This window comes from Cnephaeus nilssonii (genome assembly GCF_951640355.1).
Source record: "Cnephaeus nilssonii genome assembly, chromosome: 3".
Taxonomy (NCBI): Eukaryota; Metazoa; Chordata; class Mammalia; order Chiroptera; family Vespertilionidae; genus Cnephaeus; species Cnephaeus nilssonii.
This window is the reverse complement of record NC_137074.1, coordinates 69238993-69311081: the sequence shown is the minus strand read 5'-3', so window position 1 is coordinate 69311081 and position 72089 is coordinate 69238993. Positions and strand designations below refer to the sequence as shown.

General features: G+C 38.6%; 1 protein-coding gene across 1 annotated transcript; it reads left to right on the top strand.

Annotated features, from left to right (window-relative positions):
• Window positions 1–13069: 13069 nt before the first annotated feature.
• On the top strand, window positions 13070–46260 carry TRAT1 (T cell receptor associated transmembrane adaptor 1; the record flags this gene model as incomplete). Its single annotated transcript, XM_079763822.1, has 6 exons — window positions 13070–13179; window positions 23804–23914; window positions 36052–36088; window positions 40127–40188; window positions 42451–42539; window positions 46003–46260. The coding sequence occupies exons 1-6, from the start codon at window positions 13173–13175 to the stop codon at window positions 46258–46260; spliced, it is 564 nt and encodes a 187-aa protein (XP_079619948.1). The 5' UTR covers window positions 13070–13172.
• Between the last annotated feature and the right edge of the window lie 25829 nt (window positions 46261–72089).

The following is a 72089-nucleotide window of genomic DNA, read 5'->3' as shown; positions in this document are numbered from 1 at the left end:
TCAGACGGAGCTGAGAGCTGATGCTGCTACAATGTAAGGCTAAGAGCTCATAGAGAGCTCAGATATAGCTACCATGTTAACCAGCCAGTGTTCTGGGTAGGGGAGACAGGAGAACCTGCTGAGTCAGAGAGGTTACTGAGGCTGTAGCTCTAAGGGAGAGCTCAGGTGCCGCTATAATGTAAGGCGGTGAGTCTAGGGCAGCCCGCGGCTGCTAAGATAATAGCTGTGGGTACAGAGACTGCTACTGCTTTATGGGAAAGATGTACATGTTAACTGTGGCGAGCCGGCACGGCCATGACATACTCAGTCCCAGGGCGCCTTATGTGCCACGCCAGCTCAGCCAGTGACCCCAAGAGGCGGCGGTGAAGGATTGAGAAAAGACAGACAAGAGAATGAAAGCTGGGTCTGGGTGGGACACTGCTTCTCTGATGGAGAGACAGCACCATGGACTACAAGCCGGGTCTTTATTTTATAGCCAGATGCCACGAGGCAAAGTAAGGGCGTGGTCAAGATGTTTACAACATTCTCGTGAGTTTTGATCCTACTCAATTATATGCACCTGATCTCTATCAAGCCCACATCACTCAGGCACGTGGGGCCACGTGTTTGGATCATAGGTTCAAGCTTACAACTATAGCTGTTGGCTATAATTGTGCTGGGAGGGCGCTGACCTCCAAACTGGGACTTGCACGTGGCCATGAGAGGACTGTGCCCTCTCATTAGTCCAAGGCTTGAACCTGTCCAAACACTGTAGCCGCTCTCCACAGTTGACCAGTCGGTGTCCAGCTACCTGTCTAATTGGGACTGCTGTAAAGGACTGTCTTGTCTGATGGCTATGTGGCCACTGGCTTCTGCAATAAAGACTCATTCTTATACACCCACAACTTCCCATGGCTTCTCTGTCTGCCCCGCTGCCAAGAATTGACCTGTGTCTCTGTGAGCAGAGGATAATGGAGGAACTTGGACTAAGTTCCCAACAGTTAGTACAATGGGCAGGGTGAGAGGAAGAACCAACCCTGGCATAGTCGGAAAGAACGTGGAAGGATGTATGGACTCAGAGCAACTCAGAGCAGCAATGCTGTGCAGTGCACCTGCTGTGCTCTGACAATGCTATATATAGATGCCAGGCTCTGAAACTACATGAGCAAATGACACGCAGGACTCTTGTTAAAGTGGCCACGACCATTACGTCCTGTATCAAAATAGAGGACGACCTCCTTCTTCAGCATGGGGAGCTGCATGCCTCCACCTCACATCTGTTTCTGCACTGTCAATAAGCAAGCCCACGCAGCAGTAAAAGGAGGCTGACTGCAGGCAGATAAAAATAACTAGTAGAGAGAGACACAGGATGTTAATTGTGACCAGCAAAGTTTGTAGGTTAGTTGTGATCTGCAAATGTGCTGCACATGTTCCCCTTTTGGGCTTTGACCACATCCTAAAACACAGTTTAACATGACAATATTTCAGAGCTAACTAATCTGCTTGCTTGAGAAATCTGGGGCAACCAGGTTTCACTGTTTTTGCTTAACTCAACTTTAACTGGATGCTCCTAGGAATACCGCTGCAGAAAATAATCATAGAAATAGGGAACAAGTTACCGAATCATAGATCAGAACACAGGCTAAATAACATTTTCCAACCCATTCCATATTAGTGGGTGAAGTTTTATTAGGTATTTTGTGGTTCATTGAAGTAGGTTCATTTCTGGCAGAACATCTTAATGCAATTCATTGATATCATTCATGCTAATATATGCAGTATGAAACTCCAGGAGGAAGATACTGTATTTGGTGTTTTCAAATTTATTGCAAACACGCTATAATTTGGTAAACACACACACATACATACATACATACATTACATGTATCAACTATATATTTTCAATAAAGTCATCATCCTATCTTATACCTCTTGGCTCAATTTGGATTATGATGTATATAGCCAGTGACAAAATATCCAATTTTAGCTACTTAAACAATAAGGAGCTATTTTTTTTAAGAGCAAGAAACCCAGATGTGGCTTTGTGGCTTTAGTCAGTGGCTCACAAACGTCGGAACAAACTCATAATTCTCTTGACCTTTTCCACTTGGTTGCAAAATAGCTTCTGTGGTTACAAGCACCACAGCTGTGTGTAATAGGAAGAGGGAATTAGGAGGAGGTCGGAGGATATCAGCTTCATCTGTTCCTTTTAACAAGGAAAGCAAAACATTTTCCAGCATACCTATAGCAGACATTTCCTTGGGTCTCGCTATCTTATTATCAGTAGGTTACTTGACCACATCTAACTGCTACAGAGGTTGGGAGAGCAGGTGGAGGCTCTAGGAAGCAGAGAACAGGATTCTTGTCATTGCTTTAGATACTCAAGTTATTTCACCTGCCATGGGCACGTGGCTGCTTCAAACAGATTAGGCCTCCAGGAGAACCCAGGTCTTGGCCAGGCAACCAATAGTATCGGCTTCACAGACTGTGTTACAAAACAAACTTAGTATAACTCATTTGTCACTTTCAAATTGTGATGAACACTGTAATGTTCTGCCCACATCTCCCTTCAGGAATACAGGCCTGATTACTCAGCCGCTGGGAGGGTTGCTCCAAGGAAGAAGTTCTCAAGCTAAAAGTTCCCTTCAGCTATCGCCTGAACTGAAGAGTAGCCTTACCAAGGACATGCCCCCTTGCCAGGGCTGGCTTCATCAATGTGGGTCTGCAAAGGCCCTGCCCCGTCCTCTTCCCCTTCCCTTCCCTCCTTCCCCCCTCTTCTCTACTCCTTCTTCCCCACCTCTTAGAACCGCTCTGAAAGGTCATCCCATCATTAGTGGCGTGGGTTGGCTGAAGCTTCTATTGAGACTGCATTGCAGCTTGACTTTTCCAAAATCCTGCTTTTGTCCCTTGTCTTCCATAGGTACTCGTGATCCCAACTGCACCCCTAATAAACCTGCAAGCTAATGTTCATCTCAGAATCTTCTCCCTGGAAAACTCAACCTGCTACAGAAATAGAATAGGAAATTGAACATACTCAAAACATGTTCCTTCCTCTTTTAGTTTCAAAGCTTATTTGGAATTTTGAAGTAATTATTTTTTAAATAGAGTTATTAAAGTTAAAATGTAATTTTAAGACTGCCACATGCCAGTGAAATTCTTTTCTTTTTCAACATTGGCAAGTATGAAAATAATTGCCATCTGTACCAACTGTTCATTTTCCCAGTTGAGCAAATATGTGATTTGTTTATAAAAACTTATTATTTTTGGGAATAGCTTTATTTTTCTGAATATAAAATTAATTAGTACTCATTGAAAAATTACCAAACAGGTAAAAGCTTAAATAAGAGAAAAATTCCTATAATCTTAATGCACAATTGAACTTGGAGTGATATCAGACATTTAAAAAGACTTAACAGCTGTTTCTGTGAACTTTTTTTAGTCTCAGGAAAGTCTGAGGATTTGACTCCTGTTCAATCCTCTGCAATATTAACTGAAAAAATATTTAGTAATTTAACTAAAGAAGGCCCATATTAAAAGAGAATCTGGCCAGCGACTAGGTACAGAACCAAGCCATACCTCCCTCATTATGGAGACAGAGACCTGAGTAATTGGGATTGAGGAGATGCAGCTATGCCAGAGAATTGAAGCTAGCGGCAGACATTTGAGAGAGCAGTGTGACTAGATTAAAAGCTAAAGGAATTTGTACAGCACAGACAATATAGTCAATAATATCATCATAACTTTGCACAGTGACAGATGGGTACGGACTTGTCGTGCTGATTACTTGTAAGGTATATAAATGCCTATTCACTATGTTGTACACTTAAAACTAATATAGTAGCCCTGGCCGGTTTGGCTCAGTGGATAGAGCGTTGGCCTGTGGACTGAGAGGTCCTGGGTTAGATTCTGGTTGGGGACACATGCCTGGGTTGTGGGCTTGGTCCCCTGGGTTGTGGAGGTGTGCGGGAGGCAACTGATCGGTGATTCTCATCATTGATGTTTCTATCTATCTCTCTCTCCCTCTCCCTTCCTCTCTGAAATCAATGAAAAATATATTAAATAAAAACTAATATAGTATTATATGTCAACTATAATTTTTAAAAAGAAAATATAAAATTAAAATATTAAATTTTAAAAAATTAGAAATAGGGAAACTGAGTCACTATTTAATTAAAAAGAAAAATAAAGAAACTTCAAAAGACCTAAAACTGATGGTTTCCTGCACTACCACAGTCTACACATTTTCAGCTTTCTTCCTTATGACCATGCATCCTATATAATAAAAGGCTAATAAGCAAATCGACTGAACAGGGGAACGACTGGTCGCTATAATGCTCACTGACCACCAGGGGGCAGATGCTCAACGCAGGAGGTGCCCCCTGGTGGTCAGTGCCCTCCCATAGAGGGAGCGTCACTCTGCCAGAAGCCCTGAGCCAGGCTCACTGCTGGCAAGCGCAGTGGTGGCGGAAGCCTGTCCTGCCTCTGTGGCAGTCAAACATCCCCCAGGGCTCCTAGACTGTGAGAGGGCACAGGCCAGGCTGAGGAACCTCCCTCCCCCCGAGTGCATGAATTTCATGCACTGGGCCTCTAGTGTTCTATAAGCATCACATTGCAAACTGTGCCTAGGAGGTGTAACACAACAGCTACGTTGTTGTATGTGCTGGGCTATTTCTTATATCTAAATAAACTTACGTTGGGTGAATCCTGATGTGTTCTAAGAATTTAATATTTAAGCTGAACTCTAAACAACTACAATAGCAGAAATAGACATTTTTATCATCACACAAATAATTCAGCATTATACTCTCATTGTATAAAATTAAAATAATGTAGAATTTTATAAAGTTTCCTTCCTTCAATCTCCCTCTTCCCTTATTTTTAATCACTAATTTAATTTTCTTCTTTTGCTAGGTCTATTCAGGTTTTCTATTACTTTTCAAGTTAGTTCTGGTAATTTGCATCTTTTTAGAAATTTCTCCATTCATCTGTTTAATTTTTAGGCATATAAAGTTGTTCATATTTTCTTTTAATTATTTTTATTCTCTACTTATGTTTATCAATTTTACTGACCTTTACCAAAAAAAAAACACAAAAAACACAGCTCTTAGTTCCATTGTTTTTTTAAATTGTTTTTATGTTTCTATTCTACTGATTTCTGCTCTGATCTTTATTATTTTCCTCTTTCTACTTTAAGCTTGATTTCTTCCTTCTTGCTTGTCAAGTAGAAGATTATTGATTTAGATTTTTCTGCTTTAATTATGTACAATCAATTGTGATAACTCACTACCTCGGGACCAGCTCTTCTGCTTTAATTATGAAGGTATTTTATGACCTATATTTTCTTCTAAACACTGCTTAAGCTGCATCCCATTGTGTTTTTACTTTCATTCAGTTTAAAGTATTTTGTAATTTCTCTTGTGGGTTTTTCTTTGACCATGAGTTATTTAAATATGTTTTTATTGATTTCAGAGAGGAAGGGAGAGGGAAAGAGAGATACAAACATCAATGATGAGAGAGTATCATTGATTGACTGCCTCCTGAATGCCCCCTACTGGGGATCAAGCCCGCAACCCGGGCATGTGCCCCTGACAGGAATCAAACCCGGGACCCTTCAGTTCATAGACCGACGGTCTATCCACTGAGCCAAGCCAGCTAGGCCTGACCATCAGTTATTTAGAAGTCTGTTGTTTATTTTCCAAATATTTAGGGACTTCCCAAATATCTTTCTATTGTTGATTTCTAATTTTATTCCATTATGATAATAAAAATATTTGGTATTATTTCAATCCCTTTAATTGTGTGAGACTTGCTTTATGCAAAAGCATATACCATTCTATCCCGAAGATTGTTCTAGGTGTGCTTAAAAACAATGTGTATTTTGTTGCTCTGTGGAGAATACTCTTTACATGTCAATTAAGTCCGTTTAATGGTGTTGTTCAAGGCTTCTATATTCTTACTCATTTTCTTTCAAGTTCTATCAATTACTGAGTCAAAAGTAGCTAAATCTTCAATGATGGCTGTTGTATTTTCTATTTCTCCTTAAATTGTGTTGGTTTTTGTTTCATTTGTTTTGGGGTTCTATTGTTATAAGCATATATATTTATAATGTTTATATGTTTCTGATGTATTAACATTATGAAATATTCTCTACAAAATCATCACTAGTAATATTTTTTGCCTTGAGGTCTATTTCATCTCCAATTAATATAGTCACTCTCTGTATGCATTTTTGTCCCATCCATTTACCCTCACCTATTTGTATCTCTGAATTATAAGTATTTCTTAAAATGATAAGATTCTAAAATTCTAATTCTAAATTTTATAAAATTATAAAATTCTGTAGGTTATAAGATCTTGGTGTGTTGTTTTTTTTTTAAATCTATTCTACCTCTGATTTTTGAGTGCAGTTTTCAGCTTATTCACATTCGATGTAATGATTAATATAATTGGACTTATATTTGCCATTTTGCTATTTGTTTTCTACATATCTCATTTATTTTTTTGTTCCTCTATTCCCTATTACTGTCTTTATGCTAAATGAAAACTTTTTGAATACCATTTTAATTTCCCTGTTGATTATTTAACTGTATTCTTTGAGGGTTTTTTTGTTGTTGTTGTTGTTACTGTAGGGATTTAAATATTCATCTTTAACTTTCAAAATTCACTTAAAGTTAGCACTGTCTTAATTTTAGTAAAATATATATAAATATTTATTATAATATCAGTAAAGCTCCATTTCATCTCTCCCCATTCATTTGTGTTATTGTCATATATAAAAAGCTCTATATCTATTATAAAACTAATAATATGTTAGAATTATGATGTTAAGGAATCTCCTGATTTTAAATAAATTAAGAAAGAGAAAAATTATACATATACACACATAGTCTTTTTATTTACTCAAATATTCCTGAGACATCCATTCCTTCCTGTGCATCTGAGTTAGTATCTTGTGTAATTTCCTTCAGCTTAAAGGGTTTACTTTGTGTGTGTTTTTTCCTGTAAGTCAGGTCTGCAGTGAATTCTATCATTTTTTGTTTATCTAGGAATGTCTTTGTTTTGATTTTTTTATAAAAGGATAATTTCATGCCCTAGCTGGTTTGGCTCAGTGGATAGAGCACTAGCCTGTAGACTGAAGGGTCCTAAGTTTGATTCCAGTCAAGGGCACTTGTCTGGGTTGCAGGCTCGATCCCCAATAAGGGGAGTGCAGGAGGGAGCCAATCAGTGATTCTCAGTATTGATGTTTCTATCTTTCTTTCCCTCTCTCTTCCTCTCTGAAATCAATAAAAATATAAAAAATAAATAAGTAAGTAAATAAATAAGAATTAAAAAGTAAAATATAAAGTCAAAGTCCCAGGTAATCCCTTGCTAAAAACTACTTACTCTTTATAATTTGGACTCCCTTGCATGAAAAAAAGAAGAAAAATATATATATGAGTGTTTGTATAATATATATATCAAGTATATATATATATGTATATATATATATATATATATATGCACAAAGATATAAATAAATACCTTATAATGATAAAGATTAATTATCCAAATAATAGTAACCATAAAAAAGAGAATTAAAAACTGGGGCTTTTTTTTTATACTCTATGCCCCATTTTTTTCTGAGTGTGGAAGCTCTGACTGGCAGCTGCCATTCTGATATTTAAAAAAAAATTTTTTGTCAACAAAAACTCAATTTTGTTGGCCTTAAAATTCTCATTTCTTGACAGGTGCCCATCAAAACTACATACCTTCTCCCCAAATTTTCTACAATATTTCCAACTGTCAGGACAGTTCTGCTTAGTCTAGCTATCCTATAAACTTCATTTTGATAACCCATCTCATTAAAAAGTTCTACAGAAGCCTCGTGTTTATTTATCGTTTGAATGCTCATGAAGCTATCATTCAAATCTCTGAATTCACTCGCTCATGTATTTCGTAACAGGCATATATCCATGGACTTTTTTTACATTCTGAGAATGTCTCTATTTGTTCAGCCATCTATATTTAATGAAAAGCTATCACTTTTACCCCTGGCAAATTTCAAACACCAGTGGAGCTATCTAATACAAAAAACATGAACTTTCTGTGTGACCTTGGATAATCTTGCTCTATCTCCTGATTATATAAATCTATGGAACAGAGGACATTATAATGTAGATCACTTTTAAAAAATATTATCATAATTGGAAATTGTGAACTAGTTAAAAATTTTCAGCCTAAGTTTTACTGTTTTGAAGATACCAATCATGGATCATGTTCATTAACTCCTTTAAGCCATTAAAATGTGTACCACAGATAGCCTGATTGACCTGAAGAGGGAGAATATACCCTTTCTCTGTCTTTGCTCATCTCTTCTGCCCTCATCTTCCCCAGATTTCCACAGTTGAGGCAGAGAAGCTCTTAGGCAGCTTCAGGCACTGTCCCAACTTGTGGGTTTAGTTTGACTCTCTCTCCTTTTGGGCTGTCTCAAGAGGTACACCTACCTCCTGGGCTAAGCACAGAATTCCTGCACTTTTACCTGAATCATTCTTACTGAGTCTGACCGTCTCTGCAGCCAAAGCCAACTACTGAACACCCCCTTTTTTTTTAACTTAATAAATCTTTATTGTTCAGAATATTACAATTGTTCCTCTTTCCCCCCCCCCCCCCCCGCCCATAGCTCCCCTCCACCCGGTTCCCACCCCACCCTCTGCCCTTACCTCCCCTACCCCACTGTCCTCATCCATAGGTGTACGATTTTTGTCCAGTCTCTTCCCTCACCCCCACACCCCTTTCCCCCCAAGAATTGTCAGTCCACTACCTTTCTATGCCCCTGATTCTATTATATTCACCAGTTTATTGTGTACATCAGATTTTTAATTCACTTGATTTTTAGATTCACTTGTTGATAGATATGTATTTGTTGTCCATAATTTTTATCTTTACCTTTTTCTTCTTCTTCCTCTTCTTAAAGAATACCCTTCAGCTTTTCATATAATACTGGTTTGGCGGTGATGACCTCCTTTAGCTTTTTCTCGTCTGTGAAGCTCTTTATCTGAACTTCAATTCTAAATGATAGCTTTGCTGGGTAGAGTAATCTTGGTTATAGGTGCTTGCTATTCACCACTTTGAATATTTCTTGCCACTCCCTTCTGGCCTGCCTAGTTTCTGTTGAGAAATCAGCTGAAAATCGTATGGGTGCTCCCTTGTAGGTCATTAACTGTTTTTCTCTTGCTGCTTTTAATATTCCCTCTATGTCTTTTGCTCTTGGCATTTTAATAATGATGTGTCTTGGTGTGGTCCTCTTTAGATTCCTTTTGTTTGGAGTTCTGTGTGCTTCCTTGACTTGTAAGTCTATTTCTTTCACCAGGTGGGGGAAATTTTCTGTCATTATTTCTTCAAATAGGTTTTCAATATCTTGCTCTCTCTCTTCTTCTGGCACCCCCATAATTCAGATGTTGGTATGCTTGAAGTTTTCCCAGAGACTCCTTACACTATCTTCAAATTTTTTTTATTCTTTTTTCTTTTTGCTTTTCCGGTTGAGTGTTTTTTGCTTCTTTGTATTTCAAATCTTTGACTTGATTCTTGCATTCCTCTAGTCTGCTGTTAGGTCTCTGTATATTTTTTATTTCAGTCAGTGTATGTTTAATTTCTAGTTGGTCCTTTTTCATATCCTCGAGGGTCTCACTAAATTTATCAGCCTTTTCTAGGCAATTCTTGAAAAACCTTATAACCGTGGTTTTGAACTCTATATCCATTCGTTTTCTTTCCTCCATTTCTTTCGTTTGTGATCTGTTTCTTTGTCTCAGCATTTTCGCTGCTTCCCTGATTTGGTAGAGTAGCTTTGTGTGCTAGGTGTCCTATATGGCCCAGTGGCTCAGCCTCCCCAGTTACCTGAGGTAGACACTCTTGGTGCACCCCTTTGTGGACTGTGTGTACAGCCTTGTTGTAGTTAAGTCTTGATTGTTGTTGGTATCACTGGGAGGAATTGACCTCCAGGCCAATTGTCTGTGAGGATCAGCTGTGTCTGCACTGGGAGAACTTCTGTGCTGGATCCAGCCTTATGAGACAAGACTTGCAAAATTACAAAAGCCTCTGTGCTCAGCTTGGATGGGGCGGAGTCTCAGGGCTGAGCAGACAGCCTTGGCTTCCCGTCAGCCCTGCCCTATGAGGCCCCTGGGTCTCAGTGTCCCTCGGTAATTGCTGCAGTCCTCTCTGCGCACACTCGCACATGCGTCTCCAGACCTCTGCCTTTTGAGGCTCCCCTGATTTTCCGTGCACTCCTCTCTTTTCTCGACAGTACAGACTCCCCCAATATGAGTCTGGGTCCCCAGAGTCTCACCCGGAACTGGGGTTCAGTGCAGTCGGGAGCTTCCATCTCCCTCCCACTAGAGAAAGCCAGCCAGGTACTCAGCTGCCCGTCCTCTCCGTGTGCGTGTCTCCATAACTCAGCCTTTTGCAGCTCCTCTGAGTCTCCATGTGCCCCTCTCTTTCCTTCTAGTTGTAGAATTTCCACTCAGCCAGCTTTCCCTGTGGTTCTGGATAATGTCCGTTCTGTCTTTAGATGTAGTTATGAAATTGTTGTACGAGGCAGCAGTTTAGGTGTTCACCTATGCTGCCATCTTGGTTTCTCTCTGAACACCCTTATTGTTTCTGATTTGTGCTTTATGGAATAGCTTGTTCCTTCTTTTTTTTTATCCTCTGCATTGTCCTTGTTCGAATAAGGGGATGCCTGCACATACATTTCCAGTTGTGGGACCACTTCTTTCTCCCATGCATGTTCTCGGTATGTCTCAGTTGATCCAAATGGGCATCTACCTTGTCCATGTTCCAAAGTCCTGTTTTGATCATCTATGCAGTTCCCTTTCAAGCCTGAGGCTCCTATTCTCCTTGCCAGTTATCCTATTTCAGGACCAAAGCTCAGCCCCTCAAGGCTGCCCCACAGCTGGGCTCTCTCCTCTTAAGGAATGTCTCAGGTGTTCAAAACTACCTGAAGTCTGGGCTTCAGCTTTCCAGCAGTCTCTATTCCTGTGTTCTACCCAATTGTTAAATAGATCCTCTGATCCTTTCTTCTCCTTTGGTCCCTACAGGAATCTGAGACTTCTGTTCCCTTGAGCTCTTGGTCTGCGGGCATCCAGGCCTGCTTCACCCAACCTGTCACCCTGATAGTGGATGGCAGCTGAACAGTAATTTCTCTGGTCAAGTAGGTTTAGAAAAAGCCTATTTAAATGGTTATTCTGTTTTCTTTCTTTCTTTTTTTTCTTTTTTTTGTAGGACTCATCAAGCCTTTAATATGCTTGCATTCACAAAGGTGAAAATAACAGTTTTTCCAAATATATTTGTTGAAGGAACATTAGTTTTTCAAGTTTCTTAAAGGCCTAGTGTTATACAGAACATATTTTGAAGATGCTTTTTTTTAAAAAAAAACAATATTAGATGAGGAAGTCTCCATGGTCTATTTCAGTTTTACGGATTCTGATTAAGTGATTCACAATAAATGTTTTTGGAGAAGGTGAGCGAAGCAGCAAAATCTATTAATGTTTAGTCAACTCTGTCCAAAGAGTAAGGAAGCCCTCATTTGGGTTCTAGGGAGTTGTTTTCTGTAATGAAGCAAGGAGAAAGCAGAGGACTAGCATTCCTTTATTTGCTCAGTCATTGTGAGAATATTTATTGAGAACTGCAATGTGTCAGGCATCATTCTAGAGGCTGGAATTTTTTAAAAGATGTATTTTATTGATTTTTTACAGAGAGGAAGGGAGAGGGATAGAGAGCCAGAAACATTGATGGGAGAGAAACATCGATCAGCTGCCTCCTGCACACTCCCCACTGGGTATGTGCCCGCAACCCAACCCTTGACAGGAATCGAACCTGGGACCTTTCAGTCCACAGGCCAATGCTCTATCCACTAAGCCAAACCGGTTAGGGCTAGAGGCTGGAATTTTAATGATGGATAAGATCAATACCCTCCCTGCCCTCAATAATCTTAGAGAAATCAGCCAGAGTAAAATATCCTGCCGGCCACCTACTATCTTTGCTCTGAGTCTATGCATCAAGTCTCAGCTTAAAGTTTCCCTTTCTAAAGTTTAAATACATCTCTTTTTGTGATAAACTGGATTCAGGTCTGTCATTCTTCTACCATTAAAGAAAATTGGTGGACTACATAAGCAAATAGGCATAGGCACGGGCCGCAGATATACATACACAGAAGCTCATAGAAACCACATATGTTCATAGATACCACTGGGGCAACCTTTATCTGACTGATGCTAAAAATAAAATGTTGCTATTGATGTATATATGAGTTTCTTCAGAGCGTTGTTCAGAAGTCTTGCATTAAACCAACCAGGGGGTGCTTGTGAAAATGCAAGTGTGTGGGCTCCACTCCACATATTCTGATGTAGAGGGTCTCAGGAATATGCATGTTAAATTAGGACCACATAACATACCTATGTTCACTTACATTTAAAAACTTCTGATTATTGAGACTCTGGCGTGGGGACTGAGAGCTGGAGCTTGCTGCCAAGCGGGCCTAGGTTGTCAGAGGGAGTCACATTGGCTGGGGTGAGGGCTGGCAGGACAAAAGGCAGGCCCTCGTTCTCCTAGTGGAATAATGTAGAGAAGGTACCTGATATAAGTAGTATTCAAATCTGTTAATCCCCTCTCTTCTGTCATGCCTCAAAAAACAACAACAACAACAACAACAAAAATACAACCGGCAGTTTAGCACACCTGGGGGCTTCTCACTGTTTCCTCCCCAGTTGAGTACATTTTATTTTATTTCCATGTAAACTCAGTGAAGAGGTCCCTGTATTCTTTCTAGAAAGACTGGAGATCCCTCTTAGTCTAATTTAAAACTTGATTTCGTTGTTTAGTTTTAAATGAGGTTTCGGTATTGATAAAAATTTAAATACCCCAGTACGGAGCATCGTGGGATTTTTCTCACGTTACACAAAAACCTAAGAGCCTACTAGTTTCAGATCAAAAGCCTAAAAGCCTCAGTCACCACATTTCCTGTTTGTAACTGAACAGAGTACACACGAAAGATGTTAAGAAACAAATGAGAGAAAAACTGAGGTAGAGACAGGGACAAGTTTTACTGCCACACTTCTTTGACATAACAAAGCAACGTTACTTGGAAACAAAAGTTTGTGGGAGCATTTTTAATCCCTGTGTTTACCTTATGGCTGCATAAGGATTTCTCTGAGAAAAGAAGCATGCCAGGTAAGTGGCATTTTTAATTATTTTGTTCCATTCCTATGCCTAAAATTTTACTTAATAATTTCCGAGTGTCCAACAAGAACACATAAGATTTGGAAAGTAAATTAGTTTACACATTCTTTCTTTTTTTTTAAATATATTTTTATTGATTTCAGAGAGGAAGGGAGAGGGAAAGAGAGATAGAAACATCAATGATGAGAGAGAATCATTGATCGGCTGCCTCTTGCATGCCCCCTAAAAGGGATAGAGCCAGCAACCCAGGCATGTGCCCTTGACTGGAATCGAGCCCAGGTCCCTTCAGTCTGAAGGCTGATGCTCTATCCACTGAGCCAGACCAACTAGGGCGAGTTTACACATTACTTCTTAAATGTGAAATAACCTTTAGTATAATTAGAACATATTTTTAAATCTACTAATGAATGTAAGTGACTATTACTCTTAAAAAATTTGGAAGTGTTTTATAATATAAAGCTAGTTGTAGCTGGGCTTTTAAAAATAATTATGACACTTAAAGGACTCATTATTTTAAAAGAAACTTTCATTGACAAATACACTTTCTTCTACAGTTTAGTTCAGTTATAAAGTAGGTTAGAAGTAACCACATTCTAATTCTTTAGAGCTTAGAAACTATATTAATCCCCAGAAATCAATCCAATTGTTAACATTAAGAGAGATGATAATTTTGCAAAGGCCAGTGGAAATTCCATCACTTGTGGAATGAAGTTAAATCCACATTGATTAGCTGTGTCTCTTCCATGTGGATAGTTCATCCCTCTTTTATTATTTTATTTGCTTTCTATTTCTTTAATAAAAAATTCTTCATGATAACAGAAAAGATGCATATTTATTAAGGGTGAGAACTGTGAAATATATATAAGAAAGAAAAAAATTTACATAGTTCCCATTTCCTTAAAAAAAAAAACCCTGAAGATAGTGCATTGTATTTCCTTCCAATTTTGATTTCTTTACATTCTACATGGTTTGCTTTTCATAACTGAAATAATAATGTACATAAAATCATAATCCAGCTCTTTTCACAAACATTATAACATAATTATTTCCCTTTTTATAATAATTTCTGCCTGATTATTTTACATGAATGCACAAAATAACATCTATTGGGTTAATTAAAGTTTACTTGTTTATTATTGGACATTTATGTTGTATCCATTTTTATATTTTTAAATGACAGAAAGATGAGCATCTTTGTAGCTTTATCTATATTTAGAATTATACTTTTGGGCAAGATTTCTATCTAGAAGTGGGATTACTGAGTAAGAGGTTACGAACATTTTCTGTCCCATTTTTACCAAATTGCTTTTCCAACAGCGATGCCAAGTCACTCTCCTAGCAGTGCTTCTCCTTAATAGGCTGATCTAATTTAAAAATCTTCACTAATAAAAAGCACAACATGCTAACCCATTGTTTAATATACATTACTTTGATTATAATGAGGTTGAACATTTTTGCATGGGTTTTTAAATTGTTTATAATTCCACCATTTGTAAATTGTCTGATCACAATTTTTGCTTAATTTTTGTGCACATAGTACTTTTAATGTTAATTTGTATGAGCTATTTATAATGATATCGTATCTGATAATTTCTGTGAATTTGTTTCCAGTGTTTTGTTTCCTGGATTTTAAAATCAATTGATTGGATTAGGTACACAAGGGTGTGTAAGCTGACGTACAGTTTTCATGCCTTTCATCTTTTCCAGGGTTCATAGATTACCAAAGAACAAAAACAATTGTCCTGGTTTTGCTAGTGTCCTGCAAGAAATGAATACAGCAATTCTATAAACAGTTGCCATGAGCTAATGGTGATAGGGAGTTGGGAGAGGCCAAAGTCAGTGAATATGACACTCAGCTATTTCCAGTATTAACTAATGGTAATTTTATAAGGGATATGGTACAATTTCCTTCATAGCACTTTGAAATTTAGATTTTTCCTTTAGGTGTAAGGTAGGAGCTCCTCCATTAAGACCTAGTACAATTCCACAGAAGAGACAAAAAAATAAACTATTCATCATAAAAGCCTCATAGATCTTAAAACAAAAGAAAAAACCTTAATGCGAAATAAGATGACAACAGATGATATTTTTTTACATTGAGATAGATAAAGTAAAAAAAATAAAATGTTTGAACACAACAAAAAAATAAAATTTCTAGTTAATTAAAACATGTATGAAAATAAAAAACCCCAAATCTTCCCTTTTCTTCTACCTGCATGCCTTATAGCCACTGCATCAATAAATGTGCTGGTATAATAATTTTTACTGTGTTTCTGCATTCACACAAAATCAATATTAGCTGAGTCAAGTGGTGAAAACAACCCCTTTGGGCTACCATTAATATAGTTCAAACAATGATTCACAATGTAGTTACACTGCTGTTTTTCTATAAAAGAATTTTCATGGTATTTGTTCAATTTTTTTTCCGTTGAGCCTCAGTCACCTTTTTTAAAACAATGAAAGCCTTTCTTTTAGAAACTAGGTAGGTAGGAATGATTTATGACTCATCTTTTAAATTCAGATCTTCTTTAAAATAAGAGTAAGTTAAACAACATGTTTCATTATTTAATTTAGATAGTTTGGCAATGATGTTAAGGAAAATCAATCTAGGAAAAATTGTCACTTAGAGGTCACAGCTGAGAAATAAAATGTCCACGAATTGCTAGTTAATAATAAATATTATTGATCACTTTCCAGGCATTTTTAATTTTATTTAACTTTCTTAGCATCCCTGAATTAAAAAGATGAGAGAAAAAATTAACAAACCTTCTTAAGACAATAAAGAAATATAGCAGTTATAGTATTTTGCTGAATGAAAGTTTCCACACACCCATGCCAACCTCAGAGGGTCTTACCAAGGTGCTTCTCCAATAGGAAACTATAAGTACATAAGATGGAGAGCTAAATACGTGAAGAGAGATTCATCTACAGCAGGGACTTGGGCATTACTGCAATCCCAATAGGATTTCTAAAGTTTATCAATCCCAATTAAAGTTTAATTATAAAAGTGACTGCAGGAATCACAACATATTGTCTTAAAATCTGCCCTCAACCTCACTCTCATAAGTAGCTTCTCTCAATTCTATTTAGTAAGAATTGGTTAAGAGCACTCATGATGTACTAAAAGGAGGGAACCTGGATGATACCAAGATGGGGATCTGAATTCCTGTTTTACCAGTGACTGAGGGAGTGAGGGTCAGTGATTTGCAGAAAGTCACACAACTAGTATGTGAGTGCCCTCGTTCACTTTCTCCACGCTGTTTGAAACAGACATTCCAAATGTGCTATATGAATATTGTCCTCTCTTTTGTGGCCTCTCTCAGACATACACCATTCACTTCACAAATAGTCCTTCATTTATAATAGACATTTAAGGTAGATGGCTTTTAAAATTTGCATTGAAAACATTATCTCATTCACTTAAAAGCCTGGGGCTGGATTTGAGAATCCCTCCCAGTGCTACTGTCTATCACTCCCATGCCTCTTAGTGAAAGGGTAATGGGGATAGATAGTGCGGGGGTAAGAAAAACTCGTGAGTAGAATCTATGGGGGTTGTTAAATCAGAACTTTTTCTTTGAACTTTCTGGGGTGCTTAAAATAAATATAGACATTCATGGAATGCAAGAAGAGATAGTCACTGCTCTGACAGAGTTTATAAACCAAGGAGAGAAACCATCAAGAGAAGCCATAACCTCAATACTAGAAGTTCATACACTTATCTCAGTTATAGAACCCCTGAAGGAGAAACAATTAAGGCTTATGTTTATTGCTTTTCTGTTGATACTTGTTTAAGTAAAGGCTTCTGTATGAATCAAACCTGCAAAGCAGAAGGCTTTACATTTGCTTAGCTGAGCTTCCTTCCAGAGCACATGTAATTGTGAATTTTAAATACAGTGCCTGCCAAGTACTATTGGCTTAAGGGAATCAGAGGTCTTATAATTAAACCTCTCTCTCATATCCTCTGGCTGTTGAAAGCTAGATAGAAACTTAAATCATGGTTTTCCTAGTTGTCATTGCCTTTGGCTTTTTAACAGTGTAAATAGCTGAATTCAAATTATGTGGGAGTTCTTTTTAAATTGGTAAAAGCTATACAAATGAAAGTAATTATAGTTAATGAATATGATACTAAAGATTGCATTTGTTGGGCAAGAATTTTTGAGCACTTTGTGCATTCAGTATTATAAGATGGACTGTCTCTACTGAATAGATACCCACATGTACCTGGGAATATTCGTACTCTATATGGAAAATAACTGGGTAAGGAAGGGATAAAGTGGTGTGTGTGTGTGTGTGTGTGTGTGTGTGTGTGTAAACATTTATACAAATCTTGCCATTCAAGTTGAAAATCTTCACCATTTAGCTACTCAAAATCTTCTCATCTGCGTGTTTTTGTGTTTTTGTTTTTTTTTTCCAAATGGGGATATTTATTGTTGGCAAACAAAGATTATGAAACACATCAAGAATGTCATGAAATGCAAAACTTCTAAATGAAAATCTTCCTATTTAAAACTCAAATTACATTACAAAAGGAAAAAAATCTTAGAAAATAAGAGGTCACTAGGAATATAGACTTCTAACATCAAAGGAAAACTGGAGACCATGCTAAACCATGTCCTCAACATATAAGAAACATAATTTTTCTGTTTTCATAGTTGAAGGGTGTTCATTTAACAAGTCAAAATAAACATAGTAGGTCCTTAAGGTAAACGTTGAAAAAGAGAATGAAAGCACACTTCACTTTATGCTTCTTAAAATTATTATGTAGTCTGTGAGACTACTTTTGCTCACCCTACATCTTATGTTATTAACATCCCAATTTTATGCAAGCATATATAGGGTGGGGCAAAAGTAGGTTTACAGTTGTTCATATGGAAAATAATACAGTGATTAGTAAACAAGAATGCAAGAATAAACTCTGTGTTTCAGTTACTCAAAACTGTAAACCTACTTTTGCCCCATCCTGTATTTCCTAGGGTTGCAGTTGGGCTTATACAATTTACGTCAACTACTGTTTTTTTCTAAATGTCTTTCCCAGAGAGTATACTGACTCTAATCAAAGTCCCCAATGATTTTTAAAGCAGAAAATAAAATATTTTATTTATAGTGGTGACTGCCCCCATCAATCTATTTGGATAGCTAGCTGTTAGCACCAACTTTCTTGTATCATGCTTCCTGGGAAAAACAAACCAATTTTCTGTAGGTTTTTTGGTAAATACAGATTCAGGGCAGAGAAAATTAGGATTTGTTGATAACTTTCAGCAAAGCCACAGTGGCTTTATGAGTTACTCTTCTCTCACAGGTTCTATTTCCCAGTTTCTGGAAGGCAGGTCCTTTCTCAATAGCATGTGAGACAAATGTAATAGAATGTTCAACTTGTTTTCCTTGGGTTGTGGATATTTCTAGACCTTATACTTGATCAGAACCTTTTTGTTTGTCCTGGTCATTACATTACCCTTCTTTACTCCATCTTTCATTTATTTGGTCAGTTAACACATGTTTAGTGAGCACCTACTTTGTGCTGAGTATGTTGCAGAAATGATTGCAGGAGGCATATAAGGTAATAATCTATATAAGGTAATAATAAAAAGAATACTTGTTTAAGTAAAGGCTTAAATATTTATTGAACATTAAGTATTAGTGAAAAACACTACTCTCCTAATCTCATTTCATATCTTAATTCGCATAATAATAGGTACAAGGAAGAAATGAGGCATGAAAATGAAGATAAGTATGATGATAAGTATGATAGTCTTTCTGTCCTTTGGGAAGTTAAGAGTCTACTAGGGAGATTTATATATATATATATATATATATATATATATATATATATATATATATATATATTTGATTATGCTAATATGTAATCAATTGAATTGCAGAGGGATATATAGGATGTCATTTGGTGGGGAACAAGAAGCTTCAAAGGAGTGAATGCTTCAAAGAGAAGGTAGTCTTGAGGAATAGGACTAGGAATTCATCAGATTGGTAAGGGGAAAGGTATTTCAGGCAAAGGGGCAAATAAACAGAGACATAAAGACACAAAATGGTAAGTATTATATCTATTAACAATCGCAAATGCTTCGGAATGATTGGAGCATGGTGTATTATTGGGTGGTATAGAAGATAAGTCCTAAAAGATACAATAAACCTAAAATAACATTCGGAAGAAATAATTTATGATAAGAAAGAAAATAGTAATATCCTCTATTTTTAGGGCAGAAATAGGAACAGGAACCTTCTTTTGAAAGTTCATTGACTCCAGAAAGAAGACAAAGAGCCAACTTTCTCCAGAAATCACGGAGGAGGGGAGTATATGAGGACAGTGTGTGGAAGGATAGATCCTGAGTGCTAGTTGATGTAGTGTGGGTTAACCAAAGAGCCATAAACACAACCTCAGGGCCAAGTGAACTAATAGGGAAGAGGGCAGACTCACCTGAGAATGGTCTGTTTAGTATTGTGTTTTAAAACCTTGGATATCAAAATATCAAAATTCTTTAAGCTGTATATATCCTTTGATCCAGCAATTTATCTTCAAGAATTTTTACCAAAAAAAACAAACAAAAAAACTAACATGAGCCCTAGCCAGTGGTACTCAGTGGATAGAGTGTCAGCCTGGGGATTGAGGGGTCCCGGGTTCGATTCCAGTCAAGGGCACCACGTACCTCTGTTGCAGGTTCCTCTCCTGCCCTAGCCTGGGCTCTGGTCGAGGCTTGTGTGGGAGGCAATTAATCAATGTGTTTCTCTCACATCTATATTTCTCTCTGTCTCCCTTTCTCTTCCACTCTCTCTAAAAAACCCCACAAACAAACAAAAAACAATGGAAAAATATCCTTGGGTGAGGATTAAAATAAACTAACTAAGGTGAGTATATAGTTTTAGCTGAAGATATTTATCACAACACTGCTTATATAACTAAAAATTAGAGGCAACTTAAATATCTTTTCACAAGGGATTAGTTAAATAAATTATGGAAAACCCATACAGTGGAATATAGGGCAGCTAAATAAATGGAAGCATGTATTGTTTATAGGAAAAGAAGCGCACTATGAAATTATTGGGGGTAAAGTAGATAATAGTATAGTCAGCATAATTGAAACCCAAGTTTTCACCTGTAAAAATTTCTGCACAGAGAATAATAACTTTGGCAATATATTAACCAAGGTGTTCACAGTGATTGTCTCTTCATAAGATTGTGGTTAATACTTACCTTTTTGTTTTTGCTTATCTGAGTTTACTAATTGTTTTTTAACGTTGAACATGGATGATGTGTATAATGTGTCTGGCTTCTTTGTAACAATTAAAGCATATTTACTTAAATGTCACCAAATACCTGTGGAGGGCGAATGAATACAGTCTATTTTGGCTGCCTGAGTAACCTGAAATGGTCATTGTGATATGTTGCAATAGAAAATATAGAGTATGCACTCAGATTGCTTTAAAGTGTGGAAGAATGTAGAACTGGACCTACACTGTGGGTCTTTAAGTGATATGTGCAAGAAGAAAAGTCTTTAATGATAAAAACAATTAATTTAATCATAGAAGTCAGAAATTAATGTTTCTGTAAAATTTTTGTATTGTGACAGCAAAGAGGAAAACTGAGATCCATCTGGCAAGTGAGACAGCTTGCTGGCCCCATTTCCCACAATTATGTTAAATCAACCACCTGAAAAGGATTATTATCAGTGGGGGGTGGGGATCAGTTTGTCCCTGAAAGCGTGCTTTAAAAGTTCCCTTTTACACAGCAATTCTATTCTCAGGAACCTCTTTTACAAATAACCCACATAAGCACAAAATATCTGTACAATGAAATTTCTTGCATTTTGTTTATAGGAGAAAAACATTTAAAACATCAGAGCATCTATCTTAGAGAAAGGGTAGATGAATCAAATACTGTGGAATTCTACGTAGCCACTAAAATTAACATACTAGCATGGTAAAAATCCCCATGTTTTTATTAAAAAGGTCAATTAGTATAATATTAATGTCCCATTTATGTTTAAATAGAGGACCTTGGGTGTTATTTTATATCTTAGTATTGCTGGAATTTGAAAAATTTACACTCAGCAGGCACTTGCGTTTTAAAATATATATATAACTAGCTGAAACCGGTTTGGCTCAGTGGATAGAGCGTCGGTCTGCGGACTGGAAGGTCCCAGGTTCGATTCCGGTCAAGGGCATGTACGTTGGTTGCGGGCACATCCCCCGGTGAGGGGTGTGCAGGAGGCAGCTGGTCGATGTCTCTCTCTCATCGATGTTTCTAGCTCTCTATCCCTCTCCCTTCCTCTCTGTGAAAAATCAATAAAATATATTTAAAATATATATATATATATATATAACTAAATGTAAATATCAAATAAGTAATTCTAGGAATAAATGCAATATCATGGAGGAGAATTATTAGTATAGTTCAAATAGTTAATAAATATTATATTGTAGAATTCTCATAAATATTTACAAGATTATGTTCTTGTTGAATAAATTATCCCCTCCAAACCTTAGTGTTTTTAACCAAATTAATTAGTAGGTCTACTGCAGAAGACTTCCAGTCTTCTCTATTTTCTTATACTTTCTGAAATATAAAAATTCTCTTAAAGAAAACCACACATTTTTCTACCATTATCAGTTACCTTTTCCTATTAATTAATTAATTCTTAAAAAAGTTTTGTAAATCATATACTCTGTGTTTAGCACTGCAGAGTAGAAGGCAGAAATTGTCCTATTCTTTGTGGAACTTACAGTACTTTGAACATCTAACTAACATGGTGCAAAACTAAAGAGGAGATAAAAAACACCAGGATTTGCTGGTGTTATAAGAGCCACAGACTAGTTCAAACAAAAGCAATGCATATAATTAAAGTGATATGCAAATTATATGCATATATGTATATGTACATCTATATCATAAATACATATATATTTTATATATTTAATCATCTATATGCTTATGTTCATTTAAAAATAAATGATGCCAATAAATAAACAAAGCCAACTAAAATACACAGGACCACTGAGGGCAGTTTAAGAATCATGGTAATGTCCAAAAGTATTCAAAGAAAACAATCAGCAATTCAAATGTCAAATTTGAGATAATGATAATAGGTAAAATAGAGCGACACAAAAAATATTTGGGTTTAGGCATTCTCTGTTGGATGATTTAAAGACAGACTAGGGAAGCAAAATTGAATTTCCCTCCTACTAAGGGTTTGCTTGTTCTGTTTATTGTGTTTAACATCAGTGTGGATTTCTTTGAAAGGGCCTAAGATGATTTCTTATTCTGGGTAGTCACAGAGAGTTGGGACTGGAAGGAACACAATCCCTGTTGTAGCTATTTACACATTGCCTTTCCAATTATGTGTTTATACATCCATGCTCCCGGCTCCCTGCACCCAACTAAATAGAGAGTTCCTTGAGGGCAAGATGCTGTTTTCTTTATTTTTGATTCCCTAATATAGGGTATAGTTCCTGGCACAGAAGAGATGTCTCATTAATACTGGATGAATATATACACATATGGTAGTATAGAATCACAAGCTACTTTTTTAGGGTCAGCATTCACATGGGTGTATCACTACTAAGATCATTAGAATAATTATATATGTATATTATAATATAAAGAATGATTTATAATAGGCTTATATATATTAGGTTAATATATATAATTATATATATGTAGTTAATATATATAATAATACATATATGATATATAATATATTTAACATATATAATATATACATGTATTTAAATATTATATACAAATATAAATAATTTTATATAGGTTGTATAATTTATGTATAATATATATTATATATAAAATCAAACTAATTATCTTAGTAGTCATTCATATATGTGTAAAGGTTGTCATAATAATCAAGGGCAACTGATAGGCAATAATATCCCACAGAACCCCGTTATGGCTCAGGAATGAAAAAAGAAGCCTTGCAGATGAGAAAGGGAAGCATAATCAACTCTCCATTACTCATTCATGAGGATCTAAATAATATAAGAAAAGCTCTTAGGCCAGTCTTGACAAAACTGGGTTACTGTGATTTCAGAATTATTGTTTTATCCCAATATACAGTACCCTATACTACTGAAGGGAATAAGTAGTTTTCAGTAAATAATGAAAGCAATATCATTGCTTTTATAGTCTGGGGATGAAAGAAAGGGCAAAAATATAGCAAACTATGATTTTGGGTAATTTGGATATTCTTGATTTTGAACCAAAGTTCTTATAATCAGTCACCAGTTGTTAAATTTTAGCAGCTAGACTAAAAATTTCTTCTATGTCATTAACACCAAGAATGCTTCCTTTTGCCCATGCTGAATTCAGGGACCTTTACCAATATCCATTTTGAAACCTGTAGGAAGCCTTTGGCTTTCAATGTTCATTAATTTCTTGGCAGAGGATTTGTCCTTCATTGTGAATAAATACAATAGTTTTAATTGTGGAAATACCCAGTTCAAAACAAATAGGTAAGCAGTTGATATATATGATACCTATGATATATAGATATAGATAGATAGAACAGCATATTTTATTTATTTTTTAATTACAGTTGATATTCAATAATAAGTCCAGTACCTATATTAAGGGTATCTGTGCTTTGCTTTACAGGAAACTCTGAATGCCAGTATTATGTCTGGGCAATTATAGCCTCCTTGGTTTTAGCTCTGGTTATATCACTGATCTTCAATGTTTCCCACTATGTGGAAAAGCAGCGACAAGGTAAGACATTTTCAGAAACAGCCATATGGGACCTGCTTGAATTGAAACTGATTCACTGGAAAATCTACAGAAGAAGACAATTTTATAAAATGTTATGAAATAGATATTTTTGTCTATAGAAAATCTACTTGACACATATTTCACCCTAAGGGTTATCTTAATTAAAGAATTCAATCATAGCCTTGCCAGTTTGGCTCAGTGGTTACAGTGATGGCCCAAATGGCCCAGGAACTGAAAGGCTGCGGGTTCAATTCTGGTCAAGGGCACATACCTCCATTGCAGGCTCAGTCCCCATTCCCAGTCAGGGTGCATATGGGAGGCAACCAATTGATGTGTCTCTCTCACATCAATGTTTCTCTCTCTCTGTCTCTCCTCCTCTCTTCTACTCTAAAAATCAATGGAAAAATATTCTTGGGTGAGGATTAACAGCAACAACAAAAAAGAATGCAGTCATATTAGAAATGTTAAAGACTCTCAATCTTAATTTTATCTTTGCCTTAAGGTATAGAGTAGGGAAAGATTGTCCTAATAAAATGTATTTTTCCTCCTCCAATTAAACAACCTATAAACATAGTCTATTCTGGAACAGCCATAAAGAGTCTCTCTGGCACATGATGAGAAAATGAAAGACTAGCTCTTTCAGGTTCCACTGGAGCCTACTCAGACTTCTCAGCTTGTGTCAGGGCCTCGACAGTGCAGAAGACTCTTTTGGGATCAGAAGGAAACTGAACCATAGGCTTGTGTTTAAACACCCCTAGGGCCTAGGAGGGCAGGTCAGGGGGACCTGCCACTGTCAGCTTTTCTTTTCAACAAGCTGAGCAACGGTTTTAAACATATGAATTTCACTCTCACGTGCATTATTGAAATAGTGTAGCGCCCAACAACTGGCAAAATCTTTGCACAATGTAGGCATTCAATATATGTACGATGAATGCATGAATGGGTTGGGTGGGTAGATGGATGGATGATGGGTGGATGGGTGGATAGAAAAATGAAAATTCAACTATTTTTGGGTGGGGATCTTAATATTCTAATAATATTCTAATATTCTTAATATTCTAGAACCAACAAACGATTAGGGGCAAAACATTTAAATGGTAATAAACAAATAGAAAAGACAAATACATCTTCTTTTAACAGATGAAAGTAAATAAAATGAAATTAACCAAACTAAGTTAGACACATGTGACCAAGAAAAATAGCATAAAGCTTATTTAGAACGTTGGTCAGATTCTGAGTCCTTGATTTTCTTGGGAGTGTCTTCTCCAGGGCTGCTAACAAATGTAAAATGTGAAGAGGAATGCATCATTGTCACATGGGTCTGAAAAAAAAAGAGAGGCACTAGAAAATGAAGTGGCATAGCTGAGGTCACACATCTATTTAATAGAAAAATCAAGGATAAGGGCTCAGTTTTTCTAATTCTCTGTCCAAAATGGCTTCCATCAGCTCGTGCTGACCAAATGTCCTCAGCCAGAAATGCTACACCCTTTTAGGGTCTCTGTTATATCATTTCTAGGTGTAAGATGAAATTCCAGACAAGCAACACTTTTTCATTAGCAGTGATATTAGTAATTACTTTTAAAATCAAATATTTTTCAAAGTTTATATCAGATACACAACAAATGACCCATCATCAGACATCTTCTTTAAAACATTTCCTTCCTTTATAGAAAAAAATGAGCTAAGATTAGTACTTTTCTTTATACAATAGCTTAAAATGAATATATTTTAAATTTTATTCAAGTGTTTTATGAATGCAGGTAATATTTTCGCCCGAGTTAGAAAAACTGAGTTGAGAACTATAGCAGGGAAATAATTGCAGGGGGAAAACGGAACAATGATAAGCATCTGAACTAGTGCTCCACTGATCCGTTGATCCCAGTGGTAATCATTTGGAGATGTGTGTGCGGCCAGAGAACATGTGGGTTTTCCAAGTCTCATTTTTGATAGTTTATACATTGAACTATCAAATTATTAATCCATATCCATACCATTTCGCCACCATACAAACTCCTTTGGGGACTTGTTCACTTATGGTTAATTGATCACTGATAAAAGAGTAGCAGGTTTTAAATATTTTTAAAGACAGATTTATTTTTATTTCTTTTCAATTGTACAAATCCTTACTGCCTCTAGCATACTGTTAGAAGCGCCTCTCACCAACAACAGAGAGGTGTTACTGGACAGCCCCGAGTTCGTGGAGAGGGCTGTTCCCAACCTCGTATAAATGAATTTACTAGTATAGGAGAAACCTTGCCTGTGTAGTGAAAAGCCACTTTATTAAAGCATGCACCTTTATTGAAAAAGCAAAGCAAGCAAACCTATACATCTGGCTTATGAGCACAGATTGGGCTCTAAGCTAATTTGAAGAGCAGGTTGGGTCGAGGTCCGAGGCATTATATACCTCCTGTCTATAGGTTTCAAAATTCCTCTGCTGAATATCTTGGTACAGATTAATTCCCAAGGTCCCTTTTTACTTTGTTGTGTCTGTCCCAGAATTCATGAAAAGCACTTGGCAACTTCATCTTGCCAAGTCTTGAAACTGCTGGCTTCTCTGCTTAGGGAGTAAAACTGCCCTTTTTTATTTTCCCCTTTTCCCCCCCTTTCTGCATTCTCTCATTAGGGAGGTTTTAGTAACCATTTGCTCTCCTGTCCTTGGCTGGGGAAGATAATGGCTTGTTAGTTAAAAGCTGGCTGGAATTGCCCACACTGTGTAGCCTTGTTTTAACTTCTCAGTTTCCCTCTTCCTCCTGCCCTGGAACCTGTAACAATACCGTAAGTAAATCTATTGCCTTAAAGCAGTATAAAGGGAAATAACATTTTTAAAAAAACAGAAAATAATACATTACATTCATTGTTGTATTTTAAAAAGTCAATTTCAGTTGCCTCGATTATTTTAACATCCTCGCTTTTAAGTCAACCTGATATTAAATTAGATCTCTGTTTTTAATGTTTTCCTGGGAGATCTTATACAAGTAGTATAAGTTCTCTGAGTTTCAGTTTCCTTATCTACAAAATGTTGTAAATATCGTCTAGACCAGTGGTTCTCAACCTTCCTAATGCCGCGACCCTTTAATACCGTTCCTCATGTTGTGGTGACCCCCAACCATAAAATTATTTTCGTTGCTACTTCATAACTGTATTTTTGCTACTGTTATGAATCGTAATGTAAATATCTGTGTTTTCCGATGGTCTTAGGCGACCCCTGTGAAAGGATTGTTCGACCCCCAAAGGGGTCGCGACCCACAGGTTGAGAACCGCTGGTCTAGACTATAGGGTTCTTGTGAGAATTACACAGATACAGTAGTTCCCTTTATCGAGGAGGGATATGTTCCAGGACCACCAGTGGATACCTGAAACTGTGGATAGTACCAAATCATATATGTATTATATTTTTTCTCACATGTATGTATCTCACATGTATGTATCTATGACAAAGTCTAATATTTACATTAAGCACAGTAAGGGATTAATAATAATATAATGATATAGAAAAATTACAATAAAATAAGGGTTATTTGAACATGAGCCCTGTGATACCATGACAATTGATCTGATAACTAACAGGGCTACTAAATGACTAATGAAATGGGCAGGGAGAGTGTACAGTGTGGATAGGCTGGCCACAGGGTGATTCACGTCCCAGGTGAGACATAGTGGGACAGCTCGAGATTTAATTGTTGTGGGGTCGAACCCTGGAGTCAAAATAAGACCACCGGAGGCTGCTGATTGATTTAAAAAAGCAGCCGAAACCGGTTTGGCTCAGTGGATTGAGCGTCGGCCTGCGGACTCAAGGGTCCCGGGTTCGATTCTGGTCAAGGGCATGTGCCTTGGTTGCGGGCACATCTCCAGTGGGGGGTGTGCAGGAGGCAGCTGATCGATGTTTCTCTCTCATCGATGTTTCTAGCTCTCTATCCCTCTCTCTTCCTCTCTGTGAAAAATCAATAAAAAAAAAAAAAGCAGGCAAGGATTTACTGAGCTGGCCAGGACAGCCGCGAGAGCACCACACGCAGGTGGAGTCCACCCTCACGACAGCGCTGTCCCAGGTGTAGGCAGTCCTTTTAAAGGTCCAAACCATAAAAATTTTCCTTTGTTCTAAATTCTAAATTCTAAAGGCTGGGAACAGCCTGCAGGGGGGTTCCCAGCCCCTGCTGGACATTATTGGAATGTGGCCCTATCTTGCGAAAGCAGGTTTTTACAGAAGCAGAACCAAGCGGACTCAGTAATCTCTAAAGGTTATCTACAGTTTCTACTCCTGGAGCTACCGAGTCAGTGGGAATCAATCTCCTGTAGTCCTGGTCCACAGGCACAGGAAAATTACATCTGTGAGTCTCCAGGTCTCAGTCTGGAAGCTGAGGTAACCACCCTATTGTCCAAGCAAGCAAGTGCGTGCAGAAGCCAGAATAGCAGGGTTAAAATTCAAACAGCAGTTTTTACCTAAGTATGGTTGCTACCATACTTCATTAATCATGCTACTTAGAATAGCATGTAATTTAAAATGCATGTATTGTTTATTTCTATTTAATATTTTTGAACCTCAGTTCACTGTGGGAAACTGAAACCATTGGTAAGGGGTGGGGAGCTACTGTACCTCATCAGAGGGATAGGGACTTAGTAGGTGGGTCCTGGACAGGGTACAGCCCACATCACCATTCTTGATGGCCTCAGTGCCTCCTTCCCTCACTCCACAAACATTTGTAAAGGAGTTACTATGGCCACATTTTATCCCACTTAATTTTAATGCCTGTTATTTCAGTGACCATGAATTCTTCTGGCTTCTCTGCTCCCACCATTCCTACACTCTCTAGGCCCCATACAGCTCCCATCTCACTTCCTGTCCCCACCTCAGTTAAACACATTTGCACAATCACCTGAGTTTTAGCAATAACTGTTGTGTTCATTTAAGTCACAGGTTCATCTTAGCGAATTTTGTGTAGGTTTTCAAAGAATTGGCTCTAAACATTGGCCTATTGCAAATTATTTTATTTGAGATGCAATGTGTCTTCCTTAGGTGGTACACAAAACGCTGGGTCTTGTACTTTATTAGTGTGCAACCGAAGATTAGCCTTGGAGCAATGTTTATGCTGAAAGAATACCCTTCATTCTCATTTCCTCCCCTTTTTCTGTCTGCTGTCCCTTTCTAACCTCCCCAGCTTCTCCCCACATCTTCTGCCAAATATTAGTAATATCTGCCTTCTTTCTATTACATACGAACAAATAGCACCATCTTACTTCCCACCCAGAGATTCCAGGTGGATTTGGGATTAGCTCTTTGCTTTGTTTCTGCCAGACAGACAGACATACAGACAGGCTAGAAGAAATTCCATCCCATTAGCCAGCTTTTCTGTCACTTGGTCTGGGAATGTAATACCCCTGTATCTGACCTCATGTAACTTTTTTTTAAATTAAAATATTTTTATTGTTGACACTATTGCAGATGCCCCCCATTTTCCACCCTTTGCCCACCTCCACCGAGGCCCTGCTACCGCCCTTGGCCCTCCGCACACTATTGTCTGTGCCCATGGGCTATGCATAAGCATTATTTAGCTCATCCCATCACCTTATTTTTGCATCTCTGTGCTATATTTTTGTGGTTAAGAAACTTGCAAAATATAACCCCACCTTGGAAAACAGTCAGTGAGTAAGTTCTGCTAGTGTATTAAATAGTTTACAAAAGACAATCTCTATCCCAGCAGCAGTATAGTATCTGCACATTCGATCAGATAGACACGATAAGCCTCTCCTTGATGTTTTCTGTAGCTGTGCTAGGTAGAAGCTTTGAAATGGAGTTCTTCCTTCCATGCAAAATAAATCTTTCATTTTTATGTAATTCTTTGCCCAAACCTATTCTTAAGATGAAATATGTTGTGTGCTTTTTCTGATAGAATTGCATTCATTCTTTTCCTTGTTTAAAGCAAATAAATAAGTAAATGAATAAACTTTATCCATCCTTTCTTCTCTGTTTGAGTAGGATAAACAAGTGTATGGTTGGCTAGTACATCAAAGTCCTATCAGTATATCTCCTGTTAACTAGAAAATTATGCCACATTTTTCACATTAAAAATGTATCAGCCGAAACCGGTTTGGCTCAGTGGATAGAGCGTCGGCCTGTGGACTGGAAGGTCCCAGGTTCGATTCCGGTCAAGGGCATATACCTTGGTTGCGGGCACATCCCCAGTAGGGGGTGTGCAGGAGGCAGCTGGTCGATGTTTCTCTCTCATCGACGTTTCTAGCTCTCTATCCCTCTCCCTTCCTCCCTGTAAAAATCAGTAAAATATATCAAAAAAAAATGTATCAAAGATTTTTTTTCTATTATGGAGTTTCAGCCATGTGTTATTGTTTCTTGTTGTTAAGTATTGTGCATGGAAGGGGAACACTATGAAGGGGAAAAACATAAAAGCAAATGTTTGCTCACACCCTCCAACCATGAACCCGAAACAAATAAGTGTTTGTATCTGAATCACAGGGCGGGATTATGAAAACTCACCCAGGTCTTCTCAAACAGAGTCCTGTCAATGTAACTGCTTTACAGCAAAATAAAAGCTGTTTTTTGTCTTACTGATTATCATTGAGATGACGAGGTAGCAACAGAGAAATATCGATCAGAATGTCAAACCTCAGGGAAGGTAGGGGAGAGTGGGGTTAAGGGGGAGAGATCAACCAAAGGACTTATATGCATGCATATAAGCCTAATCAATGGACACAGACAACAGGGGGTAAGGGCGTGAATGGGAGTGTTAGGGGGTAATGTGGGAATAAGGACACATATGTAATACCATAATCAATAAAGAAATTTTAAAAATAAATAAATAAATAAATCCTTCCATTTATTTGTAAAGAAACGTCTAAGCCCTCAGGACAGAGGAAGCCCTTTCAGGAGCCTGAGCTTCCTTTCCCCTTAGCCGGAACCTCCAGACTTCATTACTACTCCCCTCTTTGCTCAGATCCTATCCAGTAAAACTGAAAACTCCTTACTGTAAAACTAAACCCACACAAGTCCTGAGTGTCCTGCTCCAGATTACACATTTAAATCCCAAGAGTAGCATGAAATGTGGAGTGTCCTTGAACTTTTTTTTATTTTGAGTTCTTCCATTCAGAGTGCTTCTTCAATACAGCTGGTCTTGCCACATAATTTTTTTTTTAACCTGTGACTTTTTTTTTTCATGTTTTATTTTAGTTCTCTTTTCTTTTACCGAAGCATCACATTATTATATCGTATCTTTTACATAATTGACTCTACTTCCTTTTTCCCCAAATGCTTTTTTTTTTTCTAAAACTCTTCTTTGCATTTTCTTTCTATAGAGCTGTTCTTTTACACATTATAGGAACCGACTTTCCAGACACCAATATCATACTCCAGCTACCTCCCCTGGAAAACCCACATTATCTTTTAGTTTGTTTGGGGAAATATTTGTACTCCATACCTATTTTTCTTATTCTATTTAAGTAATGTCACTCTTTATTTTTGTTTTCACATTATTTTTTATCCTTTCTTTCAACTTAACACTCAGATGGTGACAGCCCCTCTGCCGAAGGTGAGATTTGGTTATTGCATTCTGGATCAAGTTTTACTTATATTTTACTTATTACTTTTACCAGTAAAATAGCATCTTAATTATATCAGTTGTTTTTTGCTAATCCATTTAATGAAGAAACTTCCCAATTCAAATCAGCACAATTAAATTGTTGATTGAGAATGTATAATATTGAAAATCAACTTTGTCATTTTCTATGATGTTATTACAAAATTTATTTTAGTTATCTTCTACATCTGCTTACCTGGCATGGGCATTATTATCCTTACTTATGGGTAAAATGAGAATCTATCTTAAAGTGATTTGCATGTGTTACATGGCAAATGCATCAAAGAACTGCTACTTAAATCCAATGTCTTCTGATTTTTCACCTTAAATTTGTTCCATGATACATCAGGCTATTCTTGTGTATATACTTTAATTCCAGACAAATATGAATAGTCAGACAAATATGAATAATCACTGATACATGGATATAAACATTCTGTCATATAAAAAAAATCAGCACATACTTTATATTTTCCAGCTTACAATTTTCTGACCGGTGTTAACTATTTTTTATTCTTATGCTCATTGACACTGTTAGTTTCTCAAGTTTCTGATTTTGTTGGGTTTCCATTAACTGTGATTTGTGCAACAGCAGGTGCTTCTCCTGCATCTATGTGCTCTCATGTTGACAAAACTAATCTGAAGGTAGTTGAAAACAACACCACTTTTTATATGCAGCTCATGGTGGGGCATTTCTTATGGGCTAGAAGAGTATTTTGGATATATCCCCAATGAATTACATTCATCATTTTTGGTCCAATAGCTGCTTGGTTTTGCAAAAACTTTCCGCATTTGGTCCTTCACAGAATCATTCCAAACACACTGACATGTGACATGTCCATTTCATCCTCCAATGTAATGATTTTAATATGTTTTTCCAGTAATGTTTGTCTAACAGTTAATGACCTCTATGGAGAATAAATTAACTTTGCCACACATAAATCTACCCAAAAATAATCTTTGTAGTTGTTTGGTAATTCATTCAATTATTTGGAAATGTTTGTGCTAGTTCCTTACCAATACACAGTGTTTTTCATATGTTAAAGCTGAAAGATCACTATTTGGTTACTACTGTGTCTGAATCATTGTCAGAGACTTAGATAATACTGCACTTCATTTTTATAGGAATAACTTCTGCAAGATTTTTGCTTTTATTTAACACCAAGTTAAATAATATATAATAAAAATGTAATAAATATCATATATACATTTACCTAGTTCAACATCAAAGAAAATTTATTGAAGAAAAGTTTACAAACTTCATAATATTGATTTTTGAAAAATCCTCACCCAAAGATATAATTATTGGCTTGAGGGGAGAGAGAGAGAGAGAGAAAGAGAGAGAGAGAGAGAGAGAGAGAGAGAGAGAGAGAGAGAGAGAGAAATGTGAGAAGGAACATCAATTGGTTGCCCTCCATATGTGCCACCAAGGGGATCCAACCTGCAACCTACGTATGTGCCCTGAATGGGAATCAAACCTGTAACCTTTAGGTATATAGGACAATACTCTAACCAATTGAGCCACCTGGCCAGGGCCAAAATACCACTGTATTGTTCTTAATTATTTTTAAAAAAATATATTTTATTGATTTTTTACAGAAAGGAAGGAGAGAGAGAGAGAGAGAGAGAGAGAGAGAGAGAGAGAGAGAGAGAGAGTTAGAAACATCAATGAGAGAGAAACATCAATCAGCTGCCTCTTGCACACCACTTACTGGTGATGTGCCCGCAACCAAGGTACATGCCCTTCACTGGGAATCGAACCTGGGACCCTTGAGTCCGCAGGCTGACTCTCTATCCACTGAGCCAAACCAGCCAGGGCTTGTTCTTAATTATTGAAACTGTACTCTGATTTTGCCTTAATGTTCCTCAATAATTAATTATAAATGGCTTTCACCAAAGAAAAAGAAATTATTGAAACTATTTAAAAAATTTTAAATACATATATTTAACTAGAGGCCAGGTGCACGAAATTTGTGCACGGGGGTGGGGGGGGCTGTCCTTCAGCCCACCCTGAACCCTTTCCAATCAGGGACCCCTCGAGGGATATCCGACTGCCCGTTTAGGCCCGATCCCTGTGTGATCGGGCCTAAACGGGCAGTCGGACAACCCTCTCACAATCCAGAACTGCTGGCTCCCAACTGCTCGCCTGCCTGCCTTCCTGATTGCCCCTAACCACTTCTGCCTGCCAGCCTGATCACCCCCTAACCACTCCCCTGCCAGCCTGATTGATGCCTAACTGCTCCCCTGCCAGCCTGTTTGCCCCTAACTTCCCTCCCTTGTGGGCCTGGTCACCCCTAACTGCCCTCCCCTGCAGGCTTGATCGCCCCCAACTGCACTCCCTTACAGGCCTGGTCCCTCCCAACTTCCTTCCCCTGCTGGCCATCTTGTGTTCACATGGGGGCAGGATCTTTGACCACATGGGGGCAGCCATCTTGTGTGTTGGAGTGATGGTCAATCTGCATATTACTCTTTTATTTGGTAGGATAGAGGCCTGGTGCATGGGTGGAGGCCAGCTGGTTTGCCCTAAAGGGTGTCCCGGATCAGGGTAGGGGTTCCCTTGGGGCATGGGGCAGCCTGAGCAAGGGGCCTGTAGTGGTTTGCAGGCTGGCCATGCCCCCCGGGGACCCAAGCAAAGGCCCTGGTATCTGGGATTTATTTATCTTCTACAATTGAAACTTTGTAGCCTTAAGCAGAGGCCTGGGCCGGCCAAGGTGTGTGGAAAGCTTGGCTTCCTCCATTGCCTGGGGCAACCCTAGCCTCCTGCCCTCTCCAGCTCCATGGCTGCCACCATTTTTGTTGGGATTTATTTATCTTCTATCATTGAAACTTTGTAGCATTGAGTGGAGGCCTGGACCAGCAAGGGCAGGCGGAAAGCTTGGCTTCCTCCATTGCCGGGGAAACCCAAGCCTCCCTCCTGCTCTCTCTGTGGCTGCAGCCATCTTGGTTGGGTTAATTTGCATACTCACTCCTGATTGGCTGGTGGGTGTAGCGGAGGTACAGTTAATTTGCATATTACTCTTTTATTAGATAGGATTGTAAATAAAAATACTTCCTTTTATTTGCTTTTGAACCAGCACCTTCAAGGTTCAACCTGGGTTACTTTCTGAGAATTGACACATCATTTTTTCATGGTTTTAGAATCCTACATCAGATCTCTGATCAGCGTACTGTTTCTTCTAAAAGCTATTTTACTGCGTGCGTTTTTTATTAAATTTATTGGGGTGACATTGATTAATGAGTTCACATAGGTTTTAAGTGTACATTTCTATGATACATGATTTGTATATTACATTCTGTACCCACCAGCCAAAATCAAATCATCTTACATCACCACATATTTGGCACCCTTTACCCTTTACTACCCCCCGCCCCCCAATACTTTCTCATCTTGTAACCACTCATTGTTTATGTCTATGAGTTTTATATCCCACATATGAGTGAAATCATATGCTTCTTAGCTTTTTTCTAACTGGCTTATTTCACTTTATATAATACTAGAGGCCCAGTGCATGATTGAATCATGCACGTGTAGGGTCCCCTAAACGCTTTTGCTTTCGATCGCGGGGGAGCTGGGTGCCTGTCGGCTGGTGCCAGAGCAGACAGGCACACAGCTTCCCCGCTTTTGATGGTCCGTGGCGGGATGCTGAGCTCACATGCGTGAGCTCGCTGCCCTAGAGGCCCCTTCTGTTCCGCTGAACAGCCATGGCGCAGACGCTGAGCTCGCCCCGCCACTGGCGATGTGAGCTCAGCGTCCCGCTGGCCCAATCGGCTACCCCGACCACCCCGAGTCCCGCCAGGCTTATGTTGGCCTCATAAAATGTTTTAGGAAGTATTTCCCCTTTAGCAATTTTTTGGAAGAGTTTTAGGAGGATAGGTATCAAATCTTCTTTGAATATTCAGTAGAATTCACTAGTGAAGCCATCTGTTCCTGGACTTTTATTTTTTGGGAGGTTTTTGATGGTTGTTTCAATTTCCACACTTTTGTTCAGTCTACTTAGATTTTTTCATTTTTTCATGATTTAGACTAGGAGGGTTATATAATTTTAGGAACTTACCCTCTTTTCTAGGTTGTTGAATTTAGTGCCATATAGTCTTTCATAGTATTCTAGTATGACCCTTTGTATATCTGTAATTTCTTTGGTAACTTCTCCTTTTTAACTTCTAATTTTGTTTATATGAGAATTTTCTCTTTTTTCCTTAGTGAGTCTAGCCAGGGGTTTGTCAATTTTATTAATCTTTCAAAGAACCAACTCTTTTGCATTAATTTTTTATATAGTCATTTTATTCTCTATTTCATTCAATTTTGCTCTAATTTTTATTATTTCTTTTATTCTGATGCACTATTTTTCTATTCCAAACTACCAAGAGAGAATATGGACTATGATTTACCCAAATCAGAGACAATCTTTATCTCTATTTCAAACAGTGGTGGCCAAGTGGCTTGAATAAACATATTAACTGATATTGAGGCTAAGCTACCCTCATAACCTTCTCTAGAAGATTTAACAAATGTATGTCCAAACATTTAATTTGTCTACTTCGAATATCTTTCAGATAAAATATACAGACACTCTGATTACTACATCCCCAGGTAAGTAGAAAATGAGTTATGCATTGTGATTTCCAATGAACCAGGGAAAGTAACAAATGAAATATTGCTTATAGGTTTGGCTCAGGGAAATTGTATTTGGGTTAAAATACAATTAAAAGTGAATTTTAATTATTTTTATTCCCATCTGAAAATTAAAAGCTATAGCATTATTATCTGCCCTACTTACTTAAACATCCTGAGCTAATGAGAGAGATGGGTGAAGAATGGAGTGGGACTCTAACCTGTTATCTACAGAATTATCATCAATTTCAAGAGGAAATATCCAAGGTTATAATTCAGATCAGATTGTAAGAGTGCAGTCTATGTATAAAAATTGTGTGGCCCTTAAGAATTTAGAGTGGAAATAAATCTGGCAATACCTAATAATATTTAAGGTATGCTTACACACAAATATTGACTAGAATGTTTCATGATATGCTGTTTTTAAGGTTAATGTCAATCACTAGAGAAATGTGATCAATAAACTCTAAAATAACATGCAGTTATAACTTACTCTCTTTATTACTTATTGAGCTAGTTGCAGAGAAATTGTATAGTATGATACTTTAAAAAAAGGTTTAATGGTGTGAGTTATAGTAAAGAAGTTGCATTTTCTTAATATATTCTGACCCGAATGTGTCATTAGATTGGAGATTTCTCTTTTGGAATTAAAAAAATCTAAGTATAGAGAATTTCCTTGAGGATTCTTCAAGACCTTTCTGAAATGGTAGACTGAAAGGCTGAGAGGTCTTTCAAAAACACAGAACTTTTTCACTAGATAGGATAAGATTATAAACTTTTTGTTGGCCTCTATAAGGTCTTTTTTTTTTCTTCTCCAGGTGGAAATGTCTATTTTGGAGGCAGATTTACACACACACACACACACACACACACACACACACACACACACACACACTGTTATGAGTACTCTTAACCTTGGATTCTATGACATGAGATAATTGTCATGTCATTAGCTTAAATCAAGAGTAAGTTGCTGACTTGGTTACAACAATGTATCAAAGACAATCCTACGTAACTATGTATAAATTAATCTAATGATTGATTTGATATTTGCCATTTGAAGGGCAATTAAGATGCAATAGGATAGAAAATCTTGTGATTTGATCATTTTGCTAAAGATTGGATCAGTAGTTTGGGAGAATTATAAGAGTCAGAAGGGAAAATTGGTAAAATACCATCTCAAAGCAAGCAGGCTCTTCGCTGTAGGGCAAATGCAGAAAAGAGGGTGGTGCTCTTATAACATTAATTTAAGAACATTCATTCAATAAATAAGAACTTTGATAGACAATAGACATACAAAGATGAAAAGATGCAGAATCCTTCAAGGATTTAATAATCAATCTATTGTAGTATATCTTCATTTAGGCAAAATTTGATTATACAAGCACATTTTATCTATAAAAAGTGGTTGGCATGTTAATTCACACATTTGTGTATATACTTCTCAACTTGCCTATTTCTGATTACGTACTTTGGGAGCCAAAATTATCCATGACTTTAAACAACATTTATACAGTCATGGAACCCAAACATATATTTGCCTATTCAAAGAAATATCTATTAAGCAAATCAAGTTAACACTTACACAAGTCAACTTCTGATAGACCCCTAAGCTTACTCTTTCCTCAATCTGACAACTTTCCAGCCCCTTAAAATGGCTTTATTTAGTGTTGTAGAAATATTTTTCATTTTTACTTGGATATTGGAACCCTATATTTTTATCATAGATTTTAGAACTGAAAAGAACAATAGGGATTAAATAGTTTAATATCCTTGGTTTATAAATAAGAAAATTGTAACTCAGAATATATGCCCATGGCCACCCAGGCATAAGTAATGATGTTTTTAAAAATTGAACTTAATTATTTAATTTACTTAGATAATTTAGATATTTTTCTACAAAGGACTTAACAATGAAATAATAGTAAAATATAAATAACAACTTTAAAATATAAACTAGAGAAATACGTATGCGAAAATAGAAAATTTGGGCCCTAGTAAAAAAACAATACCATTTTAAATTTTGGAGTGCCACTTAATGTGCTTATTTTTTAGAGGACTATTTCAGACATCTTCTGAGCAATGGAGAATCTGATCTGACCCAAAACTCAAAGATGTACTGGCCTCTGGAATATAAGCTTATTAATTTATTTTTAATAGTAATTCATCTTCCACATAAAACTGCCACACATTTGTGCTTAAAGTTTATTAGATATTTGCAAAAGACTGAAGCTAGTTGGAATTGATAAGTATAATACATATATACACACACACATATATAAATTTGTTAGGCAACTGCTTCTGAATAATTTTTCATTTGAGATGATTAATCATCTGAGACCTGCCTATAGACTCAGGGCACTGCATTATAAATCACATCTTATTTTCATTCATAATGAATGAAATGATGTTCATTTTTTTGGATATGATTTATCATTTGCAGATTGTATCTGCTATTTGTGTGAGCTATGAAAATAAATGGATTGTCTTATTAAAAATTCTTCACCTTTTGCTATTAAATTCTCTGCATAGCCAGAGAAAAACCATGAGCAGTGTCTCCTCTGTATCCCAATATTAAGCTGCATTGAATTACTGATGGAAAGAAAGGTTACGAATGAGTTCCTTTTATAAGATAAGCAAAATACATGCCAGCATCTGGACTTTTCAAACCATTTTATCCAGGTATCATTTGATCTGTAATTTTTTAAGGATGTCTACTCGCTATTTACATATATTCTGTCTTCTCTCAGAAGCATGGTGAGTAATATAGGTGTTAAGCCTTGAGATAAGAGTTCTTTTTTCTTTTGCTGCAATTCCCTCCAGCTCTCCGTGATATGTAATCTCAAAGTTAAAGCAGTTGCTACTATTTTATGAAATGTCACTCTCACTGCCTGGTAGGTCTCTGTTCCCAGACTGCTATTGTGAAAGCTGGTCACCAGGGCCATCTTTACTGTCTGGTGACAATGGTGGATGTCCGCTGTATTCCTAACAGGATTACTCAGATGAGGCTGTAAGGAAACTTAATGAAACATCAAGAGCAAATAGGATTCAGGGCTTTAGGACCAGCCTTGCATTACAATGCCAGCACTGCCAGCTACTGTCTGTGTATCTTTGGACAATTTACCTCTATGAGCTACAAATTCCTTATGTGCACAGTGGGGATCAAAATAAAATGCATCTGAGGGTTCAGTGAGCACTGGCATAAAGAAAAGCTTTCATAATTGGTAGTTATTGCTGACATTACACATAAAGTTAGGGAAAATACATTAATATATCTGAATCTCAGGCTTCTCTAAAGTGGGGAATGATAATATTATTTTGACAGAATTTCCCTGGGTCTTTGATACAATGTATGTAACACATAGAATAGCATCTGGATGTAATAGGCAATCATTTCAGTGGATCTGCCAATATTTCTTTGGCCTTTTATTTCTTACACATCCTTGTCAATGAATATTTACTTAGTAAACACAGTTTTAGGGGATTTTTCAGAGTGAAAGTCTGGGCAAGTAAACAGGTAGTATACACTGTATAGTTAAGAACACAGATAAGCTAGGTTCTAATCTCAGCTCTGCCACTTATTCTCATTTATAATGAATGAGAATATTCTTATGACCTTCAGCAAACATATGACTGCTCTGTGCCTTACATTCCTTACCTTTAATATAAGGATGCTATAGTGCCTATTTTGTGCGATTGTATAAGGATTCAATAAATGAGTATCTAAAATACACTTCAAGTAGCATCTGACAAACAGTAAGTGCTAAATAAATACTTGCTATCATTATTCCCTGAAAGAAGGTCCAAAAATTACTATTCAAATTTATACGTACACACACAGAGGCAGGCATGCCTGCACACTTGTATTCACTCACTCGCACATAAATGTATCTACATTGGTTGGCCAAGGCTGAACAAGAACAATAGTTTACCTAATATCAAATTTAACTGAGAAATTAGTTAAGAACTTTGTGTCAAGTGGATTCTAATAAAATAAATACTTTTTTTTCCTTATAGGGAGGATGAGTATTATATTGAAGACACACCAATTTATGGTAACTTAGATAATGTGGTCCCAGGTAAGTTTTATTTTTCCAGAAATTAATACACCTCCTCACTTAATTCCACAAATAATTTGAAGTGGCTTATTCTTCTCACAATCACATTTAAATATCCCAATGATAACATAAATTCAAGCATGGTTAGCATGTTATTTAGTATGCATTTCCAAAGCCACACATTATAAATTGCATTGCAGCATTGGGTGTAACTTAGCACCCTGTTTTCTATATGCTCTCCATTTCACTCCAGCGGTAATGAGAACACAGGAAGTCTCTATTACCATGAATGTTGACACACAAAGAATTCTGTGAAATGCTATTTCTAGAACAGAAAATGGCCCAACCAGGGAAACAGTGTTTTATGCACTGTATGCAAAAGCAAGTCTACAGTGAATTATCTGGAATAATAAATACATTTTCTGGTTTTCCTTGTGTAAACTTGTTCTTTGTAAGTAGAGACCCTGGGGCTGTTTTGATGGCAAGTGGGGAAAGAGAAGAGCTAAATCTTCATGGAGTGAATTATATATTTTTGTTCTGATGTAACAGGTCCTCATCAATTCCCATCACCCCTTATTACCTGAAACATCCCAACCACCCAAGACAACACACCTCAAGTTCCTCAAAACAGACCACTGTGATCTGATCCCAGAGCCTGATGGGTGATGCTAGCACTCAAGCCTGTCCTTGCCCTGCAGGCACTTGGACTTAATGCAGGACAGGAGAATTGGGCTTCATTCCTGTAGGTCTCTGAATCAACACAGAGATGTCCAGGAACGGACTAAATGGATCTGGATCTCTGTATATCAAAACAGTGTGGAATTCTCCTAAAGTTAGGAATGTGAGAGTTTTATACGAGTCAAGCATGTATATCATTGTTGTCTTTCCTCCATAGCAAAGTGCCCTCTAATCTCTGCATCTGAGGAAGCAGGAACTGTTTTTCGGTAATGAACTAGTAAAATGAGTTTGCCCTCCTGTTTCACCTTGCGGAATCGTGGTGCTCCCCTGTAAGATTTGAGGACTTCATTGTTTATGTATTCTAGTTGCTTGAAGCCACCACATCTACGATTTCCATGTCTAAGTGAGCACAGGGGTCCCTCCCACAGGTTCTGATGTAGGAGGTCCAGGAATCTGCTATTTAACAAACCTCCCAGGTGACCCTAATGCATGTTTTCCATGAACTATGCTTTGAGAAATATCACTCTATGGACCCTTTCTTTTGTGTTGCTTTCAGAAAGGGGTAATTGGGAAGTACTTTGTACTATAGTAAATATATATTTTTCTATGGGGTCAAATTGGAGCAGTCCACGTTTCTGCCAAGGCACTGGCCATCCTACCTGTCACTAATTCTCTTTCCTGTCCCTTTTAAATAGGTGTATCTGGGGTAAGAAAGGCAGGAATGATTCACTAAGCCTGTCCCCACAGGGTGAAATGAGTGCAGGTCTGCTAGCTGGTGGATGCTGCTCAGAAACTCCAAGTACTTACAGTCAGCATTAGACAGCCCACCTTCAGAACAGCCTGGCTGAACTGTCCTGTCATTCATTTATGGAGTAAAAACCATACTCTAAATCCTTTAAAAAATATGACATAAGTTTCAGAATGCCGCTGAGTAAAACATTTTACTCACGGAAATAATTACCAGATTGTAATCATCAGTGTAGGTGCACTGTGCATTATGCCACCATACATCATTTGCAGTTACACTTAAACAGAAGAAAACATAGGCAAAAATTTAACTCCTGGGATCTCTACAACATTTAAATGGAAGTTTGAAACTGCCATGGCCTACAGTGGTATTTAAAAAATGGCTATGATCTAGTCCTTATCCCAAGAGACCTCCCTTTGTCTTATTGTTAATGCTATTGGGCAAAAGACTTCTGCAGAGAGCAGATTGTGCTTTTAACTAAAGACCTCTCTCTTCCTCCTTCCCTTCCTCCCTCCCTCCCTTCCTCCTTTCCTCCTCTTCCCATAAATTTCTAACATCTAGGTCTTATGTGCCTTATACCTGTGTCAACTTTTATATTTATCTCTGTGACACACATAATTCTTTTAATTGACTATTAGGAAGAGAATCCACTTTTCCATTCAAATCTATTGCCTTTGTAATTGTTCACAGTTTTGAATCTTTGCATTTGAATCTCTGCATTTTCATGACAAAGATAAGTTAAATGGTTCTTGGAGGTTTCATATTTACAGCTAAATGTTGCTTGGGTCATGTCTCTTTACTTGTGCCAATATATTTTGTTTTTCCATTGTCAATCATAAATCTTTTCAACTCCCAAGAACAAATGGATGAAAATTGCTATGAACAAATGAAAGCCCAACCAGAGAGATCTGTGAATGAACTGCAAGAAGCTACCCCGCCTGCACAGGTGAGTTTTGTTTTCTGTATCAAGGGTCAAGTTTAGTCGAGATCACAGCACAGCTGCAGGTTTCAAGAGCAGAGGAAGAGGGCATTCTGATGCACAATTAAAGTAGCTGTTAGAACATTTAGAGTAAATGTGTCCAGTTTTGGGACCTGAACTCTAAAGGGAAACTGGAAGACAAGTAAATGCTACTCAGACTCAAATTCAAAGATTCAAAACTGTGAACAATTACAAAGGCAATAGATTTGAATAGAAAAGTGGATTCTCTTCCTAAATAGTCAATTAAAAGAATTATGTGTGTCACAGAGATAAATATAAAAGTTGACACATGTATAAGGCACATAAGACCTAGATGTTAGAAATTTATGGGAAGAGGAGGAAAGGAAGAAGGAAGGGAGGGAAGAAGGGAGAGGTCTTTAGTTAAAAGGTAAATTAGCTGGATATAAAAGACCATAATTCTATTTTACAAGGCAAATGAATGTAAAATTTAATACAAGTCCTGTGGCTTTGGTCTTATGGCAAGAGATGTATTTACACAGAGCTTAATTAGAAATAGGCAGGGAAATAGCTTAAGCAAAAAACCTATAAAAACCTAAGGAGAATTGGAGAGTTTCTCCTTTTCCTACCACAATCAGCTCAACATCTTCAGACAGAGCACTGACTTCATCAAAAGCCATTCACAGTTCTTAGCCTACATGCTGCTGAGGTATAAATTTCACTTAAAATAACTCTTATTCCTTCTCCTCCCAGATTTTGTTTCTTCAATGATGTGCACTCTTGCTACTGTCTAAAACCAGCCAGTATTTCCTGTGCAGTTGTGATGTGTCAGGTCTTGTGTTATGTGCTTTATATGCATTATCCTCTTAAATTCTTTGAGGGAGGTAGTATTATTATTCCAGTTTGACAGTCTTGAAAAGGATGAAAGACTTGCCCTAGAGCAATCAGGTACTAGGTGGGAAAACAGAATTCAAATTTAGTCCCATCTAACAGAAAATATTTTCCTCTCTAAGATGGATCACATCTTGGAAATGTCCCAATAAGGCAGAATTTTTCCATTTTTCTTTATATGAATTCCCTCCACAGCCCAAATTCTTGAAATTTTTAATAAGAAAGCAAAATGTGGTGAAGTCTAAGGAAAGGTAAAGTCGCCCTCTGATGGGCAAATCTGTCATCAGATGTTCAATTAATTGTAAAATGTATTTTTATATAGAAGGAATGAAAAACTGCATGTAATAATAACATGACCTGCTAAATCCATGATAACAAAAAGAAAACCTCTAAAAAAAAGGTTACCATATAACCACACCATCTGAAATGTAGAAATTCACAGCACCTTAGCTACTAGTATAAAAATCTGAGAATCTGGAATAGAAGTAGCTATTTAATAAATATGACTTGAATAGGCCAACTTTATTTGAGCTACATCTGCTTTTAACTAAAGTGGAAATTGTGCAAAACCTTAAAATGTCCTTAAAAGTTTGCTGTTTTATAAATTATACTAGAGGCCTGGTACACGAATTTGTGCATGGTTGGGGTCCAGATCGGCCCTGATCAGGCCTGGCTGGCCAGGGGGAAGGGACACTGAAGGATGGCTGGCCGGCCCCACCCCCAATCTGGGTGGGAGGGCCGTTCAGGGGTAGGGCCGGCTGGAGGGAGGGGCCACGGGTGGCTGGCCAGCTGGCCCCACCCCCTGGTTGAACTCCCAGTCAAACTCCTGGTCGAGGGGACAATTTGCATATTAGCCTTTTATTATATAGGATAATTAACAATGCTCTAAGTAGATTTGTCTTTATTCTATTACATCCTTCTCACAAATTTAGTTTCACTAACTAGAAGTAATTTCTTTACATTTGCTCAATTCCATTTTATTAGAATGATTATCAACAAACACACTGCCCAGTTTGCTACTACAATACTTACTATAGTCAATTACAAAAGCATAAGGAATCTATGGTATTACACATAAAGCTTGATGGATGAAATATCTGTTGGAAAAATGAAAATAAATTCCTTCCCCTTTGAAAATCATATGTACTGTTCAGAACTTATAATTTCAGCATCTCAATCTTCTATGAACTAGGAAGAGTTTATCAGGAAACCTAATAATATAATGAGTCCACAAGAATTCTCATATCCTAAACAATTTGAAGGACACAGTATGTGCTTGCTCCTCTCTCTTATCTTCATGTCAAAATCTCACATGAATCTCTCCTTTCCCTCCTAAGTCAGAAACGTCCTCTCTTCTTTCCAAAGCCAACACTACTACTTATGATCTTGACCATTTCTCCTATTTATTTCCATATCTTGCACCTTAAATCATTTGTCTCCATTTTCCAATTTTTAAAAACTAATTATTACTATTTTACTATTTACCAATATACACAAATCACCCCAATATTTAAGAACAAAACTTGACTTCAGCTTGTTTGACTCCTAAATTGATTCTTACTTTTCTCTACTGTTTACATTTCTTTCCAGAGATAAGCATTCTTTTACCTCTGGCCGTATATTTTCTACCCATGCACTCAACTGAAATAACACTCTGGAAGTCACAGTGACTATGCCATGTACAGTTCGTGGTTCTTTCTCCGGATCACGGTTTTTGAACTCTCCAGCACTTGAAAAGGTTGACCAATTGTTGACCAGACTTATATTGGGAATGATGTAAGTTATAAGTGCAGAAACCCAATTCAAACCACTTTAGCATAAGAGGAAAATCACTGGCTCACATGACAGGGAGCTGTAAGGGAATATTTGTTTTTGAGATGACTGAATACAAGGGCTCTCTTCGCTTCTCCTCCCTCCCTCTTTCCCTCTGTTACTGACTTCATGCTCTTCCATTACCACAGACTCTTCCCTTGAGGCTGGGCAAGCCTCTGGAAGACCCAGGTTTTCTTTTTCCCAACTCCAGGAAACAGCACGTTTTCTACTCCTGCATCTGTACATCATCCTAAACGTGCTGCATCATCGGCTCTGCTGAAACCACATGCCTTCTATTGGACCAGTTTCTGTTGCCAGGGAGATGGATGGTTCCAGCCTAGGTCACATGCTTAGTCCTGTGCTGGGCTTGGGATACAGCACTGTAATCCAGACCAGGGAAGGGAGAGGAATTTCCCAAAGGAAAATGAAGAATTATACAATTTGCCTGAAATACAGAGTTTATGCAGGGGAGTAATAGGAATCAATATTTAAAAGGTGGAGTAGTATCAAGCATGGAAAACCTTGAATATAAGGATATGAAATTCAAACCTTAGTCTATATGTCTCCAGAATTTCATTTTGGAGACCTGACAGTAAAAATATGAAAGTTGTGCCTTAGGAAGGTAATTTGAATATAGCATATAAGCTAACTGGCAGCTAAAGCCCAGAAAACAAGTTTCTTGCTTTTCAGAGAACTTAGAAATTCCCAGAAGTCATCAAAGTGAAAGAATGGGCTAACAATGAAAAAATTAATATGCCTCTCTTTTTAGGCAATCGATGAATCACAGATGTTTTACGCCTCACTGAGTCACAATTGTGAGAGGAAGCTCAGAAAGCCCAGGCAGCAAAATATTTCTGTATTAGACAAGAATGAAGATGAGCTGTTACATGGAATGAACACCAGCCTTCCTGAGACTACCCTAGTGTACAGTCTCCCACCCGCGCGCCAGGCAATAGAGGAAAACATTCACGATGATCCCGTTAGACTGTTTGGATTGATTCGTGCTAATAAAGAACCTGTGAATTAACTGGATTATGATTCAGCTCTTACTGAAGAAGATTGTGAAAAAAAACAACAAAAACACAAGATCCCTCTATGACACAGCGTGATGTGGCAGGGTGACGATCTGATCATTTGTTGGTGGGATGGTGGTTTACCTTCTTATCCATGTACATTGGTTGCGCTCTTGCATACTGAATGGGATGTTATGAAAATTAGTTTACGCTCTTGCATACTGAATGGGATGTTATGAAAGTTAGTTTTTTGATTTAGTTATTTGAATATGTCTAGTAGTCAAATGTAAAATAAAATCAAGCTTACAAATTGAGCTTGATGGCAAAATCACAACTTCACCAACAATGCTTAATACTCAGTGAAATAAAACAAAAAAATATTTAAAATATTAATATGTTCTGGAACACATTAGAAAAAGAATAAAAGTCCATTTTTAAAAACATTTTTCTAACCAAGGTGAAACACCCCATAAATGGAAGAAATTTTTTTATTTTATTGAATTTATTGGGGTAACACTGATTAATAAAATTATATTGGTTTCAGGTGAACAATTCTATACTATATCATCTGTATATTGCAGTGTGTGTGCAGGACCACAAGTCAAGTGTCCTTCCATCATCATTTATCCCCCTGTGCCCTGTTCTACTTCCCCCATTTCCTTCTGATAATCACAATACTATTGTCTAGGACGGTCCCAGTAGACTCTAGGTGATGAAGATTTTTGTTTGTTTGTTTGCTTAATCCCTTATCTTTTTCTCCCAGCCCCTTAACCCCCAAGCCCTCTGACAGCTGTCAGTCTGTTTTCTGTAACTCTGAGTCTGCTCCTATTTTGTTTGTTTGTTTATTTTGTTCATTATATTCCACATATAAGTGAAATCATATGGTATCTGACTTTCTCTGACTGGCTTATTTCACTTAGCCTAATACTCTCCAGCTTCATCCATGCTATCATAAAAGGTAAGATTTCCCTTGGTTTTTTTCTCCATTTTTTTTTTTACAGCCCAGTAGTATTCCATTGTGTAAATGTACCACAGTTTTTTTATCCACTCATCTACTGATGGGCACTTGGGCTGCTTCCAAATTATGGCTATCCTATCTAATAAAAGAGTAATATGCAAATTGACCATCACTCCAACACACAAGATGGCTGCCCCCATGTGGTCAAAGATGGCTGCCCCCATGTGGACACAAGATGGCCACCACAAGATGGCCAGCCAGGAAGGGCAGTTGGGGGTGATCAAGCCTACAGGGGAGGGAAGTTAGAGGTGACCAGGCTGGCAGAGGATGGAAGTTGGGGGTGACCGGGCCTGCAGGGGAGAGCAGTTGGTGGGGGACCAGGCCTGCAGGGGAGGAAAGTTAGGGGTGACCAAGCCTGCAGGGAAGGGAAGTTAGGGTTGACCAGGCCTGCAGGGGAGGGCAGTTAGGGGAAAACAGGCTGGCAGGGGAGCAGTTAGGCATCAAGCAGGCTGTCAGGGGAGTGGTTAGGGGGTGATCAGGCTGGCAGGCAGAAGTGGTTAGGGGCAATCAGGAAGGCAGGCAGGTGAGCAGTTGGAAGCCAGCAGTCCTGGATTGTGAGAGGGGTCCCAGATTGGAGAGTGTGCAGGCTGGGCTGAGGGACACACACCTCCATGCACGAATTTTGTGCACCGGCCTCTAGTTGCAAATAATGCTGCAATTAATATGAGTCCATATATTCTGGCAAATCAGTGATTTGGGTTTCTTGGGATATATTTCCAGAAGTAAAATCGCTGGGTCATAAGGTAGAAGAAATTTCTGATTGAAAAGCATGGGAGGCATTTAAATACATTCCTAAGAGAGGTAGGGTACTCTTCATAAAAATTGTTTTGTTCCAAATAGAAATATATTTGTTAGTTTTAAAAATTATTATAAAATTAATGCATGCTTCTGTAACAATAAACAAGTAGCAAAAAGAATTCAAAAATAGCCTTAGCCAGAAATAATCACTATGAGCAACTTCCTAAATATCCTTCTAAATATTTTTCTTAGGCATGCTCAGGTACATATATCAATTGTGGTGTTTTGTTTTTTTAAATAAAAAAGAGGAGTGATTACTGTATGTAATTTATTTAAACTTTTTTTATTTAACAATACATTGTGGATTTATTTTCACTGTGATTTTTAACTACAGTTTTGAGTATGCAAAGCACAGAATTTATTCTTGTATTATTATATATTAATTATTGTATTTTTATAAGAACAACTATAAAACTACTTTTGCCCCACCTGTCTTGTAATTTTAATTCTTGTATAGTAGCTCATTGATGACTACATCAGAATTTATTTAAATAATTTTGAAATACATTTAGCTAATTTCCAACTTCTGTTTTTTGCTTAAGTACCAATGTGATGGGAAAGCATCTCCACACGTGTTTAGGTACTTATCTGACTTTTTGCATAGTAGGAAATGAGCTGCTGCTTTAAAAGGTATACATATAGTGAGTCTCTATAGAATATATTACTGAAAGGTCCATAGTTTGGTCAAAGTATGTGTTCAATTTCAATTCTGATAAATGGTTCTAACTATAAAAAATTATTAAAAATTGCCGAAACTGGTTTGGCTCAGTGGATAGAGCGTCGGTCTGCGGACTGAAAGGTCCCAGGTTCGATTCCGGTCAAGGGCATGTACATTGGTTGCGGGCACATCCCTGGTAGGGGGTGTGCAAGAGGCGGCTGGTCGATGTTTCTCTATCATCGATGTTTCTAGCTCTCTGTCCCTCTCCTTTCCTCTCTGTAAAAAATCAATAAAATATATTAAAAAAATTATTAAAATTTTTTTTGTTGTTATCATTTTACTGATGAAAAAGGCTGTACAGGCAGCTGTCAGTCCTGCCCTCTAACCAGAGCTTAGTGCATGTTATTCATTCTGTCTTCTGTTCTTTATTGGGCTCCCACTGTAGGTTAGGCATGAAGTTAGATCCTGGTATACAGTGATGAGGAAACAGGCAGAGACCCTGTTCCCAGGGAACTTAGAGTCCAGTAGAAAAGATGATTATCAGGTTAACAACAACAAAAATGTGTAGCTACTAGTACTGAAAAACACTATTAAGAAAACAGAAGAATGAGGAACAATAATGGGTAAAAAGGTGTCCCTGAAAAAGAAATTTTAATTCAGAGAACTGAGGAAGGAGAAGGAGTCATCCATGTAAAAAGAGAGGAAGGATGAGTATGTTTTTGTGTAAGAATTCTGTCCATATTTGGAAGTACCTACTTTTGTCAAGAACTATTTTCCATTATGAATCTGTATGAAGTTAAATAATTTAAAGTAAAATATTTGAAACTGTCCACAATGTCATAGGAAATCCAACACATAGTAATACCTAAGGGTGGAAGAAAATGAATCAGATTTCTCTTCCAGAGAAGAACCAAAACACCACAAGCAATAAAATTACATAATTAATTAATATTTACATATTGACTTTAAGTTTTACTTTCAAATTAAAATAAAAGCTTTGTTATCATATGTTTATACATATGAATATGATAGCAAAGCTTTTATTTTTCCCAATTTATCCATTTTTATTAATTATAGTAATTTCCTCAAAGAATCAGTTATTGATCACAGGATTTTTCTATTGTTTTTATATTTTGTTTAATTGACTTGTCCTCTAATCAATACACACACACACACTATAGTTCCATGAAAATAAAGTTTGATAGTATTTTTGACAGTTATTTTTTCCTATGACTATTTTATATCATTCGCTTACATTATTTACCTAGCCCTAAAGATATTTCCATTTTTGCTTTTGGTTTTTACCCTTTGAATTCCACTCAATAGCATTTTGAAATTTATGCATATATATATATATATATATATATATATATATATATATATATATGATGACATAATTGCGAAGGCTTTTAACTACAAATGCAAATTCTGTTATTGATATAAGGCTATTCAAATTATTTATTTCCTGTAGAATGAGCTTTAGTAGTTTATATCTTTCAAAGAATGTGTCCCTCTCATCCATGTTGTAAAATTTATTGTCATAAAGTTGTTTAAAATATTTCCATATTATCCTTTGAAAATCTGTAGTGATTTCAAGTCTGTTTGATACTAGCAATTTGCTTTTATTTTTCCTGATCTATCCTGTTTTATCAATTATAGTGATTTCCTCAAAGAACCAGTTTTTCTTCTAATTAATGTTATATTCTTTTCTTCTGCTTATTGTGTTTCACGTGTTCTTCATTTATTTACCTTTTTTAAAAAAAAAAAATTAACTTCCTAGTGTAGAAGCTGAAGTCATTAGTATGAGACTTTTATTCTTCTCTAAAATAGTCCTTTAGTTTCATAAATTTCCCTTTTTACAATATTGTTTTTCTTTAGCTGCATCCACGCCAGATATATTGTGTTTTCCTTTTTGTTCAATTCTGTACGTTCAGTTTCCCTTTTGATTTCTTCTTTGACCTATGGGCTGTTTAGAAGTGTGCTAATTAGTTCTCAAATATTTGAGGATTCTTTTGGATCTCTTTCTTTATTGATTTCTAATTTAATTCCACTGTGGTAAAAAAAACGTGACTTAAATCCTTTTTAAATCTATTGAACATTCCTTTATTACCCAGAATATAGTTTTTATAGTTGAGTTATGGTGTGCACTTGAAAAGAATGCATACATTATTGTTGTTGGGTAGAATATTCTATACATTTCAATTAGGTCAATTTGGTTGGTAGAGCTTTTCAAATCTTCTATATTCCCATTGATTTTTGTCTATTTATTCTATTTATTAAGAAGGAAAATTTTAAAAGAGAAATGTTGAAATGCCTGCCTATAATTTTCCAAATAGACATTTATCTATTTCTCTATGCCATTTTATCAGTTTTTCTTTCATGTATTTGGAAATCCTATTACTAGCAGCATAAATGTTTAGAAGCAGTATGGTTGTTTTTTTTAATGAATTAATCCCTCATCACTAGAAAATAACCCTTTATCCTTGCTGGTATTATTTTCTATGAAATCTACTTCGTCTAATATTAATATTGTCATTCCAGTTCTCTTTAGATTAATCTTAGCATGACATATTCTTTTATATATTTGTAAAACTTCTTTACATCTTTATATTTAAAATGCATTGTTTTGTTGTTGGTAGTATACAGTTGGACACAATTTAATCTGTTAGAGTCCTGCTTTTAAACTTGGTTAGACAAGACCAGAACAGGGTCTTGCCTCAGCAGTAGGCCAAGTTTAATTAGATTAAAAGCTGTTCTGGCCCTCACGAATTATGAGGTTTTCTACTATGCCTGTTGAAAACAGGTACAATTCCTGGTTTTGTAGGAACCACAGGCACTGTTTTATGTAATCTTTTCAGCTAGGGACTTTGGTAGTTTTCTCACACACATACACTGATCAGTGTTCAGCTAAATACTCAGGGGCACTTTACAGATTCCCAGAGTATATGCAGCTCTCTCCTCTCTAGTACTCTGCCTACTTGGCTTCTCTTGACCTGTAGCTTGATCTTAGTTTAGGAGATTAGAGGGCAATACCTACACTCCCTTTACCTGCTCTAGAGCCTAGAAACTTTCTCCAGGCAGTAAGATAGGGCAATAGTAGGGTTGATCTAATCCCCCCCTCCCCCCCCCCCCCGCATCTGTCAAGGATTATTGTCCTTAATTTCCTGATGTTCAATGTCTTGGGTACTATTGTCTCATATTTTTCTCTGGATTTAGTTGTTAAAGGAAAATTATATGTATACACACACACACACACACACACACACACACACACACACACACACACACTAGAGGCCCAGTGCACAAAATTCATGCATGGGGGTGTGTGTCCCTCAGTCCAGCCTGCACCCTCTCCAATCTGGGACCCCTACCAGGATCGGGCCTAAATGGGCAGTCAGACATCCCTCTCACAATCCAGGACTGCTGGCTCCCAACTGCTCGCCTGCCTGCCTTCCTGATTACCTCTAACTGCTTCTGCCTGCCAGCCTGATTGATGCCTAACTGCTCCCCTGCCAGCCTGTTTGCCCCTAACTGCCCTCCCCTGCAGGCCTGGTCACCCCTAACTGCCCTCCCCTGCAGGCCTGGTCCCTCCCAACTGCCCTCCCCTACTGACCATCCTGTGGTGGCCATCTTGTGTCCACATGGGGGCAGCCATCTTGTGTGTTGGAGTGATGGTCAATTTTCATATTACTCTTTTATTAGATAGGATACCCAAGTGAGAGAATAAATGCAAGATGTTATTCCATCTTGACCAGAAGCAGAACTCTAAGCCCCTCATTAAACTTAGTATAATCGTACAATATATTTTAGTATACATTAGTGTAATTCAGTGAGCTAAATAGTACCCTCTGGCCAGTTTTTCAGTGATTAGAGCATCAGCCTATGCACCAAAGGGTCACTGCTTTGATTCCCAGTCAAGGGCACATATCTGGGTTTCTGGTTCTCATCCTGCTTGGGGCACATATGGAGGCAACCCATCTATGTGTCTGTCTCACATAGATGTTTTTCTCTCTCTCTTTCACCCTCTTCCTACCTCCTCTCTCTGAAAAACAATGGAAAAATATTTTCAGGTGAGGTTAAAAAAATAAGCACAAGAAAATACATATACTTCACCTGTGGCAATTTTCAGAGCTTATGACCCAAAAGTAGTCTACACTAATAAAAAAGAAACATGCAAATTAACCATCACTCCGCTACACCCACCAGCCAATCAGGAGCAGGTATGCAAATTAACCCAACTAAGATGGCGGTGGCCACGGAGCTGGAGTGAGCAGGAGGCTTGTGTTGCCCCCGGTGATGGAGGAAACCAAGCTTCCTGTCCATCCTGGCCGGCCCTGGCCTTCATTCAAGGCTACAAAGTTTCAATTATAGAAGATAAATAAATCCCAGATACCTTCTTCCAGCCAGCCCTGGCCTCTCAAGGAGGTGCTGGAAAAAAAAGAAAAGAAATAAAGGAAGGGCTGGAAACTTGGGTCACCAGGGGGTGTGGCCAGCCTGAAAACGGCCATCAGCCCCTCACCCAGGCTTGCCAGGCACCCCAGCGGGACCCCCCCACCCTGAAGGGGCTGTGGCCAGCCTGAAAACAGCCATCAGCCCCTCACCCAGGCTGGTCACACCCCCATGGGGTGAGAGTTCCTGCTGGAGGGCTTGGCCAGCCTGAAAATGGCTCTGAGCCCCTCCCCCAGGCTGGCCACCACCCCAGCAGGGCCCCTGCCCTGATCCAGGATACCCTTCAGGGAAAACCAGCTGGGCCCCACCCGTGCACCATGCCTCTGGATATACTAAAAAAGGGTAATATGCTAATTAGACTGGGAGACCTTCCAGGAGACCTTCCGGATGTTCTTCTGGACAAAGCCATGGTGGCAGAGCCAAGGTAGAGACAGTTAGAGGCCAGGATTGGATGGCAGTTGTGGGTGATCTGGCTGATGGGGGGTGGGGCTGTTGGGGGTAAGCAGACCAGCAGGGGGACCAGTTGGGGGCAAGCAGGCCATCACTGGGGATCAGTTGGAGGTGATCAGGATAGCAGGGGGGGCAGTTTGGAGTGAGCAGGCCAGCTGGGAGGCAGTTGGGGGCGAGCACACTAGCACGGGGGGCAGTTGGGGGTGATCAGGCTGGTGGGGGGCATTTGGGGGTGAGCAGGCTGGCAGAAGGGGGCAGTTGGGGGCAAGCAGGTCAGCAGGCAAAGTGGTTAGGGTCAATCAGACAGGCAGGCAGGCAGGTGAACGGTTGGGAGCCAGCAGTCCCGGATTGCGAGAAGGATGTCCGACTGCCAGTTCAGGCCTGATCCCTGTAAACCGGCAGTAGGATATCCTTCGAGGGGTCCCAGATTGGAGAGGGTGCAGGCCAGGCTGAAAGACAACCCCCTCCCCCCAGCCCCGTGCATGAATTTCCTGCACCGGGCCACTAGTATTATTATAAACATTTACATTTCAACTGGGAAATAAAGAGAAAATTTTAACTAGGGAACAAATACATTTCAAAGTCTTGAGCTTTTCACTGAGAATATCTTAAGATCCCCCAAATTTCAACTCAAATCTCAAGAAAAGGAGCAATATATCATTTCTGTGTAATATTAAAAACCTTATTTCTGGAACAGTAAAGGTAGTGTGATTAGTTTGAAATATACTTTAAATCTCTCTCTGAAATTCTGCCTTTACTTTTTATACAGAATATGCAATTTATATTAAGACACTAAAAACAGGAAACAAAAATTTAGAAAAGGGAAGAAGAAAGAACACAAAACAGAGGTGCATTCCTAATGCTGCTTGCCACTCTTTTAACCTGTTCCGAGGGAAAACACACTACGCACTTGCAGCTCCCACTACCTAAGAAGTGACAGCTGGCCAGAACGAAAGTGAGTGCCTGAATCAAGACAGTTGATTCATCTTCTGAACCAATCTACATACAGGAGACAGAACAGTGAGCAGTGGGAACAGAGCTGAAAGGATGCCATAGACAGAATCAAGGTCTTGGGAAGCAAGGCGCAATTACAAGGGACAGAAACTGAGGGTAAGCAGAGGAAATAGTTGGTAGAGAATGGAGTTCAAGACTTCATAACTAATCAGACTAATCTGATAACTATCATAACAATGACAAATGGGGTCAATTAACAAATCTTCTACTTTACAAATCCAAGCCAGCCTTACAGATTGAATATTTTGAACACCGGAAGAGTCTCCCACACCACAAAATCTTTACTACACAAGTACTGGTAGATTCTGAGATGCTACATATAGTAAAAAAGATTAATTTTTGAATTAAACAATACTGAGTTTCTTTAGTCTTTCTTCAAGAACTGAGAGAGGCAAAAAATTATTAAGCCAACTGGAGCAAATCCTCCAATTTCCATGCTCCCATTCTTCCTTAGTAGAGAATCTTGATTTTTAATGAGTGTCCTCGAGGTCTTAATGCTTTCAGCTTGACGAACTTTAGACAAATTTCTTTGACTATAGGCCTCTCACCTTCCTTTCTTAGGGTATTTACTTAAAATACATGTAATTGCAAATTATTTCTTTATCCTCCCCTCCCCTTCTTTTCTCAAGTGCCTGAGAACCATCAAGAAAAAAGAAATTAAATCCACAATGAGGTCTCATCACATAGCTATCAGAATGGCTAAAATAAGAATGACAATACCAAATGCTGGTGTGGATGTGAGGAAGCTGAATCACCTATGCAGTGCTGCTGATACTGAAATGGTATAGCCACCATGCAACACAGTTTGACAGTTTCTTAAAACAAAACAAAACATAACACAGATGTACCAGATTGCCTAGCAATTCCAGACCAGGGCATTTAAAGCCACAGAAGGGAAAACTTACGTAGATACAAAACACTGTACACAAATGTGCATAGCTGTCTGATCTGTAGTAGCACCAAACTACACACAACTCAAAAATCTTTCTACAGGTGAATAGTTAAACTGTGATACATTTCTATCATGGGCCTTCAAGGTGATAGAGAATGAACTTCTGACCCCTGCCACAATGCAGATGCACCTCCTATTATGCTGAGTGTAAAGAGCCAATTCAAAATGGCTTTGAACTGTAAGATCCAATGTAAATAACATTTGTGAAAGGGCAAAATGATAGGAACAGAGAGAAAAAAATCAGTGGTTGTCAGGAATGAGAGAGGTGGACAAAGAGGGAGGGATGTTGTGTGTGGCTGTAGAAAGGGACACAAGGATCCTGTGGGGCTGATGGTGACTCTACCTACTGTTGAGAGAGGTATTACCACTGGGGTAAACTCAGTAAAGTGTGGATGGAATATCTATTTTATGTCTTACAAGTGCAAGTGAATATAGAGTTTCCTCAGAATCAAACAATTAATTAAAAATCAAGATGGAGGATGACCCAGGGAAACAAGTCAGACAGTTGGTGAGGTATGGCATGAGCCTTAGAACCTTGACATCATGATGCCTGGTGTTCTAGAAGACTGTGGAACCCCCTGCCTTCCTGGCATACTTGACAGTTTTCTGCCAAGTCCTTGGAGGCACACTAATTTTTCAGTGCCAAAAACTGAAGAGAAAAGGATGTTTTCGTCAATCAGAAAGCACTGGGGGCTTGTAGATGGCTTTCCAAGGATTCACTGTAGAAGGTAGTCTTTGAAAATACTACTTTTGATCATGGAAATGGACTGGGAGTAATGGGAAGTGTTCTGTTTTGTTTCCTCTAAAATATATGGGCTAATTCCTAACTTCAGCACTGATTTCATGAAAAGCTACTTTATTCAATGCTGCTAACCACAAAGAGCAGGCTTTACTTGTTCAGGGATGTGGGAGGTGGGGGCACTTTTTTGGGTCTCGGAGAGAATTTCCTATAGATCTATGAAAATAACTGTCCTATCATCAAAGAATTTTCATGTTCCATTCAATATTGTTGCTTTACCTATTATGACCAGCAAGTCCTGTTAGAATTAATCATCGCTCACCCCAATCATAACTAAGTGCTTTCTTGTGTTTAAAAACTTTTAGAAGTTTCTAGTATTATTTGATGATCTTTGAGAATTTTTGTCCAGTTTTCACCATTGATTACATAATACTGAGGTCAATTTTCTAAAATCCTCAATAATCTAAATTTGTACATTAACATGAAACCAAATAATAATTACCTCTTCAAAAATCTCTGTCTTATTAGACTACAGTAGGTCACAAACTGCTTTGTTTTGTTTTGGTTTGGCCTTCCTGTAATACTCCCTGCCGTTGGCCTCTTAGTTCTCCCCTCCCAACAGCTCTCTCTGATCCAGTTTCCTGCTGTCTCCTTTCCCACCTCTAATAGCTGGCAGTTCCCAGGACATGTCCTGGAAGTAGGTCTCCATCTACATCAGCTCCCTAAGTGACCTCCTCTCTCAATAGCTGTCTACAACTCAGTTACTCCTGGGTTTGAGCTATGGAGCTCTGAGTGAAGGATTGAGACTCATTTTTAGTTTTGTGCCAACTTTGACCTTTAGCATTAAACCTTAGCATATGTTTGACCACTGACTGGCTGTTCTGTGGCATTTGCTGTGATGCAGGAGAAGCCCTTCTGCTGAGGTTGAGCACCATACAACATCTGAGAAGGCCAATATTGAATATAGTACACCTGATGGTGCCAATATTGAATAATTTACACCACCTGAGGACACTGGGCACACTCTGCTGATGCACATCCCAGTGGTGCTCAGAACAGGCAGGAGGAGGAAGATGCGGCACCTCTTCCTGTTCAGCGATTTGTTGCTTATATCTAATACCAAGTAGGTCTACACTGCACACTCTCCCTATTGCCATAGTTATATTTTGACTAACCCTCACTGTAAAAGCATATTTGTTTCATGGCCACCACTGGAATTTTAGCTGTAACTGTTCCCTGTATCAGGGGAGCCACAGGAAATTTTGTATATGTCTCTCTTTGATCTCATTTGATCTTTGGTGATTCCACAAGTGGTTTCTGAATAGCAGAGAGTTCCAGATGTGTGCCCACATGGCCTGGGCATCCTTCATAGGTTCATGGGGCCTGTGGCTATTTAAGTTACGATCACCTGAGTATTGAAGTTGTGAATTAACCAAGAGCTATTTTGATCTCCATGTCAGAGATCAAAGGCAGATTAGGCAGAAATGCTAATAAAGCAATTTTACTGCTCACAGAGTTGATCACCTTCTGAGTTACCATTGTTAATTGCGCAGTACGTCCATTAACACATCTTGGCCACTGGTCTGGGATGGATAAATGAATTGATTTATTATTAAGTTGAGTCAGTCAGTAAAATAAAAGTTTTCATTGTAGCCAGGATCTAAGAGAAAATGGTATGAACAAAAACTTAAGAAAGGAAAATTAAAATAACCTATACCTTAACCTTTTGCACTCAGATGTCGAGTGTGACTCGACATGGTTAGCATCAGTAGCAGCTCTTTTTATACTCTTTGAATGTATCAATAATTTGAAATATAAAAAAATCCAAATAAATAAGTTTATATGAAAAGAAACTCCAGTTTTTTATTCTACTCCCGCGCTTTGTAAAATCTGGGGTATTTAAAATATTAAATCCCGAGTAAAATAAAGGAACCAAGAAAAAAGCAAGCGAGTACAAAGGGTTAAAGACTAGAAAATCTTTTTACAAGTTAAAATTGAAAACGTATTTGAAATCTCTCCAATCTACCCATTTATTTTGTAGTTTTCTTCTATTAACAAAAAGATTGAATAAATATTTTATACATCATGCAACTTTGAGTCTCTCAAATATTTTTATAGTAAGAAATATAGTAAAATAATAAATTAATACTAATAGATATAAAGATAACACAATATGACAATACCTAATAAAGGACAAATATCCTATCTAATAAAAGAGTAATATGCAAATTGACCATCACTCCAACACACAAGATGGCTGCCCCCGTGTGGTCAAAGATGGCTGTACCCATGTGGACACAAGATGGCCGCCACAAGATGGCCAGCAGGGGAGGGCAGTTGGGAGGGACCAGGCCTGCAAGGGAGGGCAGTTAAGGGTGACAGGGTCAACAGGGGAGGGCAGTTAGGGGCAACCAGGCCTGCAGGGGAGGGCAGTTGGGGGGACCAGGCCTGCAGGGGAGGGCAGTTAGGGGTGACCAGGCCTGCAGAGGAGGGCAGTTGTGGGGGACCAGGACTGCAGGGGAGGGCAGTTAGGGGCAATCAAGCTAGCAGGGGAGCAGTTAGGCATCGATCAGGCTGGCAGGGGAATGGTTATGGGGTGATCAGGCTGGCAGACAGAAGAGGTTAGGGGCAATCAGGCAGGCAGGCAGGTGAAAGCCTGGGAGCCAGCAGTCCTGGATTGTGAGAGGAATGTCCAACTGTCTGTTTAGGCCCGATCCCATTGAGATCAGGCCTAAACAGGCAGTCAGATATCCCTCTAGGCGTCCCAGATTGGAGAGGGTGCAGGCTGGGTTGAGTGACCAACCCTCCCCCCCGCCCATGTACGAATTTTGTGCACCAGGCCTCTAGTAATGATAATAAATAGTTCTTTTATAATAGTCTAAACTATAAGTATGGTCCATACCCAATATTCAACATACAGAAAAATGGCTATTTGCTGCCATTGATGAAGTTAGTTCAGGGCCTTGCTGAGCCAGGCTTCCCACTCCCTTCTGGCCTGCATAATTTCATATGGGTACTTCCTTGTAGGTAATTAACTGTTTTTCTCTTGCTGCTTTTAAGATTCTCTCTTTGTCTTTTACCCTTGGCATTTTAATTATGATATGTCTTAGTGTGGTCCTCTTTTGATTCCTCTTGTTTGGGGTTCTCTGTGCTTCCTGGACTTATAAGTCTATTTCTTTCACCAGGTAGGGGAATTTTTCTGTCATTATTTCTTCCAATAGGTTTTCAATATCTTGCTCTCTCTCTTCTTCTGGCACCCCATAATTCAGATGTTGATATGCTTGAAATTGTGCCAGAGGCTCCTTTCACTATCTTCATATTTTTGGATTCTTTTTTCTTTTTGCTTTTATAATTGGGTATTTTTTGCTTCCTTGTATTTCAAATCTTTGATTTGATTCTTGGGATCCTCTAGTCTACTGTTGAATATCTGTATATTATTCTTTATTTCAGTCAGTGTAAGCTTAATTTCTGACTGGTCCTTTCCTTTTTTTTTGACATTCTCACTAAGATCCTTGAAGGTCTCACTAAGTTCCTTGGAGGTTTCATCAAGTTTCTTGGAGGTTTTTAGAAGATTCTTGAGTAACCTTATAAATGTGGTTTTGAACTTTATGTCCAATAGTTTGCTTTCCTCCATTTCTTTCATTCGTGACATGTTTCTTTGTCTCCGCATTTTGGCTGCTTTCCTGTGTTGATAGAGTGGCCTTGTGTGCTAGGTGTTCTATAGGGCCCAGTGGCTCAGCCTCCCCAATCACCTAAGGTGGACACTCTTGGTGCACTCCTTTGTGGGTTGTGTGCACAGTCTTGTAGTTAAGCCTTGATTGCTGTTGGTATCACCTGGAGGAATTGACCTCCAGGCCAATTGGCTGTGAGGACCAGCTGTCTCTACAATGGAAGGACTGGTGTGCAGGAGACACCCTTATGGTGTGGGATCCCTTGTCACGTCCTGCGTGTTTCAGGGTTCCCGTTCAGGTCTGGTTTCTGGAGAAGGCCACAATCAAAATGAAAAGAAGCTAGAAAAGAATCAATTTGGGTAAATGGGGGGCCAGGCAGGAGCCCACCTCTAGTGGGAGGACTACTCACTGCTCTGGCCTTTGCCATCCCTTTTATTGGGGTTCTGAGATACACCCATATCCTTTAGGCAGGAAATTCCAATAATAGACAATCAGCAAAAATTTACATATGATTAACAGGTGAGAGTTGCTTTAACTACCAATGTCTCAACTAAACAATGAGTGAATGGCTCTGACCATTCAGAGCGATTAAGGTTTACCAGCCTTCCGGATTCCCTTTTCACATTTAACTTCCAATGTCTCAATGTTTGCTTTCCGGCATTATGGGGCAGGACTTGATTCAGCAGGGCTTTGGTGCTCACTGAGTCTGCCCCTGGAGTGTATTGCTTATGGATGTGAAGAGTTGTAATCCAGTATGGTCTCACACTGACCATAGGTATACTGGCTCTTGGATTTCAAAGGAGGTGCAAAGTCAACCACTGCCTGAGGGCCCCCAGCAGGAGCTACAGAGACATCTGCAGATTCCTCCTCTTTGTATGGGGTTTGGAAGTGCCTAGGCCCAGCTGTGAAGCAAGGCAGGCTGCTGCTGTCGGGCCTTGGGCCTTCTTTTGGAAGCTCTGGGCTCTCTGACTCAGCTGCAGTTTGACAGGTTTTAAGGTGAGAAAGGACAGGCCATTCATATGCAAAAGCCGCTGAGCACACCTTGGGTGGGGTTGTAAATTGGGGTTGTAAGATGGGGTCTAGGGGAATCACCAAGGGCGAAGCAAACAGCAATGGCTGCCAGTCAACCCTGCACAAGAGAGGTCCCCGCGTCTTCGTATCCTGCGCCCCCAAGCAGGAACAATGATCACTGAGGGCACCTTTGAGTGAAAGCTGCCCTCGAGTTCTGGCCTGATGCCAGACAGTCCAGTTTCTCCCCAAATGAGTCTGGGTCCCCAGAGTCTTGCCTGGAACTGGAGTTCAGTGCAATCGGGAGCTTAGTATCTCCCTCCCGATTGAAAAACAACAACAGCGCACCAGGTTGCCAGCCAGTTCCATGCGTCTCCGCACCTCCGCACATCCTACCAGTCTCAATGAGCTCTCTTCTTTCCTTCTAATTGTAGAACTTCCACCCAGCCAGCTTTCCCATGGTTCTGGATGATAGTTGTTTTGTCTTTTAGTTGTAGTTTTGATGTGGTTGTGAGAGGCAGCAAGTAAAAGTGTTTACCTATGCTGCTATCTTGGTTCTCTCTGCGACTGTACATTTAAAGAAATACTAAAAAGCTTATTAAAAAATATGTATTTACCTCATTCTGTGCATGTCTTCTTTTTGGTAACATATTTTCTAAAGATTATCAGTTACATTTGCTTGAGGTCTTCTTCATGTTGCAGGTGAAGGGAGGCACTCTCAATGAGAAATAGAGAAAGTCTTTGAAAAAAAAGTTTTTCCAAAATGTCTTTGTCTAACGATGGGGAACTGTGGGGGCCTGGTTCACATATGTTATATTGGTGTAAGCGCTTTGTGGAGATGGACAGGATGTGCAACCAGGCCTGCACCCAGTGCTTTGCTTCTCACTGTTGTTCCTCTTCTGCTGCCAGCAGAGGAACCAGAAGCCTGGTCCATGTCCATGTGCAAGGGAGCTAGGTGGGCATCCCACTGTCCTGAAGAAATGGGTCCTGAAATGGGAATGGAGGCAGCAAGAGCAGTATTGCTGGAAAAACTTGGATGGTTTCTCTATAAGTTCAAAGTAGAATTAATATATGGCCCAGCAATGCCACCTCCAGGCATATACTCAAAAGAAATGGAACAAACGAAATTTTATCCACAAATGTTCACAGATCATTGTCCATTACAACCAAAGAAAGTGGAAACAACCCACATATTTGTCAACTGATGGCTGGATAAACAAAATGTGTGATAAGATCTGGGCAGGGAGGGGTGGGGGGAATTAGGAGTGACCACTTAAGGGATACAAGGTTTGCTTTGAGGTAATGAAAATATTCTAGAACTAGATAGTATGATGGTTGCACAACATACAGAATGTACTAAAAGTCACTAATGATACAATTTATGCTATGTGTAATTTACAGCAATGGAAATGTTAGTAGATGGTAAATCTGTGCTTGTTGAGCTTTAAAATATTTTCCCCTTTGGGTATTAAAATCTGCAGGAACTTTAACAAATAAAATATTAATCTTTACTAATTTAGCAATAGGGAGATTGATCTTGATCAGAGGATCATAGTAATGAAGAATAAATTTTCTAGGAAATAATTTAACCTTTTGCACTTGGATGTCGAGTGTGACTCGACACAGTTAGCATCGGTAGCAGGAATCGAGAAAAAAGCAAGCGAGTGCAAAGGGTTAATACATCAAAAGCTGATATATGTATAAAGAAATAAAATATTCTGGGTTTTTTCCTTCTAAAACTATGTTTTGGTTTCTAAGTAGAGTGGGTTCCATCCAAATGCCAAATTTCTGAAGTATGATTTCATCTGGATAATAATGGTCTTTATGTTTGACTAGCACTTGCAGATGCAGGAGTACTCTGAGATGAAATTGACCCCATTTCAGCTCTGGAAACTGAAGCTCAGAGTAGATAGGTGACTTGCCCAGGACCACCCAGCCTGCATCACCTAGTTGAAATGAAGTGTTTAGACTTCAAATCAACTTCTCTCACTCTCTAACATTCACTTCCCATCCCTGTGACACTGCCTGAGAAACAGCAGGGTCCATGGACAGTCCTTATGAGGAGGGAACAGCTTATACCCACATCCACATGGCTATGGTCTGTAGCTGGGATCCTTATCTGAAATAAAAGTCTTAACGTTAGTTTACGTATTTTATGTAGTTTAATTTTTTCTCCCCTTTTTAAAATTGCAGTTCTTCAGAACTAAAGGAAAAATGGTTCTCACTCCTTCAAAGGTACTTTGTCTGTGTACATATTTTAAATCTTTAACCCCTGATAAAATAATGCACATCTCTGCAGAGCAGTGCCTGCCCCACCCCCTACCCCATTCTCCCTGTTCTCAGTTGAAATCCTTAGACTACCAGTATTCTCACAGCACTGCTTGTTTGGATTGGCCCTGCAATAAAGTGCTCTCACTGACATGCCAGTTCCCTTATGTCTGAGGTAATTCTGTTGTTCACTCTTATGTTCCCTTCTCTCAAACCTATGGCTTAGAGCTAACATTATTGAGAAACCATACATTAAATTTCCTCAAGGGCAGATCACACTACTGAGTGATTCTCACAGCTACTGTTGCTTTCTGCCCTCGAAACTAAGAAAATGCTCGCCCTCCAATCTAGGCAGGAAAGCTTTGAGCACTGGGTTTGATGCCCAGGCCTCCCATGACAAAGGCAACCTTTTAATTTTGGGTCATGTCTTATTTTCCTGAAATAGTTTTGCATATTTTCTTTAAACTCATATTTTTATTGCTGAGTCTATTTATGTGATTTTTAAAATTGCCAAGTATATTGAAAATATTAGTCACATAGATTACTTTGAAATTAAGCTAAGAGCTAATTCATCCTGTGTTTGGGTTGATACTGAATTTGATTAGTTACGTCAAAGAGAAGGACCAATTGAAAAGCCTTCCCATCAACATCATCACTGAGGACATCAAGAACTGTGCACCTGTAAGTGTCATCAAGACCAAAAATGAAATCCAAGTTCCTAATTTAGGTAGAATGAAAGAGAAAGAGAGCGGGGAGGGTGGGGGGTGGCAGAGGCTTGGAAGGGAAAAAAGAGAGAATATTTAAATGTACTATGTAGAAAAATGTATTTTCTAAATACATGTCTGTCTTTGTATATATAAAACATAAATCCCAGCCAATAGGGATAAGAAGAACCCATGATATCTACAATTCTTAAGCATGGAAAGTATATTCATCTTAATAGTCTGCACTGTTTCTCTGGATCCTTCTAATAGGAACAATAGTGGTTTGTAATAAAGTGATTTTCACAAGCAGAGACTCCCTACTGGAATTAAACATTTTTTCCAATAAATTAGGCAGTGGTTATTATTGTCTGAAAAGAAGAATTTTTTACTTTACTAAAGATTTCATGGGAGAGTTTTTAAATTGTATCAAAAGGTTTTTAAAAATAAATAAATAAAAGCATTCATGATGTCTAATTAAATCCCAGTGTTTGAGTCCTCCTACACATTCGCAAAGGAAGCCCCTCATCCCTGAGGTTGGGTCCTCTGAGCCCCACTCTTGGATTCTGAAACACTTTTTTATAATACTTGAGGCTATGAAGTAGCATAGTTTAAAATCAATGAAATTAAGGTATTGTTTTTTTAAAATCTTATTATAAAACAACTTTTAGGCCCACCTGTCTTATCAAGCAATTGATCCATAAGAAGAAAAGAATAAGGAAAGGGCAAGTAGTGAATTATACAAGGTTTTCCTTTAACTTTGTTTTTACTCCCAGGTTTAAAGGCTGTGAGTAACCATCCTGCTGTCTGTCTTCTGTAAGCCCTGCTTATCAAAGAGCACAGCCTCCCTGCCTGATAATATTAGCAAGCCTATGTGCATGGTAAATGTTCTTGGTCCCATATTGTCTTATTTTAAAGTGTCATTTGGAATTCAGAGAGTTTGGTAGCTAGAATCTTATTAATATGTTTTAGGTAATTTTCTATAATTGTCTTCCTGTTTTTATGGAGCAGGTTCTCAAGGTGAGGTGTGGTAGAAAATATTATAAATAACCTATTCACTGGAGGAGATGGAAGTGGAACTTGAAATTTCTAACATTTTTAGTCTTGTGGCCTAGTCTTTTGGCTTTATTGAATTTGCTCCACAGAATTCAATAATGAATCTCTTAGTAACCATACTGCCTGCCACAAAGAAGGCACTCACTAAGTAGCAGGTTGAAAAAGGTCTCTTCTTGCCAGTTCCAATTCTGATTTTACTGAAACTGAGTATGTAATTGCAAAGACATGAAGCCTTGCTATAAAAACACAACTCCTGAAGAGAGAGGTGTGAGGGCCAACCCACGTGCCTGTGCTTCAGGCTCAGTTAATCTGTCTCTTCATAAGCTGTTACATAGTCTGTGTCCCAGAAATCTGTTTAGGAAATCATGTTGTAATGGAATGCTTTCTACCAGCTACATGTTACAGAAAGATGTGACAATACGTTATGATGATTGGTCATCGCTCCCCATGTGCTTTGTGGTCACCTGAGAGCAAGCTTTGCCTTAGAATATGTTAACAAATTGATGATAATTATTTACTTACCTACTTAAAATATTCATTTTATAGCAAATTTTCACATTTCTTTTTTACAGTCTCTAACTATTACAGTGACAAATTCAGTCACAGCAAATGACATTATCAACCAGTCACTACTAATGCTAGGAATAAGTGTAAGTCACCTGTGCACTATTTTTAGTTAAACACAAACTTGGATTCTTGAAATTGTGTGTGTGTGTGTGTGTGTGTGTGTGTGTTGATAATACATTTCCTCCTTAAGACTGATTTTTACAGATATCTAGGTCATATCATGTCCCACCAAATTTTAAAATTAATGGCAGCAAAGCTGTATTATTAGCCTGTAAATAGGTGCTATCCTTATAGTCCCTTTTAAATTGTATGTGAATTGAAAGTTGTAGCATAAAGAAATTTAGCTATAATTTTAGAATGTTAATAATAACGTGTATTTTCATTATATATATATATATATTGTACAATTTTCATATGATTCCAACTCAGAGGTACTAACAACGTCTATTAGACAGTTCTTTCTGTATTTCCTCTCCTGACACCTCCCTTGTTATCTCCCCAGGCCTCAATGTCAGTATGATGAATCCTAAATGCAATGTTTTATTGTAAATTTTGATATAAAGGCCTACTGGCTAGATACTACATCTCCCAGTGCAGATCCTGAGAATTTGATGACTAATGTCTCTTGTGAATCTTTATAAGAGACAGGTTCTGAATAAGACCTGGCACCTGGGGACTCGGGGGTTCACATTGCTTTTACTTGAAGTATCTACGTACCTCTTTATATTTTGGTGGTGCAGCTGTGAACAGTTGAAATTGTTTTGGTGGAAGAGGTGGGTGTGGTTTAAGAGGAGATTGCATAAGGAAAAAGAGAGGGAGGTGACATGCAGATGGACGGACCTGCAGGAATCATTCTCTAGCACTCTCCTTCTACAGACTCCTGACTCATGGACAATGCCTTGCTGTTGTGACATGGTGTGATCATAACATTTGTATTTAAGGTCTGTCCCAGCAATGGTATATAGAGGCCCTTAAAATGTCAGGGCAACCAGAATTTGGCAGAAGACCATCAGTGATTGACGTGTTAGTGGAATTGAATAATACATAAAAAAATGAAATAGAATTCACCTGTACTGAGTGGTGCAGCCCTCTGCATTGATTTCTAACCTGCATGACATGCATGCCCTGAGTAAGAACTAAACCTTGGAAGACAGTGACTGCTTTCGGGGAAGCGATAAGGGAGATTGATTCATGATTGAGCTCATTTTATGTCAAATTTGTGACTCCTTTGCTTAAAGTGATCAATCTAACCAGACCAGAAAAATGCTGTTTTAATGACGAAGTAGGGTTATTGGATTGTACACATATACCATATGAATGGACACAACACACTGTTTCCAAACCCTACCTTGAAAGAAAAGAGTCTTATGAGCTCCCACTTGTTTTTTGCAATATGTTTTTGAGCTGAATTTGGTGTATGTGGTGTGTGTGTGTGTGTGTGTGTGTGTGTGTGTGTGTGTGTGTGTGTATGGGATTGCTTCTGGGACCCTCCTTCATACGGACAGAGCCATGATACTTTACCAGGAATCAAGGCAAGCATAGTACCCATCACTAGCAACTAACTCCATGTCAAACATTTCTTTGCTTTGTCCTTGCTTAGGGAATTCATGAAAATAACTCATCAGTCTTTATAATTCAGACCTGATTCTTTCAAGTGGGATTTCCAATGTTACAATTTCCAGAGTGACAATTCTGTTAGGAGTAACTGTTTTCTGTGCTAACCAGTACACTAGGTTATAGGACTGGTCGGTTCCTTTTCTCCCTGGAATGGGGTCATTTGCACCAAGGCCAGTGGGTTGACTACACTTTGCCACTATCTGAAGGCGTCCCGGGCATCCCTGGACTTTTGTCCAATATTGCTGAGCTCATGATGCCTTTTAAGTTTGACTTTGTTCAGAAACAGTCGTGGCAGTGTGTGTGTCCCTCTGAACAACATGCCTGTCTGGGAAGGCACATCAAAGGCAAAGCCCAACCTTCTCCAAGAGGTCTGGAAACAGCGAAAGCAGAGTTCTTGAGACTGGACTTTTTTTCCTTTATGAAGGACCATAACTGTGATTTCTTATGCCATGGACCACCCAGGAATTAAGGGGCCGACTGCATTGTGGTTCATAGATCCCCATCCGACCAAAAGGGACAAGGCAAGAGTCAATCTGGAATGGTATATCGGAGGCTGTGAAGGGACAAGGGCTTAGGCAACTCAACTCTGTTAATTCAAAAATGTAGGCAGCCCCATGGGCCAAATTGCATTTCCACTGATGCCGTTTCTTTCTCTTTTTGGAAACAGAGGAATGCTAAGAAAATGTGTTCTTCATGTTCTTACTGTCAAAGATTTGCTGTGACACATAGTTCTTTTTGTCTCCAAGGGCTCTGAGAGAGATTACCAGCTGTGGGTCAGCTCTGGAAAGGATGAGGCCCCATACCCACTCATTGGTGAGTGCCAGGAAATCTCTAAGTCGAGTTCACTGGGTTCAAAATTCTAACTCTGAAGTTTCAAAATAATAGTTTGAGCCTTAGCTTAAATGCTCTGAAGAGGGGAGATCTCATGCAATCTTTGTACATACAGTTAATAAATAATTACAAAATACTTATTCTGTCACAGACACTGATAGCATCTATTCATTCAGCAATTCATAGGCTAATTAGAGAAAGAATTGGGAATTTTTAGTCTCTAAATTTTTACTTGACAAACAGAGCTGTCTTGAAAAGCATCTCTGTCCGTCTGTATATATGAAAGTGACATTGATTGGAATTTTCCCCCCATACTTTTATTTTTTATAACCCACTTGAATTCCTCTGTTCCATTTCCTAACTACTATGTAGCCTGTCTTTGATGAGAATCTTCTAATTCCCATCCTGCTTCTGAATCCAAGTACAAATATTATTTAACACCTGATTTGTGCTCAGACCTGTTCAGCATCATAGAGAAAACCAGACCTCAGGTCTTCACTGATTGAAGCGCCTGTACTGTGCTATTTCTCACGCTGAGTTTTCCGGCATTGTTCTTGAGGTCACTGATACATTACACCTCTTCTAAAGTAGTTGTTGGCACAGTTTAGCTTAAAATATAACGAAAAGTGTTGGGCCAACAAGACTGTTTGGTGTGGCTAAAGGAAATACAGGGATTAAAAGAAGGTCAAGGCCAGGATCATAGCACACCCTGTACTACAGTGCTGGTGATAATGATAACTTCTGTGAGAAACCTGAGACCATCCCCTCTTGCATGCATTCTCCTTTTGAGGTCACCTGGAAATCCTACACGACCAAATGTTTTCTGTGAAGTGTATATTCCCAGTGTGGGAACACAGGGAGTCACCAGTTACATAGCTGAGGACAACCTCCCTGCAGCCACTTCATGGTATTTTCTTTGTTTGTTTTTCATCATTGATGAAATCTTTGTAAAAATCGATGGCAATAATGTGAGAAGAATCAAATAAATACAAATATTTATATTAACAAAATGTGTTAATATAGAGAAAAGAATGTAGAGGATAACTTTTAGGCTTAGGAAAGCCTTCTGCAACAAGTCTGGCTCTAAAAAATCCTACCAACCCCTTAAGCACCAATTCTGAGTGGATATTTCAACTGCTCTCAACTCTCAGTTGCACAGTAACTCCTGGCTATCCTGGAGATTTGCCTGCACCTCACTGCTCTCATGGGAATGGCTTTTACCTTATAAGGTGGAAGTTGCTGTGAGTCCTGCTTGAACAGAACCCTGACATGGCTCCATCTCAGTTGAAAGGGAAACACAGGGCTCCTGACTTATACTCAACACAGTAAGTCAGAAAATGAAGACATGGAATTCTGTCCCTCAACATGACTTCCATGTCACAGCACAAAGTCTTTAGAAATTCCATGGAAAGAAAGAAATGTAAAGCATGAAAATGCCAAACAAATCATGTGTCCAGAACCCTAGATGTCTCTGTGTGGTTTCCCACCACATACATACTATTTTGCACATTGTTTCTTGGTTCCTGGCACCAGGCAGCCTCCCCTCTTGATCACTGCCTGGTCAGACCCTTCATGGGGTGGAGCACAGTGGGGATGGACCCCAGTAAACTGACACCTGCTCTGGAGTAGGCCTGGCTAGGAAACCCCCAGAGGCAATGAAACATCTTTCAACCTGACTTCAGGTGTGAGAGAATGGCAGTTCTTGACAGATATAGTCTTGCTATTTGAAAAATATTAACCAACAATGTTGATTACTATACATACATTGATCCTTATCAGTCTTGGTAACAGAGAGGTATTTTAAAAAGGAATGTCTGGCTCAGAGGGGTCAAGTAATTCACCGAAGATGTACAGTCTAAGTTGATGTCATGGGAGAAACTAAAAACCTGAAATATCCTCAGATGGAAAATGCAAAAGTCAACATTGTGCAACATACTGATGGATCTGTGCCTTCCCAGCAAAGCAACATAATTCCATGTTTTTTTGTCTTTACTTTTCAAACTCTTCTGCTTGGGCACCTGCCTTATGCATGTGTCTCCAGTAAGAGTGCCCATGATGCTCACTCAGAGCCATGGCCTTAATTATCCAGAAGCCCCAGGAGAACGGCACACCAGTGTGGTGCCTATGCTCGTGTTAAGGTAGGTTTGATTACATCCAACTCCATCAGCTAAATCTACATCTGGATTTTTCTCTGTGTAGGTCATTAATATCCCTATGACCTTGCACAGCGCCATCTTCCAGCCACTGTCCTCCTGCCTAAGGGACCTGAGGACTCTACCTCTCCTTCCATCCTGGGGTCTCCAAAGACACAAGGCCAGTTCATCCTGAAACCCAGATGCCCAGCAGGGCAAGAGCAGGAGAGAGGTGAGCTCTTTATTTCTTGCAAGTGTCTCTCTTGGCTCATGACTCCATTCCTCAAATAGACTCATGCCTCAGAACCCCTTCTGCATGTGGAGATGGCTGGGCAACAGTACCAGCAGGAACCAGTACACTTTCAGAATCAAGATGAGAGGAACCTCAAAGATCCGAAATCAAGACCCACATCAGTTCTAGGAAGAACTGACTCTCAGCCTAATGAAGTGCCTGGGTTGACTTACTGGTGGGTTGACTTACTGAGAAGGACACCTCAGTGCTGCAAGGGGGCAATCAGCCAAATTCAGAATGTGGGAAATTCAACACAAAAATTACTCAGTTTCTCCTTCTAGCCTCACAATAGAAAAACTTAAAATGAAAGTGCTGGAAGTAAGGTTAAGTGAATTGAACTATAACTACTAATGATCTTACTTCTTCGTAGATCCAGGGCAGAAGAGAGGTAACATAAGGTCACCTATAACTTCTCCTTCCCGGCGGGGCCCTTGCACTAACCAGGACAACCAGGCCCAGACCCATCCACCTACAAAGCCAAAACAGCTCTTTGGAATGTCTCTCACAGACATTGTGGGGATGACACCCTGTCTGCCCCTCTTCTGGTAGGTCTCATTTTGGTCTTCTAAGGATGCCCTGAATGGAGGGGGCAAAACCCTGAAAGGTTGTGTTATCACCCAAGTCTATTCCCAAATAGTTGTCATTGGATAGGCCCAGGCTTTGGCTGAGACGCTCTGTAAACATGACTTCAAAGAATAAAATCTGGTTCATGTTTCCCAGAGGCATAAGGCAGGTACAACCGAAAAAGACACTCTTGTCCATTCCAGGGATTCAGCAAAGACCCACCTACACAGGCTCAACCAGTCAGGATGTGTCTGTGTGCAGGAATCTGGAGTCTGCCCCACCCTCAGCCTCTCCTAACATCTCCTTCCTTGAAAGGCACATTCCCTCATCTCACCATTAATTAATTCCATTTCCAGCTGAGTCTATTCAACCTTATAACTCGAATATCTCACATGGATTTGACTGGTATTTCAGGGGCTTATGCATAAAGTCTCACCATCAGGTAAATGAGAATGCATTTAACCTAACAGTGTGTGTCCAGGAAATGACTCAGTGGTTGGCCTGTGCTATCTCAAAGTGAATTCTCAGTGTTAACATTTATTGAGTGTCCAGGGTCCCTCCAAACATGATACTAGATGGAGGGAATTCTTTCTAGAGTTGAAGAAATTTGTCATGTAGGTCCATATTGGCTATGACCACAGGCTTGTATCTTTCTTGGTAGCTTTAGGGGGAACTACAATTATCATCACCCACTTCACAAACCCAAAGAGAAGCCCTGGTGAAATATGTACTGTGCCCAATGCCACACAATACTGAGTAGCATAATAAGTTTCAAATCCTTAGACTGCTGACTCTGACTCCCATGACCCTCTATACTGTGAGCACCTCTGGAACTAGGAACATGCCACAAAGGAAATTACACTGATAGGAAGGGAACATGGAGTGTGAGCCTGATTTTAAAAGAAAAAGCCAGTCTCCAGTCACTTCATGGGGAATAAAGAAGTGGGAATGAGTATGTAAAAATGACTTCCGTACCTGTTTCAATGTATGAATAGAGAAAATACATTGAGACATCAAAAGACAAATTCAAATTTAGGCCCTGAACTCCATCACTGTCC